The 68,716-nt window shown below is 33.5% G+C and overlaps 5 protein-coding genes across 18 annotated transcripts in view; 3 read left to right on the top strand and 2 right to left on the bottom strand.

Annotated features, from left to right (window-relative positions):
• Window positions 1-10,427: 10,427 nt before the first annotated feature.
• LOC129321078 (probable WRKY transcription factor 75) lies at window positions 10,428-12,275 on the bottom strand. Its single transcript, XM_054966807.1, has 2 exons — window positions 11,780-12,275; window positions 10,428-11,050 (listed from the first exon to the last, which is right to left on the bottom strand). Exons 1-2 carry the CDS (start codon window positions 12,154-12,156, stop codon window positions 10,873-10,875), a joined length of 555 nt encoding a protein of 184 aa, XP_054822782.1. The 5' UTR covers window positions 12,157-12,275; the 3' UTR covers window positions 10,428-10,872.
• A 7,855-nt stretch (window positions 12,276-20,130) lies between these two features.
• On the bottom strand, window positions 20,131-22,674 carry LOC129302936 (uncharacterized). Its single transcript, XM_054941896.1, is given in 7 exon segments — window positions 20,131-20,976; window positions 21,289-21,314; window positions 21,317-21,400; window positions 21,403-21,516; window positions 22,026-22,225; window positions 22,320-22,534; window positions 22,623-22,674. Coding segments are annotated over 6 exon segments (795 nt in total). The 5' UTR covers window positions 22,412-22,534; window positions 22,623-22,674; the 3' UTR covers window positions 20,131-20,697.
• A 7,028-nt stretch (window positions 22,675-29,702) lies between these two features.
• LOC129314456 (ABC transporter I family member 11, chloroplastic) lies at window positions 29,703-38,414 on the top strand. 14 transcript variants are annotated; one of them, XR_008594142.1, is made up of 11 exons: window positions 29,703-29,901; window positions 29,994-30,051; window positions 30,600-30,679; window positions 31,100-31,151; window positions 31,254-31,387; window positions 31,730-31,844; window positions 32,015-32,101; window positions 32,229-32,277; window positions 32,468-32,535; window positions 32,934-33,058; window positions 37,526-37,898. XR_008594142.1 is itself a non-coding variant. In XM_054957899.1 (11 exons), exons 1-10 carry the CDS (start codon window positions 29,825-29,827, stop codon window positions 33,010-33,012), a joined length of 816 nt encoding a protein of 271 aa, XP_054813874.1. In that variant the 5' UTR covers window positions 29,705-29,824; the 3' UTR covers window positions 33,013-33,058; window positions 37,910-38,414. The 14 variants fall into 14 exon arrangements, 7 of the variants coding, with proteins under 7 accessions (XP_054813874.1, XP_054813880.1, XP_054813894.1 ...); XR_008594145.1 differs by lacking the exon at window positions 37,526-37,898 and adding an exon at window positions 35,618-37,519; XR_008594143.1 differs by lacking the exon at window positions 37,526-37,898 and adding an exon at window positions 34,639-35,611.
• Window positions 38,415-40,725: 2,311 nt separating this feature from the next.
• On the top strand, window positions 40,726-47,102 carry LOC129314284 (probable metal-nicotianamine transporter YSL6). Its single transcript, XM_054957685.1, has 7 exons — window positions 40,726-41,199; window positions 42,247-42,419; window positions 43,110-43,207; window positions 43,442-43,579; window positions 44,945-45,134; window positions 45,297-45,429; window positions 45,942-47,102. The coding sequence occupies exons 1-7, from the start codon at window positions 40,845-40,847 to the stop codon at window positions 46,874-46,876; spliced, it is 2,022 nt and encodes a 673-aa protein (XP_054813660.1). The 5' UTR covers window positions 40,726-40,844; the 3' UTR covers window positions 46,877-47,102.
• A 19,358-nt stretch (window positions 47,103-66,460) lies between these two features.
• The window catches only part of LOC129288503 (transcription factor TCP20), a 2,818-nt gene continuing 562 nt past the window's right edge, over window positions 66,461-68,716 (top strand). The window contains exons 1-2 of the mRNA XM_054925122.1: window positions 66,461-67,707; window positions 67,804-68,716. The exon at window positions 67,804-68,716 is cut by the window's right edge and continues 562 nt beyond it. Of these exons, the coding sequence (XP_054781097.1) occupies window positions 66,644-67,534 (891 nt within the window). The 5' untranslated portion in view covers window positions 66,461-66,643 and the 3' untranslated portion in view covers window positions 67,535-67,707; window positions 67,804-68,716. The remainder of the gene's footprint in view (window positions 67,708-67,803) is intronic.

The raw sequence follows: 68,716 nt of genomic DNA, 5'->3' as shown, positions 1-68,716 counted from the left end.
TGGTAATTTTTTCCATAGTTAAAAATCAAATAAAACCAAACTTTTTCTTAGTAAAATTCAAACTCTGGGCCTCTATTAAATTATTCTAAATTTTAATTTAATTATAGATATTTTATTTTATTTTTATTTATTTTTTTTAAATAAATTTGAGTCTTAAAATTTTTAGGATGTTACAGGTTGTCTAGACTTGATGCTGTCTGGTATGAGTGCCTCTTAGTTACATTCCCTATTTTCAAGCTTTGTCTTGCCTTTGTATTCTTAAAAAAAATAATGGAAAGAAAAATGAAAAATGACAATAAATTCTCTTTCAAATATATAAATAACAATTCAGTCTTTTAAAATGTTATAATTTCTCTAAAGTCCCTATGAATTTTTCTATCATTAATAAATTTATATAAATTATCAAAATGCTATTATTGAAAATAAATAATTCACAAGTTTTGTTTAAACATTCACAACTTTTCTTTTTATATTCGCAACAATGCAATAGCAAATTACAACTTCATATGTTAAATTTTTTATGTACTATTACAGTGTTGCAAATATAAGAAAAAAATTATTAATATTTAAATAAAACTTGTGAATAATTTATTTTTAACAAGGGAAATTTGGTAATCATATAAATTTATTAATAACAGAAAAGTTTCTAAAGACTTCAAGAAAATTGTGGCATTTTGATGGACTAAATTATCATTTATATTGTCGCACCTGAAAAATGTGACACGGACAATGCACGAGCAAAAGTTCCAGCCTTCGAAAGGAAGACTGAAGAAATGAGAGTTGCCACCAAAATTTTGAAGAAGATCTTGGACAACCATTTAAAGGATAATAAGGATGGTCTGTAAAATCAGAGAATAGATTCAGGAGTTGGTTAAGTGTGGGAAAGGTATTAGACACCTTACAACACTCGTTCGTCAGAATGGTTACCTGAAGTTTGTTGTGCTATATTAATATGATTTTAAAATTATTTTAGTTATCCCTTTTATATTCATGTGTTTGATATAAAAAATGATAAGAATTAAGTGAGAAATATTTATTTATTTACGAGGGAGGACTTGACTCAAAATCTAACTTTGAGGCTTACGTACCATGTGATGGAGATCAAAATTCACGTAGTTCAGGCTAAGAATATTATCAATGGTTTTCTTTATTTGTAATTTCCATAAAAAAGAAGTTTAAATAAAAATAATTTATCAGTTGCAATTAAAATAATTTTCTAAGATGTGCTGTTATTTTAATTCACAAAGATAATTTAGTTTTACTTTCTTACTCCCATTTTATATTTTTTGAAAATTTTTTCATTATTTTACTCTCTTATTTTAGAGATTCACCTTGCCAACATAAAAAAAATTTTAAAAGAAATAAATTTTTTTTAAAAAAATGCCTACGAAGACTTATTGTCACTCGTGGACATTCAAATGACCTTAATGCTCTCTTTTCTTTTTTTTTATTCTATAAAATCTTAGATTATCTACACAGTATTTTTTTAAGATATCTTTTTTTATGTTAAAAATTATTCAATGGGCTCATGCGGACTATATATAAAAAAATAAGTATTTATTATATTATTAATTATAATATTTATTAATAACCACAACATCTGTAAAAACTTATTATCTTTCACAATGAGGCGATCAAGCTGAATATCTATGAGGATTTTTTTTTAAATCTCTCACGATACCCTTTAAATATTTTAATTGATTACATTTGTGAAATGATATGAACAATTTTATTCATTTAACCGCACGTTTAAAGTCTTCACATGAAAGTGATGTCATTTCAATCAAAATTATTATCAAGAATTAATAAATTATTACTAAATGGAAATTAAATATAAAATAATGTATGACTTTGAGAAATAAAGAAATAAAAATTAAATTTAGTTTGATTAATACTCTCTCATACTAGAAGACAAACTTTAATCTAACTTATCACTTAGCTCAACAATGAAATTTTTGTTCAAAATGTTAGAATCAAAAACATCATGCGAAAGTATTATAACTAAATCAACCTCATTTGTAAAAGCATATAAATACATGTTAGAGCATATTTAAAGTACGTAACATTATTTAGAGAAAGAAAACACAATGTTATAAGGCTACTTTCTCTTCAAATATTTTCACAAATATTCCCTATCCATACTTAAACGTTTAAAATCTCCAAATTTTCTTATTTCAAATATAAGGAGTTATCATCAAGGATCCTTTTCATGACAAAAATCTACTCACATATCTGTTGCAAGACTTTAGAACAAGGACGATATGAAGCAAAAGACAAGTGTGGCATACCAAATAGCAGAATAGAGAAGGGAGAAAAAAACAACTTAGACATCTTGTAGTGATGGAAAGGAATAACTAGCTCCCAGTTTTGAACCACAATGCTGCTCTTTCCTCAACAAAGACACAGCCTTTGTTCCTTTGGCACAGAGAAAGACCTCTACTCCTTTTCCTCTCGTCCTCATTTCTTTCCTCGTGCTCTGTTTTTCGCGTTCTTCTTCCTCTATCCGTATTCTTATTTTCTGTGTTCTTCCTCCTCGGTCTGCTGCTCTGGTTTTCTCTCTTCTTGCCTCAATCTCAGCTCTCGCTCTCTCTCTCTCTCTCTCTCTCTGTCTCAATCTCTTCCTCTCTCAACCTTTGTTTTACTCCCTTCGGTCTCTCTCTTCTCTACCCTTTTTGTGTTTTTTTTTCTCGTGCTCTGTTTTTCTCTCCTCATGCTCTGTTTTTCTGCGTTCTTCCTCCTCTTTCTGTGTTCTTGTTTTTTGTGTTCTTCCTCCTCGGTCCGCTGCTCTCTTCCGTCCCCTTCCATCTATCTTTCTCTGTCTTAGCTTTATATAGAGGATAGGGGGGATGCTTTTTTGAAGTTATGATTATTTACATGCTGTTTTCTCTTCACACGCTTCAGCTTCTATCTTGCCTTCTCTCTTTTTCTACCTTTTCCCCTTTTTCTGCTGCGTTTTTGTGTGTCTGACCTCCTTTATCTCTATCTTTTTGTGCGTGTGCTGTTCTGGTCTTCTTTCTCTGTGCTTCCATCTGCTACATGCATGCATGCATTCTTGGTTCTGTTTCTTTTTTCCTACTGGCCGAAAATGTGTGTGTGCGTGTTCTGGTTGCTTGCTACTCCTTCTGCTCTGTTTTGCCTCTTCTGCACTTGGCTAAAAGTGCATGTGTGTGCGTGTTCTCTTTTTCCTATCTTCTGCGTCCATGCTTCTGCTTTCTTTCTATGTGTATTTTGTACGTGCATGCTATTGTGGCTAGCTAAAGAGGATCTGTTTCTTTTTTTTTAAAATGTTTCAGCATTTCTCTGCCCTATTTTTGCATTTCGTGTATACTGTTTTTATTTGTTTTTCTTTGTGTTATAACGTGCAGCGTCGGAGGTTTTGTTTCTTCTCTCTATTTTTTTTTTTGTTTTGGCTATGGGTGACATGCACACCCAGCCTTTAATTCGTTTTCTTTTTTTAAAAAAATGTTTATCCTTTTGAAATTAGATTAAAAGGTAAAAAATTATATATATTTTTTAATAAAAAATAATAAAATTTAAGGAGAGAAATTTAAGAATAGTTGAGTCTCAAAAAGTTAATTATCAATATCTTTGAATGGTTGAGATAAATTGGGAGAGATTTTAAAATATTTATAATCCTAAAAAAGGATTAAATCTCATTTTTATATATTTTTGGTTATTTATTATTACTTTTATTAAATAAATAAAAAAATACTCAGATAAAATACAGTGTTCACATATATATTTTAGAGAAATTTTATTTTTATTTTTCCAAAAAAATTAAAAATTAGAAGACAAAACTCTTAAAAATAATTAAAAAAATACTATTTCTGAAAACTTCTTAATCAAGTTTTCTCTCTTCTTTGATTTTTTTTAATTTTTCTCCTCATCCAAACTAAGTATTACACTATATTTAATTGAAGTGCTGGGAAGAAGGAGGAGAAGGGATTCCATCCAAACTATGGGTTCCTCACTTTCTCTCCAACCAATCAGGTTTTAATATAAAATGAGGTGGTGAGTAAGTAAATAATACTTTTAAAAAATTTAATATTTCAGCTATATAAATTTAAATACATGAAATATCCTTCTATATATAATCTAAACTTTATTGTTTTGATAAAAAATTAGATGGAACGTGATAACTGATAACAATAAGGTTGAATTCTTGATTTTAGAAACAACAACAATAAAGACAGCATTATAACATTGATCTAAATGTAAACTATTGAATTTGTAGCAAGTTCACATTGAGCGTGTGTGAGTTATTCTTCAAACTTTATGTATTACACACAAGATAGATGTCCCTAGAAATTTAGAAAATTAATCCTTCCCCCCTTCGTCCTAGCTAAATAACGTCTGAGTAATCTGTATTGTTGGTTGATAATTAAAAATGGACACATCTCCCATCATATGGGTGTGATGCAATATGTTTCAAAAATTAATGTACTGACGCTGATAAATTAAATTTATATTAATTGACTTGCATTTTCAGGATCAAAATCGCCTGTGTTTAAAACATAAGGTCATACTGAGTGACCGTGGACATTCACTGGATATGCCATTTTGTCGGCGATGCGAACATTTCGTGAAATTTCATTCCCTTTCAATCGAACCAGCTCAGGCCTTAACTGGAAAAGCTTCACGCTTTATCATCTGCCTCGTTGGCATCAGCCAAATTGGTCCCAAAAAAAAAAACAAATGATTTTGGCCCAAAAAAAAGAATACAACAAATGATGGCAACAAGAAACAATCAGCCAATATAACCCCTCCCCCGAGGGGGGAAAAAAAAAAGGGCAGTGACGTCACATCGATTCCCACATCCATGATCGATACAGGTTTGACCTCATCGATTCATCCGTGTATTAGACATTAATGTCTCCACACAAAAATGAAAAGAACACTAGAGAAATTAAGAGAGAGACAGAGTGCGCGGGCGCGCGCGCGTGTGGATGCTTGATATTCGTTGACATAGAAACAGTATAATATGTTACTTGATACCACATCAAATCAACTGCTCCTCGACGGAAAAAGTGAAATCCGACAGCAAATTTTTCTTTATGATCTACTGAAGGGCTTTATTTTACTTTCTAAACAGTGCATCTTTATTCTTTAGATGTATGTAGAAGTGTCGCACGTCTCCACGGATATGCGTAAGTAGATTATATACCTATTAATAAATAATGGCTGGTTTATTAAATAGACTGCAGAATTTATAACACAAAAACAGGAGAACACATCACAACTCACAAGAGAAGGCACTAGCATGAAATCAGCAATGAAAGATATATGTACATATAGAAGTTTGTATAATTAAGAAACGGGCGAGTTTGATCTTTATGGATTCAACCCATAAATTTAGTTTTCTATTTTTTGCCTATTTTTAAGGCTTAACTTTTATTTAAAAAGCTCAGAACTGAACTCATAAGCCTTATTTTAAAAAAAAAAAATAATAAAATTTGGGATTAGTGACCTTACTATTTAATTTACAAATTTGAAATGTAAAAGTTGAGATCAAAGTGAAAATCAAATACGACATATTTAAATGGAATCTTGAGATTTATATTAAGACTCACTACAAAAGGTAAATCCAAGATGGAAAATTCAGTTTTTAGTGAGATATGTTCATCATCTCTTAGCCTATGGTTGGTAAGTCTAAAATCATGAGCACATACACATTGATTCTTGAAAATAAAATGAAAACTATCCAAAACAAAATTTCCATATTTCTAGATAAGGTGCTGATAGGTTGATGAATAACAGACAATGGACAAGAACATGAAATTTCAATTCCAAGATCAATTTTTTCATGTAAAACACAAATCTAGTAGATTTTTCAACTACAAGCTTTTTCTTTCCCAACCTAAAGTAAAAAATCCAAAATTTCCACTCACAAATATGACAACATGTCGTGCATTGATGGACTAGAGTGCTGCAATCCAGATCAGCACAATGGGTAGCATCTTCAACTCAATCAAAATGACCAATTTTTAATCTAGATGATCCATTTTAATCACCTGATCACAATCACCTTTGAAGGTTTTGGTGGCCACACCTGGAGGAGTTCGTCATGAGCAACTAGATGAGTCCATCATCGAGATCAACTGGTTGAGAATCGAGCACCATGAGATGAGAATTTGAGAATCTCAGATCGTGAGATGAGATTGAGCTTTGCTTATAAGGGAGGAGTGACCGAGAATCTAAGATCAGAGATGAGGGGCGAGGGCATCATGAGTCCCCTTATCCAGATTGAGAGATCGAGATCTAAAAGGGAGTAAGGTGGAGAGACTGAGATGAAGAGGACAAGCAGTAGAGAGGTAGAGTCTGCAAAGTTGAGTATGACAGTGTGTAGCTTCCTTAGGGTTTCTTTTCTTCCTGAAGCTAAAACTATGCATTTTGAAATGGGGAGGCAAAAAAAAGAGGAAACTGGGCTTGGAAGGCCGCTCGAACCTAAGCCGGTTTTTTCAAGACTTATTAAGGCCAGGCTTTAAAGCCTGATTTTCCAACAAAAAAAAATAGCCAATTTTTTAAACTTGAACTCTTATAAAAATGGGTTTAAATGAACAGCCCTTATTCTCGATTTTAGATGTTTGTTAGCTCCATACTCCCAAATAGCATCCAGGTCATGCTCAAGCAAAACTCTCGTGTTTCTTTTCATTTTCTCCCTTCTTACTTTTTAATTTTCAAACTAATTATTGCTTACATTACATGTACCGTGGCATGCAATATAGAAAGCATCTTTTGTGTTGTGATCCAGGAGCCATGGTAGACATTGCATGCACCATGGCACATGATACAGAGACACATCTGAGTTTTCTTCCTCTTTCAGGGCCCAGGTGGCTCAACTTTACTCTGAACTTAATCTACAGGCTGTAACGACAACGCAATCAGCCTATTAATACTCTCTAACCATGCACACACCCACACATACTTACACTTGCTTATCTACCTTTTATTAGTTTAAGTAAATAAGGGGTTGATTTTTTGGATGTTATAGAGATGATAATCAAGGAAAAATTATTTGACAAGCTAAGAATTATATTTTCTGTAAATATTATTATGTATACGCATGCATAACTAATACTCTCTCTGTTAAAAAATGTAAAGCATTTTTTGAGGAGTTGGATATTAAAAAATGTAAGGCATTTTTAATCTTTCAAGGTGTAATCATTGTCATTTTTTAAAAAAAAATGCCCTTATGAATAAATAATTTTATATTTATTATAGAGTGTTTAATAAGGATAAATATAAAAAAATAAAATTAATTTAAAAATAAATAATTATTTTATTGAAGTGTAAAATTTAATTAAAAATATTTTATATTTTAAATGAAGGAGTAATTAATTAATTATTGGTGTGATGTGAGTATCCGTTTGATGGAGAGGGCAACCAAATGGGTGCATCGTCAACCTCAATTATTGGGACATCAAATCCAACTTTTAGGAGTGCGCCCACCATACGTCCATTCCCTTGTTTTCCACGCGGTCCCCCTCTCCCTCTTTCTCATCTGTAACCAAACTCGCACTAATCATTTTCATTCACCTCATCATTTTTATTAAAACCAGTATATTTTACTTCGATTTTTAGGTTGTTCCTTGTAACTTGCAAGATTGTTGAGCTTGATCTCTCTGGATTATATATAAATGCTGATGAATGTTGAATAGGGTGGTCCATGGATACGTGGTACCGATAAAACGTACATGGACAAGCTTGCGGGTATCGTTTCATAATATATAAGAGAGAGGGAAGGATAGATACATCAAGGTGCACATCACATCTTATCACAAACACGTATGCAAGTCACCAAAGACTTATTAGCCTATTGACACCAATACATCTTTAAATAAATAGATGACGAGGTTACAATTTTAATCCAGAAACATAATAATAACATTTAAATAAATGGATTTAAATTCTCTAAAATTGTGATCAGTGAATTTATGTGAAGTTTTACTTGTCAGTAAAGAGAGGAAATAGAATATTTTAAAAAATAATAAAATTAAAAAATATTAAAAAGGGAAAACTTCATAATATGTAAATTTATAATTTCAACTTTAGGATATTTAAATTCTACGTAAATAGTGCAAACTAAGGTTTTAAAAAATAAACTAGTCATTGAATCAGATTAGCCATTAGTTCATGGTTTATTGGTTCAACTAAGGTCAAATTGTGGCTGAATTGATTGACATTAAATTAATATATTTTTAATTTACGTATTATAATTAAATAAGAAATACATGCAAATATTTATATTTTCAAAAAATATTAATAGAATGTTTGGTAAAATGATATATTGTTAATGAATACATGATTAATATTAATTATTTTTGGCTATTCTTTCTTTTAATTTATTTTTGAAATTATTTTTTAATTTTAATTAATTCAAACTAGTTTGTAAGGGAACTAGTTCAATTTTCAATCAGTTTTTTCGATCATTGACCAGTTCTATTATGGGTGATTTTGAGAAGTCAATCGAATCGGATCAAGAGCTAGTTCTCGATTTAATTGATTGAACTGGCCAGTTTGGTTCGATATTTAAAATGCTAATGCAAACAGCATGTTACCATTTTAGAATATTCACCATTCTACTAGGAATATATATATATATATATATAGGGTTCTTTAATTTCATCATATTGAATTTGTTATATTTTTATTCTCTTGAAAGAGAGTCTTATTAAGTAATGAAGTAACATCTAGTTAAAATATATAGGGCAAGAGTTTAGGTATTTTACCTTATATACTTATTACCCAATCAAATCAAAATAGATAGTTTTATGCGGTATAATTTTAATCATCTAACTTTATATAAAATTTTAATTTAATTTTATAAAAAAATTTAATCTTAATATGGTTAGTTTCAAATCATTCTTTTATATGTCAATTATTGTTATTTTTAAAAAATAAACTTAATATATTAAAACCTGAAAATGTTTTTTTTAATATTTAAAAATTTAATGTATAAATTTATTATTGATAAAATTAATGGTATTATATTTAAAATATTTAAAAAATATTTTATAAAATTAAAGGACTAAAATATATAACAGCAAGGATATAGATTTTTTTTTCTAAAAATGATTCTACCCCCTAAGACAGAAGATTGGTATCAAGCTTGACGCTGGACTTGAATTTGGGCTAGGAGGACAAGCCCGGAAAAATGGAGAATGTAGTTAGACCGGGTTCGGTGTGGAAAACAGCCTAACAGGTCCGAGCTCAAATACGGATTCTGAATTAGACGTGCACGCGTGCAGGCAAAGGTTCATTGCGAAAACCCAAAGTTAGCTCAAATTTTATTTTTTTGTTTTTTCTGTTTGATTCAAGTGCCCGCATATCCTCTCGTGTGATAATATTACCACATTTCAAAGTATAAAATATTTTTAAAAGAAATTTATCAACTTAAAATATAAGAAATTTTAATAAAATAAGGTGTTAGTAATAATACTTTTTCAATATTACATTTTTCATTATATTCTCCTTTTAATATTTTTTTATAAATAGAATATTATATGGAGGATATATTTAAAAGTTTATATCTTTTTTAAAAAATAAAGTTATAAAGAATATTTAATAATTTTCATTAGCATGTGTGATTTTGTTTAAAAGCGGTTGGGAGTGCTAATTAGTGCTAATTAGCTATTAAAGATGCTAATCATGTTACATGTGGTTGTTGGTTGCCACTCTTAGGTTGAACAGTCATTTCACGTATAGCTCGCGATCACTCATTTTTGTCGTTAATTAATAATCCTAGCAATGGTAATTAGTTTCATACACATCAACAACTGGCAATTAATTAATAACGATTACTGATATGCATGATTTGACGACAAGTAATTATCACTAACGTGAATGATACACTTGATTTCGCAACATGAACAGTGGAAACCAGCTCTAAATCATGACAATACGAAAGCATACATGTTACATTTGCATACACACGTGGGCGCGCGCGCACAATAATGTTGTTAGCCCGGCATCACACAATTAGCTATTAGATGAAGCGCTGAAATTCACCCCATGCTTGTTGGCGGTAATTATAGGTACATTTTAATTAACGACATAAATGTAATTATTGACGGGACAAAATTTTATGAATGAATAATTTGATTTGCAGCATGTCATATATAATTCGATTTTTTTCAACCAGAGTCCAAAATCCAAATTATAGCAGTGGCTATCTAGTTCCGTCACCAGGCAAAACACTTGCTCGGCCACAAACACACTATTATCTCTTAAAAAGAAGACTGATATTTTCTTAATTTCACTATTTGTTAATGGATGGCCAGGCAATATTAGAGATGCGATACTCCTACATCGTGTGATTAGAGCATCTAATAGGCAATGCCATAGTTTGGTCCTTCTCCACTAAACAAAATATACCGAGTCAATATCTGAGAGTTATTTATATTCAACATAGCAGCAAGCGCAAAGCGTAAAGAAATAAAGGGTATTAATTATTAATTAATCTGTATATGATTCAAACGGTAAGAAACTGGAGTGGGACTCAATTTACATGGCCTAATTAAGCTAAAGATTACGAAGGAATAAGAGACTGTCTCTAAAGGGTTTGTCCCCATACATATATAGCAGCAAGCAGATTCTGGTATACCTACTACTTGGCCTGAGTATGGATAGATCTCCGTAGTCGCGCGTCGAGCATCCATACATCCCTGAAGTTTGCTTATTTTGGATAGACATCTTTATTATTTCTAAAAGAGGAAACTCTTGGCTTTGGTTCCAAAAAATGGAAACTTCAGGGAAACATATGAATTTGCACTCGAGAGGATCCACATGCAAGCGTGGGTGATCAAGATTTTCATGCATGTACTGTGAGGTAATTAAAAAAGAAGGCTGGACGAGATAATTAAGTTGAAGGATCTAAAAGGGAGTGTATATTTGCATCTGACTCAAAATGTGTTCGAAGTTGTCGGTAGTCTTCTCGATGGGATGGTTGTGCTCTCCCTCGTACGTGGTCACCACTACGCCCTCGTCTTTCGTTAGCCGTTGCACTTGTTTCTTCACATTGCATCCTTGATGCGTACACCTGTAGTAGCTCCTGCATTTTTAATTTATTCATCAGACCAAACACCACCCAACCTTCATTAATTAATTTCATCACACTCATGAAATAAAAACATCCACTTCAAACAATTGATACATGCGTGTGCCCATGGAGTCAGATTAAATTAAAGACCACAATTGAGACAATATAGTAGTTCGGAATTCAGTTTCTAATGTACAGTTGATTTTCAGAAAAATATCCAAAGCAACAAAAGCAAATATTTATCTTTTGTGTGTGTGTATGTGCGTGCGTGCGTGTGTAAGCTTGCTTATTAGCTTCTTATCATTTTTGTCTTGCTGTTGTGGCCGTGCATAGAGGGCATCAAACTGATGGAAAAACCCTAGCTACAGCCAGGAGAACAGAATATAATGCAGATTTAATTTGTTGATCATCAGTTTCATCATTTGAAGCTATCATTTCCTCATAAGGTCGCATTAATTTTCACGTATTTCTGTTAGCTACATATATATAGATATATATACACACATATATCCCTTCCGTGTCCCCATTGAGAAAAAAATAGTAACAGCGAACGACTAGAATCTCTGGAATAGAGATTATAACGCACGATCAATTCATCAAGGAATATCAGAACTGTGGTGGGGCACATGTATATTCCTAGGTAAAGTTGATGCATATAAAGTCAAAGTATGTAGGCGTCATAAATTTGAACACGGGATCTCGCCTGGAAATGTGAAGAGAATGGATAGAGAAGGAACAAACCTGGGGAATTTGTTGTTTTTGACAGCTTTCTGGCCATATTTTCTCCACCGATAGCCATCATCGAGTATATCCACCTGACTCCTTGTTTGGAAAGCATACCTGGGCTTCCTCACTTTCTTCTCTCCCTTCTTCTTCCCGGAACCACCCCGATCGTCCCTGCTCCTCAACACGCTTTCATCTCCTCTCAGTGTCTGCAACTTTTCGTGATCATCACTCTCCGCGGGCCTCAATCCCAGGAACCCACTCGAGTTAATCTGAGCCTCCAAGTTAATATTATTGCTCAGACCAAGAAGCTGATGAGAGCTTCCCATGGCACTCCCGGACGCAGAATAACTCGAAGGATTAGGACAAGGAAATAAGACGGGGTAGTTCTCCATAGCTGAAAGAGAGAACAGGGAAGGAGGAAGAGGAAGAAACTAAATGGTGAAAAGCAGAAGAGACGTGTATAAATAATGGGTGGGGGCGGCGGTTTCTTGGAGTGGCTCGTGAAGATCGGGGGAAAAGGAAAGATAACAAGAGTCCAAAAGGGAATGTAGAGTTATATAAATGAATCAATAAATAAACATATAGGACCAGTGGCGATATTTGATTGATAGTTTCGTAAACGGCACGTAAGCTATGGAAAGAGAGTGTTGGGAAAAATGAGGTTCACTAATTAACGGCAGCTGGAAGGGTGGAAACGTGAGGCGGCTTCATGATTAGGATAGAGACATTAGTGTGTGCATTTCAGAATAAATAGGGAGATTGATTTGAAACGTGATTTTTGAATTTTGAATCATGCAGAAACAGAGGAATGACTAATATCCATCGATGTGATGCGTATCTAGATGTATAGTGCATTGATTTTTGGGTTAATTCAACACGGGAGCAATAGTAGCTGGTCAGTGGTCATCGTTTTTGTGAAGATCGTGGGGTTCCGGTCCTGGGATGAAGCTGTGCGCAAAATAATAAAATTAATTACTTCAGATTACGCATGTGTGTATACACTTCTTTCATTTAAAAATATAAAATATTTTTTAAAAAATTAAATATTAAAATATTTTTAATCATTTGAGGTATAATTATTGTCTTTTTTTTTAAAATACTCCTATTGATAATAACTTTATCTTTATTATAAGGTGTTTAATAAAAATAAATATAAAAGGATAGAATTAATTAAAAAATAAGTAAATATTTTATTAAGGATGAAATTCAATTAGAAATGATTTATATCTTTAATATATATCAAAGAAATTTTACACCTTATGGATAGATCGTAAATGATCATGAGCTTCATGTTTGATTGATGGACAAATAATGACGCTTTTTATCATGTGTTCAAAAATATTCAAAAATTAAAAATACTGGTTGAACCCATTTTGCCAAGTTCATTAGATTTAAAACCCACGAGGCAGAGTTTGATTATGGTCAACCGCTCAATCGTGGGGTTGTTTTTGTTGGTGATAAGTGCGTGGGAGGAGAGAAGACTTGTAAGCCCAGAGCAGTTTCGTAGCACGTCGTCACGCTTTACACGTGGACACTCCATGCATGTCCCTTGCCCAGCACTTTGTCTGCAAAAATTTACTACAACAGCTCTTGAATTCAATTCAACCTTCTTCTAGAATACGCGAACGCCGAAAATATGCTAACAGTCTTCAGAGCTTGAAGATTGTCTAATATTTTTGTGGTTTTAATATTAAACCCAAGTAAATCAAAAGCGCCATCAAAATTAACATCACGGTGCAAGTGACGAATAAAAACATTTTTTAACAGAAAATCATACTCATTCTTTGCCATTGCGATAGTATCAACGTTTTTTATTAACTCGACTTAATTAAGTTACATTAAAGCTTTCGACCAAAAAAAAAACAGAGAGATTTGCTGTATTAATACATAATCATGGATGTATAATTTAAATATAAATTGTGTTAATTTGAATGAGGGCGGGCTGGGTTGGGTAGGTGCGACTGCAAGGAAGTGTTGATTATATTGGCGCATGTCTGCGCATCCACTGCAGCTTCCCTGAAATAGCTGGTGGCGGCTGAACGATTGTGCTGCGGACAAAATAGTAAGTTCTTAAACTCCTGAAAAATTTAGGAATTTGACGGGATCTTTCAGTACAGAACGTTGAATACATGTGTGTGTGTGTGGAATAAAATTTATTAAAAAATCACAGCATAATTTATAGACCAGGTATTAGTAGCTTTTATTTTTTTTAAATATCATATAATACTAAAAAAAGTGTCTGATCTTTTCTAGTGCGAGTGTTTTCTAAAAACTTATTTTGCCCTTAAATATAGAAGAGGGGTCCTACTATTTTTAAGTAATTAAATAATTTCGTTCTTATTTTAAAAAATGAAAGGTGTTAATTGTGTGTTTTGCCCATTACAATACTAGTTATGACATTAGTAGTGACAAAATTAAAAAATTACTGTCCTTTTAAATAGAACATAGTAGTTTCTCTCTTTTAAAGACTCCTATTTTTTCCTTCTCTTTGAGTTCAATCGGTCTGTATCCCTTTGTCCCCCCCCCCCACTGGAGAGGCTTCATCAATTGTATGCCACATTAATTAATAATAAGTAGATATGAATATTCTTCCTGTCGAATCTCATGAACTTCCTGTATTTGAAAAATTAATATCACATAATGTAGCAATGATTAAATTTTTAATAAGAGGTATCATTCAAAAAGGCACGCACCCGCAAGCTGCCGACTAGATTAATACGAGCAAAGACATGAGAAATTGGTCTGTGTGTGTGTGTTACATACTGCATGAATCATGATGACCATCTCGCGATGATGCCCGTCTTCGATATATCTTAATTAATTCTTGCCGAGATAAATCATTCAAAAGGACACGATTGACAGCAGATAGGAAATTGTCTGCAAAACAAAATGATATATTTATTTCTCTGCGTTACCTACGAGACAACGAATACAAATACATGCAACACGTCCGTATGAACATACACATAGAATCGGGAATAAAGATCGAGCCTGAAGAGCTATCAATTTAATTTTATTTTTATAAGGATTTGGGTTTACAAAAAATGATATTTTTAAAAAAAAATTGAGTTTTCAAGCCTAGCCTTGATAGGCCTAAAAAAAGGGCTCAAGCAGCCCTTTTAAGTTCATTTTTATTTTTTTCTTAAAAAATAAAATATTTTTAATTTTAAAATTAAATTTAAACTTTAGAATATATGTTTATATTTTAAAATTAGAATTTTTCTTATTTAATTTTAATTTTTAAATATTATAATTTACATTTTTAAAAAATATATGAAATATTATAATTAAAAATTTTAATTTTAAAAATTTTTAAAAAATAAACAAATAATAATAAAGGTTTATAGACCTGACCCTGAACCCTTTACATAAGGGCTGGGTTTCCAAAAATGAGGCATTTTAAAGAAATCGAGCCCAACGGCCCAAGGCCTTAAGGGTTAGGCCTATAAGAGCCGAGCCCATATGGATTAAGCCCATCCATTTTCCAACTCTACATGTACACATGAAATTAAAAAAGAGTATTATCATGTCATTTGTACGTAATTTCAGACAAGCTCATGTATTGCAATTCCTCAATATGGAATCTAGCTCGCTTGAAAATATTTAAAAAAAAAAAAAACTGGTAAAGAATGAAAGAAACTGGTTATTGATGAATCGGCACTTCGAGATCTTGAATATAATAAACTGCTCTTGAATTATAAACTAGCTCTTCATAATTGTCGGTGACCTGCATATTCTGTCGTTCAGAGCAGAAAAGCCATGCATATATAATCAACTGGTCAAGTAAATTGCAAAAGACTAAAAAAGGAAGAAGAAGAAGAAATCTTCAATTTCTCTTTCACTTGAAAATTGAAATATTTAGTTTTCTACTCATATACCCAGCACTGATTAATTTATAGCACAGTACTATATATATAGTTCCGTGTATATATATGCATTGCTAATTAAGTTAGATCTAGTTTTCTTGGTTTTGTTGATGAGGAGGGAAGGGGATGCCAAACTCAGAAATCAAAGACAAAGTCAATGTAGGGAGTTTCAAGTTCAAACGCAAACAACTGATGATAGAGTTAAGGAGGCTAAAAGAATATCACACACACGCACATATTACGAGCACGAGAGAGTTTGGTCGCAGCTTCTTTTCTCCGTCCTAGTTATGACAATTGTGAAAGCAATTTATCAATTAAGCGTTGAGAGGGGCAGATTATTCAAACTCGTTTTGAAGCGTCAGACGACCATGTGCCACATACATACATACATATATATATATAGATTTTAATATTCAAACACATACTATTTTTGGTTGGAATATTTACACACAAACATTGTTTTTGCTTTGTAGCTAGGCGACGCATTATCCACGAGCCCTTTGATAATTTGATTCCTGACTTTCCGTCATCGTTTTCAAACATCACAATCAGTTTCGGCCAATTTGTCACCGATCTTGCTTCAGAGTACACAGAATTCCTACACTCTGTGCGCTGGTCCACCTTCTAAGTTCTCTTGTGCCACCATCATGGGCGCGGAATATCTGCACGCCCTCTTTCAACTTCAACACTACTTTTCTTTTTCATTGAATTAATTTAATTTCTTCATTCTTGGTCGACCACACAACACTTTGAAGGTATTTCACATTTTGATTTCTTTTTCTTTCCTTCCAAATCACAATTGACCGTGATTTAGATTTGAGGCCATGCTACTTTTCAATGTATCGTGAAGGAGAAACAAAAACAAAAAAACATGAGCCTGTTTGGTTATTGTTTTCTTTTTTGTTTTCAGAATTGTTTTTGAAAACAAAACAAAAATAAAAAACATGTTTGATTATATAAATGTAAAAATAATTAAAAAATTAAAAAATATATTAATTATAATAGTTGCAAGCGGTTGATGATTATAGTTTATAATAGAAATAGGTTAAGCAAATTATATTTTTCAATAATCAAATATAGTATATTTTGAAAATAAGAAAGATATAATAAAAATAATTTTAAGATATTTCAATTTTTTAAATGATAATAGTTTTAAAAATAGTTAAATAAAAAATAGCTATCCAAACAAGTTTTTCAATTTTTTTAAAAAGGAAGAAGCAGTTTTTAAAAGTAGAAATCAATCAAGCCCTGTACGTCCATTTTCCTATGCTGTTTCTGTGTATTTGTGTTTTGGAGAAACATTTAAATAGATCGAATATATTACGTGATTTGTAGTCTGTTTAATTAATATATTTTAAATAATTTAAATAAAATTTTATGTAATTTTTTTAATTGATTTTATTCTTATAACAAAATGTAAATTTAATTTTTTAAAATTTTCTCTTTCTACTGTTATTAATATAAAAATTAATTTCTATTTAATATCATTAAAATATAATATCATATTTTTATTAAATAGATTATAAAAAACGTGATACACTCCATTTATTTAAGAATTTTCCTGTGTTTTGATGAATTGGAATTTGCCAGTGGTAGATGAGCTTCTTGCAATTGGCTTGTAACATATATATTTGTGAAGTAACGAAAATAGTTGGGTGCATGAATCGACGCGTCTCTATCCAATTGCACACGCGTGGCGTCTTTGACTAATATTAATTCATACATCGCTGTCCATGTGCTATACCCGTGTGGATGTGTCTCGGAAACTCTCGAAACCAATCGGTTTTACTCCAACCAAACCAGCCCAAAAAAGTATACATGTATGTATGTATGTATGTATGCACACATATTTCTCGTATATAGGTTTAATGAGCAATATATACACCACGAAATCCTAACAGTCCCATATATCCACATGCAAAATCTCTGGAAACTGATGCGGGCATCATTTTACCATAGTTATTACTTGTATGAAGGGAGAGAGGTAAAGAGGGCAAATTAATTCCGCCTATTAATTACTCGTATCATATTTATAATTTATTCTCAACATAATTTATTAGAATTTAAAAAATATTAAAATTCATTAACTATATCTAAAAATTCAATAAAAATATAATTTTATTTTTATTAAATATGTATATTTTAATAATGTGCTACTCTCTTTCACCAACATTCAAATGATGGTAAATAAAAAAATTTATAATAAAAAGTTTAGCGATATAACTCATAATTAAAATAAAGAATATCCTCTCTCTCTATTTTATAAATAAAACCGAACGACTTCAACGTTTTATACTAGCAATAATAATTAATTATGTATGTAAGAATAACGCATATATATACGAATACGAAAATTTATCCAAAAAATAAAACTATGCTATTTGAAGTCAGCAACAAAAACATTAAAAATAAACTGAAATGGCAGGAATAATTACCGGTTTTGATTGGTTTTTTACCGGGCGGTACCCGTTTTCATAGTATCAGTGGAATGAAAAATAAAACTAACTAACTGAAAAATATCCCTCACAAGTCACAATAATGGAAAATTTACGCCATCACAGAGAAAGAGAGGTGTTCACCAAGAAGGTCGAAGGAGAAGAGGTGTGCACTCACAAGGATAGAAAAGTAGATCTTCGAGATATAAAACTCCGTAACCAAACTTGTCAGATTAATTGATGAAATATTTGGCACTGTGTCAATATTCAGAGATTAGGCGAAAATCCACAGATTCAATATATTAATCATACGCATGAACTATTTTGATGTAAGACGATCTGCCTATCTTGGTTAACACCAGGATCAGGGTCAATAATTCTGACTCGTGCTGGCGGCCGGGATCTCAAACATCGGAAACAGCGCCTCAATCCTTGGCGGTCAGTTATCAGAAAACTTATTAAAGCAGATCTTGACACTGAATGATCACCGATTCAGCGACTTAATCATGGCCATTTGATCAGCGATTACCATGCAATAATGCTTTTTTAAAATGATCGTTACTAATCTTTTTGAGTTGAATATGCTTGGATATCCCCAGATCAGAAATATAATTACACATGGAATGAGCAGGAAGAAGGTTTATCTTTTAATCCTCAAAATGCATTCTGTTTGCAAATTTTTTATTTTTCCCCCAAAAACACGTTTCGATTACTTATAATTGAAGCTACTGACTTAATAATATTCTGTTCGGATTGGAAAAGGAAAAAAAAAAAAGATGGTACGGACAATGTGACGTGGTTTTGTTGACTTTGAAAATCAGACAGGCACGTAATTCTCGATAACATTGACCGTGGATGTAGAAGTTTGATTTCAATGAAATGCAACTAAGCATAATTTGTATGGGAGCGCCGGGCGCTATTGGGTGCTGGGTTTATTAATCATGTTTAACGAATATTCCCATGCGTCGTAATATTATTTATTTTTCTTTGAAGGACGGAGAGAGGGATTTTAGGAGGAGGTCCGAAGTTTTGAATGTGCGCGCGTGGAGCGACCACGCATGGAGATGTTCAAGACTTAGTGCAATGCACATGGGAGCGGTGAGGCGCGTGGGATGTGATCGCAGGTCGTCATGGCTGTCGTCACCCTCCTTTCTCATCGCATACCATCCCCACTCCCCATCTCCCGTGCTATTCATTTATTTATTCCCCTCCCTGCTTCGCCCATGGGAGCACATCCTGTGCTCATCACCCACCCCCGAGTCAATTTGGATTGTCCAGGTTTCGGTTTAGATTTAACTTTTTTTATTTTTAAAAATAAAAATTTATTAAATTTTAAATAAATATATTTTATTATTAACATGTGTCATTTATATTTAATTAGATCAGTCTAAATTTAATATTAATTTTTTATAATTTTTATAAATTAACAGTGCAGATTTACTTTGAATTATTTTGAATCTGATAGTATAATAAATTAAAAATTTTAAATTTAAACAGTACAGATTAATTTGGACTCATTTGATTAAATATGAATGACACATGTTAATAATAAATACATTTATTTAAAATTATATAAATGTTTGTTTTAAAAATTAAAAAATAATTTAATCTAAACGGTTTAGATTAAATCTAAATAGTCATCACCCCTAATAAGCACCAAATATGCTCCACTTCACCCATACTCCCTCTGTTTTTATTTGTAACAAAATTTATTATTTTTAATTTATTTTTATATATAAGTAAAATCATTTTTTTAATAGGTATTTATTATATTTTTTAAATTATCTCTCATAATTTTATCATTCATAGTCATAAAAAATAATTAATAAAGGCTTGATCAACACAATTACTAAAGGGTATTGTAGTCTAAATATTTTATTTTTATACACAATTAATATAATTAATTAATTTTTTTTAAATTTTGTGATATAATTTTTTTCTCTTAAAAATAAAAATGGAGAGGCATTATGCAACATGAATTTGTTAAATTGGGTCAGGCCTTATACAAATATACCTATAAACAAATATATAAACACCAAACAGAAAGCGAGAGGGAGCGCGATATAATCATTAATCATTTGGATCTTGAAATCAGGCACGAGTGGCAAGCCCAACACGTGGTGCCCAACACCCAGATAATGTATTTGATTTTGATCCCACCTAATTTAATTTATTATTATCCTCTTGATATCTTCAACTGGTGGGAACCTAGCAGAATATCAGCATAATCACATCCCTGTGTCGTAAGCTCTATTTCCTTCGAGTTTGACTTCATATTACTACAGTCATGGGGTGACATATCTTCATATCACCGCCAAGAAGCCAGCTGCAAATTACTCCAAACATTTTTGCTCATCCAAGCTCTGCTTTCTATCTACACATTGTCTGGTGACTCAAGTTCGATTCGCATGTCACGAAAAAATTGAACTTGACAATTAATATATATAACAAATCAAAGAGAAATAACTCATGAGCATTATGTTTAAAATTTGAAGTTAAGATGTGCTGTCGTTTAATTGCTTTTTTTGTTACTCATTTGTTATGTCCTTTGGATAATCGTTGCCCATTTCTAATACAAGTAATTTAAAAAAAAAATGAAAAGCTGGTAAGAAAAAAAATTTAAAAAAATGAATCACATGTAGGAACGTAGCCGGGGCCTGGTCAAGGATTGTGCTCCGTCCACGTAAATGGTGGTTCCTGTCATGTAGCGAGAATCATGACTGATAAGATAGATGACTGTTGATGCGAGGTCTTTCTTAGCATCCAGCCACCTCTCCATTGGCGCCGCCATCTTCACTAACCTCTCCGTCCTTTCCCTCCCCACTGATTTCGGGTACTCATCCCCCACGTGCAGCCCACGTGCGATGGCGTTCACTCTCACCTCGTACCTTCCTATCTCCATAGCCGACGCCTGACGACAACAATTGCATCAGTATCGAACCAACGAACCAAAGAACCCCCCAAAGCAACACAAAAGTCAAACTTTACATGAAGCGGTTAGATAAAGGGGCACATCATCACAGAATATAACTCGCTGATCCGATCGTCCGATGTGACCTCAACCTCGTGGTTCCTTCGAATCAAACACACTAGGCTGAGTAGGCCCATTATCCATTGCTCAGCCCAGATTCCTAACCCCTTTTTAGGCCGAAGCCCAACTACCAAAGGCAACAGTCAGCAATGAGAGAGAGAGAGAGGAGAGAGAGAGAGCAATGTCACTCACCCTGACTAGCTGTTGGATTGCGGCCATGTGGAGGCAAATGCGGCAGCTCCTGGGTAAAGCCCTCTCTCTGCACCAATTAGGGAAGTCATGAATATAATGGAACCTCCTGTTTGAAGTCTCTCATCTTTTGCCCCACGGCTTTCAACAAATACCATGCAGCCATGTAATTGATCCTCACTATTTTATTCACCTCTTGTTCTTCCACTTCTAGGTGTTCCTGCGTCTTTCCTGTTAATGTCAAAACATCTCATAACTTATTAGAACATAAAAAAAAAATCTCGCGTATAAATATTAAAAGATAAATAATAAATATATAAATTTAAAAAATATCTAATTAAATGATTTAAATTTTTTTGATAGAATATATTATCTTTAAGCATCTTTGTATATAAGAAATCTAATATATTTGATATCATGAGTCATTCATTTAGGGACCAAAATCCAAAAAAACAAAAGAAAGAAAGAAAAAAAAAAGAATGAAAGATTGGAAAAAAAATAAAAGATTAAAACAGAGAGAAAGAAAAGGAGAAGAAGAAAAAATTAAATAAACTTGAGGTCTTTAAAATTAAAAAAAAAATACAAGCTGAAGAAAGAAGAAGAAGAAAATAATTTACTATCCTTATGCATGTTTATGTGTGCAAAATCTAACATGACTCTATCTCAGTCCCTATCTCATTTACGGACTATGTATTCTCTATTCCCTCGGCGATTACGAGTGCAGTAACATGAATGCATACCTTCGTAAGTATAGCAGTTCACAAAAGCGTTTAAATTTCCCAATATCTTGCATGCCTTATCAACAGCCTCCTGGAATACGGCTTCCCTTTCTTGTTCCATGTCGAGTCCAATCACCTCCACCGGCGCAGCACCGCTCAGGCGACTCATTATGTGGTTGCTGATACCCCTCAGGCGACTCTCGTCTCCCATCAAAACCAGCCTGAACAGAGACTGTCAGCCTTGAGTTTCCAGCACTTTCCCGCCGGCAATCAAACAGAAAAATGAAAACGAGAAAGAAGAGACGGGGGTTATACCTGCATCCATGCTTGGCTAATTGGAAGGCGATACTCTGCGAAATCTCGTCGCCGTTGGAAGTGAGCAACACTGTCTTCCCTGAGTTTCCCATTTTGAGTTCTTCGCTTCAACGAATGCGCATCCCTTCTCCCATAATTTTTATATACACCCGCCACGTGACGAAAGATTCGGGGAAGCCCGCATAAAAAAAAAAAGAAACAAACAAAAAAAAATACTAAAACGGATTACGAGTTTTGAGAAGCATGTATAATTAACAAAAATGAATGGAGAAGGAAAAAAAACGTGTGCATGTAATTGCTAACCGATTTAATCAGACAACGAGTATTGACCCCACTTCGACCAAGGCAGCGAGCGAAGTCACGATTTCAAATTCATCCACCCCTTTCCATAATTTATGTGCGTACGGAGCCATTAATCTATCAAATATAAACCCTCATTTTTTTAGGAAAATAAAGTCTTTTGGACGACGCTCTGCTTGCTGTCCTGGATTCACATCTTGACTTTAAATTCCCACTTGTTTTATTGATTTCCCTGTGAAGTTATCTAACTCAAGCGTATAGAGCATATCAAAGTGCGTCATTGTTAGAGATCGCGAAACTTCGTTAGAGCAGATGAACAAATACGCGGAAATTCTCTCAAAGTGGCGTTCGTTCAGAAAACGTTTTCTTTCCATCTAGTGTTTTCTTAGTCTATACTTGTAATTTCTTGGCTGGTGTGGACCTAACATTTCTGGATTTTGTTATTAGTTCTTTTTTCTATGCTTTATATGTAAGAGATTTTTTAAGTCTTATTGGTTGTTGTGATGTATGTGAATACTAAGATTAAGTTCGCACCGTTCACGACAGACTCGATCACGACCTGAAAGTGCTGGGAAAAAGCCAAAGTTTGACCGAGTCTTGGTATTAGAATATACGTGAAATGTGATACGAAAATGTCATTGGTAAGAGCTGACTTCGTGTAACAAAGCAGGGGTGCGGGGCCGGCTCGGCACGTGAACTTGGAAACAGCTGATACAGTTGTGAAATAAAAATACTCAGATGTAACCAAATTGGAAAGCTGAAACGGTAGAGTTTGAGGCACGAGAGATTCAGATGGCAACTATTCAAGCTTCGGTTGCATATTAGGAAAATTTCCCCCATTCATTTCTGAAATTTTTGGCACATGTAAAGATTTTAAATTATGTTAAAGGGTGCAGAGCTGTCATGTTTTTTTTTTTTTTTTGGGTGCTTTTGTAGTGGGGCTATAGCAGCAATTACAAGAAAACGACTTTGGTTATCGTCCTTTAAAAATGACTGATTTTTTTCTGTTTGATCATGATTTATGTGTCACTAATGTTAAATAAGGTTTTTTTTTTTTTTTACTGAAATGAAGAAAGAGAGAGAAAATTCTTTATATGCTATAGTATGAAAATTATTTTCCTAGAATAATACAAATAGCAAAGCGGTTTCTGTCAGCCCAATTTTAATTTGTCAGATAAGTTTTTTAATTAATATATATTAAACCTGGTTTCATGGAAACCAATTTTAGGGAATAATTTTTAGAAAAAAAAAACAATATCTAGGGAACTTGTAAACCTAAATCGGTATTTGTGAGGCTGATCTCACTTTAACTTTTTTTTTCAAAAAAAAAAAAATCTTGTAACTGCGTTGTGGATGTGACGCCACAGCAGCTCCAGCAATTTAGACTTGGCGCCACGTATGCCCTTTGAGAATATATGTAGTGTCGGTCATCAAATGTTCATCGAAGTTATTAATAATTTTAGCCTTTTATTTCAACATTATTTGATTCTTACTGTTCATTTAAATTATTTTTTAATATTTTTAATATTATATTTATTAAAATAAAAATATAAAAAATTTTAATATTAAATCTATATTATTTAGAGTACATTTAAATGATTGATTTATAATATTTATAAATTTTTTAATATTAAATTAGATCATTTAAATTATATTTAAACTGTACAAAATCTATCTGTATAGTTAAATTATAAAATTATAAATTTTTTAATATTAAATTAGACTGCTGGATTAAATTTATACAATCAGATTGGTAATAAATAAATATATTAAAATTTTAAATTTTTTAGGTTTTTTAAATTAATAAATATAATATTAAAAATATTTAAAAAATTAATTTAAAAAATAATAAGGATCAACTAAATTGAAATAAAAGGTCAAAATTATTCTTGACTTTGATGAGCATGCAGCAATCAGGTAGTGTGCCAATGTAGTGTCAAGTCTCATTATGTGTAGGATGGTATATTCTTCCTAGTTTCTTAGACAAATAGACCGCAAAGAAAACCAAATTCCTATATGCATGTGAATGATTTGAATGCGAGAGTATAGTGTGCATCAGTTTTTCTCATAGACACGCGCCACCATAAAAAAAAGTAGAGGTTAAATGTTTCAGTTTCGAGTTTCCATTTTTTTCTCGTGCTTTTTTTTTTTTTCCTTTGCTCCATTTTCTCCTCTGTTCATCTTCATTGTGCCATTTCCTTGAAGTCCAATAACTGTTACGCGTCTCAGAGATCTTTGACATCAAATTTAAAAGTATGTAAGCACATTTGTTTTAATATTTTAATTATCATGTGACTTTAATATTTTAATTTCTTTTGCTCTATTGTCATGTGATTCAATTTTTTAATTATGATAAAAAAGTGGTTAATTCTTTTTATGCATGATTAGGTGTTTTTTATTAGTAGGATTAGATATCTATGTAACTCTGGCCAAGTGATATTTTATTTTGATGCTATTGTTGTGTTATACAATTCTCATGAGCTTTAATATTTTTATTTTGATAGAGTTTTTTAATTAGTCAAGGCTGTACAATAATTTTTATACGCCTTTATGTAAATTTGCCTCATACAGGGGTAAATGAATGACAGAAAAGAATCAATATGCATATATGTAAATGCAATGGCAGTGCCAAGACCTTGGATTATGGAGTGCAGTGTTTTTAAAATTAATAATTTAAAAATAATTAAAAATTTTTGAGTCCAAAATCTTTGAAATTGAGTTAAGGGGTACAAAATATTAGAATACATGAACCTTTCTTGTAATTTTCTTCAAGCTCAAATGGTGTATTTGCCGCCCATGTGCAAATGTATGAATTTTTGATGGTTCAAATGGTGTAACATTTGAATTTAATGATATAAGAATAATGGGGTTAATGTTGATATTACTTTGGCTCAACTAAAATAAGATGTTGGGCAAATATTAGAGGTCCTTCCAATTAGTCTGTGTCCAATCTAATTTATAGATATGCAACAGTCATAAATTTACTAAGACATCGAGCATGAAAGTTGTAGAGCATTTCTAACATAAAAAAATTTGTGGCACATGAATTTGTGATATTCAAATTAATTGACAGGACCAAAGTTGTGCATGCACATTTCAAATTTAGAAATTGAAAACTTTCATGAATCACAACCACTAAATGACTTTATTAGATATGTGTTCCCATCAAGTATTAATCAAACAGACCTCACGAAATAAGGAAGAAGCCTTAACTTGCAATTAGAAAATTTACATCTTTTTGAACCTCGCCACGATGAGTGTATCATCTACTACACAAACTCCATCTAAAGATATTATGAATAACTTTGAAGACAAAGATGAGTATAATTTTTTTATTAATGGAGGTGGTGACCATGATAACGATGATGTATATCAAGAGTACAATGAAGAGCCTGCCTCAACTTTCTTCTCACAAATAAATATGGAGTTTGTTGTAGTTGTGGAAGGGGAGATACACCTTTCTCAGAAAACGTCTTATCTTTTCTCTTGTGTTTACGGTGATCATAATCCTTGCTATCGTGAACAACTTTGGAATTCTATAAAAGATCCTGCTAATACTATTTCTAACCCCTGGCTTATTATCGGTGACTTCAACTGTCACCTCTCTTGTGATGATAAGCATGGTAGTAGCGGGTATAATTGGCGGTCTATGAAGCTTTTTAAATAATGCATCAACTCCTTCAATGTCCTTGAACTTAATTTTGAGGGTGATAAATTCACTTGGAAGAAAGGTAACATTAAAGGAAGACTCAACTGGTGCTTTTGCAATACAGGACGGAGACTAAAATTTAATCAAGCTAATACTTTTCATCTCCTTAAATATGATCCTGATCTTCGTCTGATTAGAATCCAACTCAAGGATAACGCTAATTACAGGACTCATGATGCACCTTTTAGATGCCACGCTGCTTGGGTGGTCAAAGAATCTTTTCAATCCGTAGTTAAAGACACATGAGTTGAGAAGACTAGATAAAACTTGAAAAATCTCTTTAAGAAGTTTATAGTAAAACTTTTCTTCAAGAAGAATTGCTTTAGTTCCAAAAGTCTAGATGCAAATGGCTAAAATGAAGAGACAGGAATTCTAAATTCTTCCATACTACTGCTATTATCAGGAGGAAAAGGAATCAGATACTATCTCTCTAAGGTGAAGATGGCAACTGGATTCAAGATCCCTTCATTCTCAAATATCAAGCTGCTTCTTATTTTGAGAACCTGTTTAAGGAAGATGCTCAGGCCAGACCTAAATTAATGACTGCTAAGAGCTTCCCCCCTCTAAACTACTCTTAGTGCAACTAATCCACAGAGACAATACTAAAGAAGAAATAAAAAATGCTGCTTTTGATATTGGGGCTTTTAAAGCTCTTGATTTTAATGGCATTAATACTGGCTTCATTCAATGCTGTTGGAATGATCTCAAAGATAATATTATCCAATTGGTTAAGAATATCTTTATTGATCCCACTATTATTAGCGAGATTAATGAAACCTTTATAACCTTTATCCCTATGAATGAAAAGCCAAGTTGTATGAAAGATTTTCGTCTAATATCTCTATATAATGTCAGTTGTGAGATAATTACAAAACTTATTTCCAACCAGTTTTGGCAATGTATGAATTATTTAATTGGAGACAGTCAATGTAACTTTCTTTAAGGGAGGCAGAGTAGTGATAGCATCATCATCACGCAAGAAATTATTTACTCTATGAGAAAAAAAGTTAAAAGGAAGGGATTCTTGGCTCTTAAAATTGATCTTGAAAAAGCCTTTAATAGACTCTCTTAGGACTTTATTGAAGATACTCTTCGTGCTATTGGCCTCAATGAGAAATTTTGGAAACTCATTATGACAGCCATCACTACCACTCGTATGAGTTCCTTAGAATGTTGAACCAACTAATGAATTTACTTCGACATGTGGAATCATACTGGGGGTCCTCTTTCGCCTTACCTCTTTATTTTTTGCATTGAAAGATTAAGTCATAGCATCCTTAATAGCATTAATGACAAAGATTGGAAGCCTATTAGCCTAATTACTAATAGATGTCCTATCTCTCACCTATTTTTTGCTGATAACTTTTTTTTTTGCATAAGCATCCCTTAATCAAGTAAGGATCATCCAAAAATTTGTTGATAATTTTTGTAAAGCTTTGGGATAGAAAGTCAACAACTCTAAATCTAAACTTTTCTGCTCCAAGAATGTTAATATCAACAGAGTAATCCAGATCAGTAACAAATTAGGAATCCTTATGATCGAAAACCTTGGCAAATACTTAAGGATTCCTATTATACATGAAAGAGTGTTTAAACTACTTTCGTTCCTCTTCCTGATAGAATCAATTCATGCTTGTCTAATTGAAGAGCCATTACCTTAATACTACTGGGAAAGTTATTCTCATAAAATCGATCCTATCTTCTATTCCTAGCTATGCGATGCAGACTATGCTCTTACCTAATAATGTTTTGTCTGAAATGGAAACTCACACTCATAACTTCCTTTAAGATTTTACTAATGGCTTAAAGAAGCCTCGCCACTTGTCTTGGGATCATATTACCAAGGATACTAAACATGGAGGCCTTCGTTTTAAAAATTTGAAAAGTCAAAACATGACCTATATTATGAAACTTTGTTGGGAAATTATTACGAAGCCTAATTATCTCTGGATTTGAGTCTTATGCGATAAATACAAATGCCAAAACCCTATCATTCTTATGGTGTGTAAAGCCAACTCTTGCTCATTTTGGTTTGATAAATGGTGTCCCCTTCCTAAACCACTTGTGAAGCATGCTTTTCCTAAGATAGGTTTTATTTTACATGTTAAAGTCTCTAAGTTTTGCTCTGAGTTAGGAAGATGGAAGATTGATCAACGATGCAGATATTTGCATTAGGATGTTATTGACCATATTACCATCATTCAACCTCCAAAGCCCAATGCAGATGATGATACTTTATGTTAGAGGCCATCCAATGATGACAAGTTTACCATCAAATTTGTGTATGAGACTATTGAAAATCAATGCCACAACAACAACTTCAAGATATAGTCTAAGATTTGGAAATGGTCGATTTATGAGAAAGTCAAATCTTTCTTGTGGAAAGTGATTTAGGATTGCCTTCAATCCAAATTCACATGTTCTAATGAGGGCATTCCTTGCATCAAGACATGCCCTTTTGGATATAACTCTTTAGATTTCTGTTGTTCATATATTAAGAGATTGTAAAAAATCTAAAAAGGTTTAGACAAAAATAGTCAAACAATCTAAACTTAACACTTTCTTTTCTCATCCCTTACATGATTGAATAATGTGAAAGGCGGAGAATGATACGGGCAATGCATGTGTAAGGAAAATGTCTTGGCAGATACTCTATGCCCATGTATGTTAGAACATATGGAAAGATATATGCAAAAATGTATATTCTGAAGAAGAAACTGAAAATAAAGACATTACTTTCACCAGCATCCAGGATATTCTTAAAGATCAGCACCTTTAAACAAAAATTAATTTCTTATCTCAAAAAGGTGATAGAGCTACAACTAGATGGATTGTTCATGAAGAAAGATGGGTTATGTTGGATACTGATGGCTCCATCAACATTTATGGTGCAGTTAAATGTGGAGGTCTTATTCGAAGCAATCAAGATAATTGGATTAAAGGTTATTCCAAACACTTTGGTTATTACTCTAGTACAACAGCCGAGTTTATGGACCTTGAAAGGTTTAAACATTTGTTGGGTTGAAAAGTTTAATAAAGTTAATGTTTATAAGAAGTTTTCTTGCTAATCCACAACTAGTTCTTTACTACCTACCCACTATACCCACTATATGAAATTATCAATAAAATCATCTATCTCATCATGCGAGAATGAATAATCACATTTGATCACGTTTTTAAAGAGGTAAATAAATGTGCAAATTGATTATCTCATCAAGTTTATATATATCCACAATTTATACACTCATATTTTTGATACCCTGCCACTTGATTATTGTAATTTTTTATACATTAATGTGAATCATATTGTAAACTAGCATGGCTTATCCTGTGGCTTTTAATTATTTTTAAAAAAAAAAAACAAGGGCAAGAGAAGCAGATTGTACGCCCAAGGCGCTGGTTCCAAAACGGTCAGAGCGTTAGCCAGGAAGAAACAAATAAACAAGATTAATCATTTGAGATGATATAGAGGAGTCTACTGAAAGAAGTGCCGGAAATGGCGAGCTCACCCGCCGGACTGCGGATGCTGAAGCCACCGCTTACAGCTGCTCCTGTGTCGCGCTCGCATTCCAGGCAAGCTTTGTCATTCGACTTCTTGGCCTTCTGGCACTTCTCTTCGTTCTGGTTTATGGAATTATTATTGTTTGATCCGTCGTTGCTTACAGGTTAAACTTTCCAAAAACTCGATTTCTCAGAGTCACGTGTGATTACTCGTGCTTAGAGGTATGTTCTATTTTGTCAATGACCATTTTTTGATTATAACTTGAAATCAAAGTTCTTGTTTTTAAGCAATAGTCACTTGATAATACCACTACAGAAATACAAATTCTTCACTGGGTAAGGCACAGAATGACACTGATTTTTTTTTTTAAATATACCCGGGTCTTTTGGGGCTGAGTTCGTCTGGGTTTCTTCTTTTCAAGTTACTAACGTTGAAGGGATTGAATAGTCCATATTGTTGTTTATTGCATCTAATTTGGATTTGGTTTTCCTTTATAAATTATTGGCTTACTGAACGAATCTTATAAGAACCAGGTAGTTATTCAAAATCATGTCATATTTCATAATTTATGGACGAGAATTTACGCGTGCATGGATTTTAAGAAGTCAATCTGGCTTTCTATTTCTGGCACCGAGCATGCAAAAGTTTATTTGTCATGTTGAAAGTTTACTGCCTTTTGCACTACACCTAGTTGCAGATTTTCATGATTAGGGGCATTATTGTGACAAAGTGCAGAGAGTTAGTATGACAATGTGATGTTTTGCTTAAGGTTAGAGATGTCAGCTATCAGCCCCCAGGGACTCAGTTGAGCCTTTTGAAGTCAATTAATTTTTCACTTCGTGAGAAAAGGTATTTATTGCTGTGTAATTTTACTGCAAAACATTCAGTATGAGTTTTGGATTGTTGGTATTATCTTTATTGAGCTGAACCAGGTTCCCTTATTATAATTCCTTAGGCATTTTCCTTTCTCTTTTAACAGAGACAAATTGATGATTTCCCAGAACACAGTTTTACGGGTTTTAAATAAGGCTGAGGTTCACGATAAGGGAGGGTTGCGTGAGTTCTAGATAACCAATTGGAGCTAACATAATATAAGCTACTAGTTACCACATCTCCTCAAAAAAAAAAAAAAAACCTCGTGAGGAAGTAATCCTGCAATAGAATATGACAGCTGGCACCTATATGTTGGACATTTTACATTTTTTGGAACTGGAAATTTTTTGTATATTGGCTCAAGAGGTTCTGACTCGTTTCTGTCAATTGCCACAGTTTTGGCCTAATTTTTGGACAGAGTGGAAGTGGAAAAACAACTCTCTTGCAGGTTGGATTTCCCCTTGGTTTTAATGCATCTGGTTTCCCACATCACTTATCTTTTTGGTTATCTGTTAACTCTCCTCCAATGCCCCCCCTTTCCCTTATTTAGCTTCTGGCAGGGATAACCAAACCAACCTCTGGTTCCATTTGCATCCAAAAATATGATAGTGATGGTAAGCCAAGCCAATCTCCCCAACCATTGGTGCCAGAAAGGGTTGGTATTGTCTTCCAGTTTCCTGAGAGGTACAAATATAAAGTTGTTGAATATAGCATGAGATTTTGTTACTCTGTACTTTATGATGTGTTTATTCTTGAGTTGTGAATCTGGAAAAGCATTATTTGACTTTACAAGCATGACATACAACAGGGACATGCTTGTTCTTCTCTCTGTCCCTAGTCTATTGTGGAGGACTTCTTACCCTCTATATTTTTTCCCCTCATTCATATTTGTTAGAGATCATTTTAAAAACTATTGATGGACCTTTAGTTATTAGCTTAAGCTTTTGGCTATGTGCACGATGAAGTCACTTTCACCTGATAATGTTCTTGAGCTTAACCTTCGTTTACACATGAGTTCGACCATAGGTACTTTGTGGCTAATAATGTGCTTGACGAAGTCACTTTTGGGTGGCCAAGACAAAAGGGTGACTATCAATTAAAGGAGCATCTTGCTTTAAGACTTCAGAGGGCAATTAACTGGGTACTCAGGCCTCTGTAATCTAGCGTCTTCTTATACTCTTGACACAATTTTGTTTCATTTTCACAAGCATTGATATCATTATTCCTGCCCATTATTTATATATGACTTTCTATTCATTTTTAATGCATTTGCCGTTTTCATAAATTATGCTCTTGTATTCATAACTAAAGGTTGGATTAAGTGGGATCTCCTTGGATAAAGATCCTCACTCCCTTAGTGGTGGTTACAAACGTCGTCTAGCATTGGCAATACAGTTGGTAAGAATTATTTATACTGCCTCACATGAACAGCATCTACATTATGCAACATTTATGAAGTAATTACAGGTAAGGTCTACTGATTGCTTATTGATTTCATGCTTTCTTTCCCTCATGTAATTTTCAGGTTCATATCCCTGATGTTTTGGTACTAGATGAGCCTCTTGCTGGTCTTGGTATGAAAAAATATTTGTGCTTTTTTTTTTCATACTTTGTTGTTGGCTGTCTCTGAATTTGTATGGATTTTCTAATATTTCTATTATTTACCATTAAAAGTCCCTGCTTATTTTAAGAACACGAATTTTAGCTCTTTAATCACATTTATCCTTTATTTTAAGCTGTGTCTAATACTGCTTCACTGGTCAGATTGGAAAGCACGTGCAGATGTTGTGAAGCTTTTGAAGCATCTGAAAAAAGAATTGACCATACTAGTTGTGAGCCATGATTTAAGGTTTCTTTTCAGATATTAAATATTTATTTCTTATCATGGATTATGGATTTTGCTTACTTGTAATTATTCAATTTTTGTATGGTCTCGAATGAGTTTGTCATTTGTTTTAGTTTGTAGTTTATCAATGTCATTTAGACATCTAGAAATGCAAACTTAGTTGTTCTTGAATGCATGGTGATTCTTCTGCTATTACTCATAAGAATCAACTACTTCTAATGTTTCCACCTTTTATGACCTCGATGGTTGGGAAGCTTTTATTTTTATCTGCTTATCGTGAGACAGGTTGTAACTCATTTTTAACAGAAGTCTTCTTTCTCTCTAATCTCTTGATATATTATGCACAGCTAATTTTTCTTATGTGGCTTCTTGTGTGCATTTCAGAGAGTTAACAAGTCTAGCTGATCGATCGTGGAGGATGGAAATAGGTGGCAATCTTAGGGAGGAGCCACTACCATTGTAAATATGGGAACATTCATTGCCTTTCTGATCAGCATGGATGCTACAAGGTTTGACCCCTAAGCTTTGAGTGCGATTTATGCTTTCAACTGCACCTTGAATGCCTAAATTGGAATTCTTTTAACTAAAACATATAGTAGTTTTTCCTTTCAAAATGACTTGGAAGCTATCTATTGGAGTGATAGAGCTATATATCATGCTCACAAAAATCATAGTGATATGAGATGTAAAAGAAAAATCTCAACCTCTAGAGGGTAGAATAGTGGGTTCTGTTTTTCCAACTTTAGTGCTCGTGCAGTCTTTAGAAGTTCAACCTCTGCAAGATAGATTTGGCTTTTTGAAGTTTAATCACACATCAATATATCCATTATTTGTGTAGTTTATCATAAAGAACCTTGAATGGTCAAATGATCTCCAGTTTACCAGTGAGGCCAGAGTTCCCTTTAATGTCTCTAGCATGACATTACAACAATTTTCGGTAATGAGTAGGGTCAGATAAGTCCTGGAAGTTCATGGTGGTGATTAAAGATAATTCCTTGTGATCTGGCTGTTTGTTTTCATTTTAAATGTCTTCTATGACATGGTCAGAATGATGATATAAGAGTTATCACTATGGATGGTATCCACTTTGTCAAGTTAGGTTAGAACTAATAGGTGTAGGACATGCCCCTTAATTAGGATTGGTCTTGCTTGTTGTGGCACAGGAATAATTTGGTATAATATATACCAAACCAGCAAGTGACAAGAATCAAGTTTACTTATTAGGAAGCTTTCATAAAAGTCACATCTTCATGTCAATACTGCGGCATATCTTACAGACAATTCTTCAAATTGAATATATTACCACTCTTCCACTCAAAAGCACATGCATAACATAACCATACTATCAGATGCTAGATTCACAAGCTCTCTTATGGAGAATCAATGTATTACTAATTTACTATTTACTGCCATTTTCTTACAGCTTCAGCTGCTACAGCTCCAGCACCAAATCTACAATGCCAATAATTATAAAAGGGTCAAAACATATAAAGATTAATTCTGTCATGCCACCCTTCTAAAATTATGATGCTCTACAGAACATTGCTTTGTAAGGAATCTGGAAATCTGCCGAGGATTTAGTTTGCAATTTGGCGAAATATGTATGCATATAATATTATACCAACATTTTCTTGTCGTGTCGACTTGTGTTTTAAGAAAAAGTGGTGGGAAATGGAAAATTATTCCTGATCATATTATCCCAGATAACTCTGACAATACTTTATAGTTATCTTTATAATGTCCAAGATAGCTGTCAAGTATAATATGTATATTTCTTCTAAGTGAATTCTTTTGTCCCGTGCAGTATAAGGGAGATATTATGACTTGAAAGTTTCTTGAAGATTTTACTCATATTTTTAACATTTAAGCCCTATTGAAATATGTCAAGAAATATTGAAAGAATAAAAACAAAGTTGCATGGAGAAAGCTGGAAGAGTAAAAAAAGGTTGGATGAAGCTTGTGAAGAGCCACGCTGATTATGGCTTGTAAATAGTCTGGCACTGTATACTTACAGTTTGCATCCGTTTTGATCCATTGTTCCCTTTTCCCACCTGAACTCATGCTATTTATTTAAATGATGTTGGGGCAGGTTCCAGTTGGTCTTGCATTGTTGGGACCACTTTCTTGGCCTAGATTTTGAGCAAAATCTTCTGCTTTCATTTAAGTGTCCTGGGTCTTTTAATCCATGGCAATGATCACGGTGGGCCTTCTTGACCTTACCCTTGGCAGAGTTGATAATATCCTTTGCATTTATGGAGTTTCCAGGGTAGACTTTTTTGTGAAACATGCGTTGAACCTGCACACCCAATATGAATGAACTGAATATTCTAATACAATTTTTTTGTTTGATTAATATTAAAATGATGAGATTACTATTGAAATTGTAGTAGATTAATACCAAGTAAAATATTTTCTGCTACATTTTTGGATGTCTAGATTCTAGACCTTTAAACTCGAATTGATTTGTTAGCCTTTCTAGCAAACGTGCGTATTATAGAAAGTCTAACTTGGAACTCTTTGGACTAATGGTCTCTAGACTTGCTTACAACTTGTAAATATCGATATGATGACCTTATTGTGGTCCTCCTTTGTTTCTGTTTCTGGTGTGTTAAATGACCCTTTTTTTGAGCAAAAATGTTAAATGACCCTTAATGAAGATAAACAACCTGTGGATTTATGGTTATGCAGAATTTTGGCTAATAATATGAGAATCAGATGATTTGCACATTTAAATTTGTATTTGTCATGTTTGACTAGGATGAGACAGACATGCATCTCAATTTTCATGTGCTATAATCAAAGGCTTGGGCCAACTGTGGGATTTGTTGTTAAAAAAGTAGTCCTGTAAAGATCTAAGTCTAACAATAGGGACTAACCTTATTGAGTTTTTAATTGGTTGAAGTAGAGCTAGCTTCTCCCTCAGTACAACTCCTTGAAGAAATTTGGACCTTTGTAAACATCCTTCTCATAATATGCACAGCAGATCTATGTGTTTTCTTGACTTGTGTCTCTCCAGTTTCTCCTGTCTGTGTAAAGTCTTGATTTGCTTTCTTTGTCCTATGAACCAGCTCTACAAGTGATGCCCTTTCGTTTCTCACTTCTGTTGTCTCTGGAAGTTCAATTGATGACCCAAAGAAGTATCCTTGGAGTGGATGTATAGTTGTGTTTCCACAATCTTCTTCTATGGCTCCATCCATTGGCTTGCCACCAAGTGTGATAGTGCTAATATGGTTGTTTCTTCCTGATTCAGTGAACCTTTCTTCATTTTCAGCCTCAAGGAACTTCTCTAGCTCATAACAAATGCGCTGCAGCTCATTCTCAGTGACTGCTGCATTTTCTCAGCGATTTTTTCTAAAGGTAATACAAATGCCAGTGTCACTGGTTCTTCAGTGACTGTATCTGCAACAAAAGTTCCAATGGTGAGAAAGCCTTCAAAGACCTCAGAGATGACTGTAGATGTTTCATTTTGTGGCCTCTCTTCATCTCTCTTGTTTTCATATTCAGAATAAGAGGCTTGACTTTCCCGTTGGTATGGTTTTGAGAATCCAGATTGATTTCTAGAGTTGAAGCTTCGCTTTGCATGAGATTATTGGCTGTTAAATGCCGGCTGTTGTGCAAGGCAAGAACAAGGATTTCCTGAAATTAGTTTCCCAAAAGAAATTAGTGTATTGGCAAAAATTAGCGGCTATAAGTATACCTAAGATTTGGGAAACCGTTTTAGTTTCTTTTTTATTGCTTGTGCTCTGGAATGTGCCATTTAGACAATTCTTGAGCTCCCAAAAATCGATGAGTAAGATCAGGAACATGGAAAAATTGCCCAATGTATGATGTGGACAAGGTGGCCTAGTGGTAAATTAGGGTTTTAATCAATCCGCTGAAGTGGATTGTAGATGTTTCTAGAGGTAGAGTGGTCCCAAATCTGTTTAAAATCACAATCTAGGACAATTTGACGTCAACTTTTGCCACAGCATCAAAACCTTTGGGTCAGATTATTATGCACATATAATGGTGTAGCTTAGTGAAAATAACAAAGTAAATTTCTTCTTGCAATTTTGTTGATAGGCAGTTACAAGTTGGTCAGACATCATAGTAGCATCAATTTGGATTGATGATGAATTTAGCATTCACTAAATGCTTGCCTATATATCCAATTTCATTGTCAACTTTCACTTATTCCCCCCCGGCCCCCCAAAGAAAGAAAGGACTGGAGAAACAGCAGAGGAAGAGAATGGGGGGCTATTAGGGCTATTAAATACCTAGGGCGACATCCCTGGAGCTTCAACACGATTCAGCCAAAATTTTCGGTACACCCACTGAAATAGCTGCAAGAAGACAAGGCAGAGATGAAATTGAAAGATCATAGTTGCATTTCAAATTAGTAGCTGGAGACTTACCTTCATTTTGGTCGCTCGTGCTGATGTTCCGGTCGCTTATGTTTTCTTGGCAGATATATTATGCCAGTAGATTTAAGTGTTCTGATAAGTGGCCTCTAGACTGAGGAGAAATGGATTAATAAAATGAGTAAACATAAATGCCTTCTCAGTGTGACTAACACTGGGAGCAGGTAGTTTTCAGAATGGCCTTAGATACTCGTGAGATAAGGCAAAAACAAATAGATGGATACAATCGATCTTTTCAAAATCTGATCAGCGGGAGAAATTAGGGAATGGACTGCGTATCAGTTGGTTGGAATTTCTCTTCATTATTGTTTATCCAGAACTTGTATTTGATGTTGTAAGAGTGGCTCTAAAGCTCATTCCGAGTATTTCATTTGTCTAACTGTTATTTAACTCCTGAAAGATTGGTAGAGCATGTTAGGCATTATATTTGGAATTCCAATGGCACAATTGCTGCTTTGTGAGGGTAGGTTGCAAAAATTTTGGATTTGCTTTGTCACAGAAAGTGATGGATGCGTTTAAAGGTTTTCTGTTGATATATAATTATGATTGTATTATTTTGGCTTGGTATTAATGCAGCTGCAATGATAAAAAGAGGTATTAATATTTGCAGACTGATTCAAGTGAGTTCAAGTCGTGTCCCTCAACTGAAAGTTAACATCTATGTGGTTTGCCTAGTGATTTCACGGGATTACAATTTCAGGCGTCCTCGCATCCTTTTGACCTTGTAATTTTGCATGATATATTGGGCACAAGGGATTTTAAGCAAGCCCCTTCATTTGCATCTTTTTTGATCAATGGGCTATTCTCTGCTTGCATCGCCATTCGCCACCTTGTTCATCTGATTGTATCTTTTATGCCTATGCCTATGATTTGATTTGAGTGTCCAGGATTAAATGAGCCATTTTCTTTGGGCAGAGATGATTTTGACTTGATTTATATTGCTGTAACCATTACTTGTAGTTGCTGCTCCTGGAATATCAATATGCTACCAGCAAAACGATGGTGGAATTATTTTTGGCTTAGGGCAAAGCTGTGTAGTAAGGCGCGAAAGATTCAATATTTGCGAGTTCTAGGGTTTATGAAATCAATTTTACCGGGTGATGGTGTCCCTCCCTTGTGGCAGGCATGAATAATTGGTATTTTCAGGCAAAACAAGGAGACTTGGTGGATTTGGAGGAGTCAGAGGAGTAGGGAGTAGGAAGTCGGAAGTAAGGACAAGGAAGGCAGAAACAAGCATGTGGGAGTCATGGGTCTTTTCTGGGTTCAGTGGGCGATTAGAATTGTAGGCGCCCACGTGAATCCTGCGTGGCTTCCCGAGGAAGGATATGATTTGCTTCTCCTTGTCACACCCATTCTCCGCTCATTCTTTCCCAATTCCCATTATTTTTCTTTTTCTTATTATAAAACTAAATGCTGTTTTTTCATTTACTTTTACCAAAATAAAAACATGTCATTTAAAATTTCATTTAATATTTGTTTTATATTGAAAACTACAAATATATTTTTTTCCTAAAGCTAAAAAAATTGGATGGTTGTATTGGTCAAATACATAAAACTTGTTATATAAAATTATAAATCATGGAAATGAGGGAATTTAGTTGTAATATCATATTTTTTTGTTTTTAAAATTAAAAAAGATCCTGTTCTCTTGGATATTTTTTTCATTCTCACATGTATCCTCTCATTGAAGATAACCTTGTTTGAGATATCATTAGACACAAAATGTAGATACTTCTCTTAGTGAGGATTGAAACTTCGATTTGCCGTAATGTGAGGGGATAGCCAAGTTCGGTATACCTAGCCTCCCTGGCTGTACTCTGGCAATGTTTACAAATACACAAGTGTAAATTAAATCTATAAAAGGGGCTGTATTTTTGTTTTGGGTAAAAAAGTTAAATGATAATATTAACAATAAAAAAGTCTTACAAATGAAAGTAATTCATAGAATGGTGAGAAGAAAAGACAAGTTAGCAGGCCAAAGTGGCTGGATTTAAGCACAATACTGGGCTTTCTTTGTTTGTTTGTTTTTTTCAATGCCAATGCAGACAGAACAATTGGGGGTGTGATTTTCCCTTTTCATCACCAAAACAAATAAAAAATACTTGGGTGATAGAATAGCAAAACTGTTGTAAATGAATTATTATAATTGTGATATATTTACAATCACATTTTTGAATATCTCACCTTCAACTTAATGAGCACAATATATTTCAGTTTTGAGAATGAGGATGAGATTTCAAATTTGAGGAGAATATGTATTTTTGTCATTTTAATTTGACTTAAATATTAATTCGGTCACATTGTAAAATATTTATAATGTTAAGCTGTTATTTTTGTTTTCTTATTAAATGGGTTATTTTGTGCAAGAGTCCCTTCAGAATTTCAGTTGTCCCCGGTTGTAAAATCCCATACTTGAAATTTTTGGTTTGGGTCAACATCTGAATTGGTCGTGGGCCCCTGCACGGCCCATACCTTATTTCACAAAGACAAATTCCATGACAGCTCAGCTTACCTAGTCTGTCCTCATTTATTTAATCATGTAATTATCATATACTAAGAAATTTAATATCATTTAAATCTTGTAAAAAAATGTTATATCGATCATCCTCCCAAAGCCCACCACCGTCAACCATTTCATAGTATTCACTCTGACATTATTATGTTTGAGAGGATTTTTCAGCGGACACTCAACACCATAATAGTCTTTACAAATATTTCATTTGTATGATATTAATAATATGTCATGTGATAGAATAAGGAAATTATATAATGTTAATTAAAATACTTAAAATTATATTTGTAGCATTGTTTACATAAAAGTCTATTGGTGATGCCAGACGCCAGCTGCGAAAAAGAGCCAGCCTAGAAGACGAATCTTAACAGCTACTTGGTCCATAATTTAAAAAAGGATTTTGCCAAGATTCCGAGTCTCTTTTGGATTGCGAGGCAATTCCACGTTCTCATCTCACCATTATCTATCCCCCAATCTTATTTTTCAACAATGATTTTGGCTTTTTCTTGCTTCGGCGTTCTACATGCTAAGGAATCATAAATATTTTAAAGCAAATATATCTCATAAAATAGTTAAAAAAAACTTATTACTACTTTAAAACTTCTAAATCCATGATAATTGTCCTCCATATTTTTTTTAAATTTTTTTAAACAATATTACTCTTTCAAACGTAGAACATAATTTCTAAAAATTAGAAAAGTTGTCCTCTGAATAAATGATACTAACAAACAATAGTTATTCCTGGCACGAAATTGTTAAATTGACGTTGCTTATGCATTGATCTTTGACCAACAGTTTATTTTTTTAAAAAAAGAAACTTTATTCTTATCATGTGTAAAAGAAAGAAATTTTTTTTCATTATATATATTTTACCAGTGTGATCTGTTTTTGCTGCTTGAAATTGTTTTTGTCCAGATAACAAAATCGAAATAAGAAATGAATTATTTTTAAAATTATCTTTTTGTTATTTTCATTATTAATGTCAAAGAATAATACTTTAAATTGCCCCCCCGCACTCTCATAATTACACGAGCGGAATTCGAGCCATCTGCACTAAATGTCTAATGATATTGGTGTATTACTATATTTAACTTTTAACAGTGGTAAATGTAAGCAATAAAATTTTTTTTTCATTAAATATCAATTAAAAAATATTAATATTTAAATTTTAATCGTGAAGACTAGTTTTTCACAAAACCTTTTGTGGCAAAGACGGAATCGTGACCAACCACTCAACGTTTTTTGTGGTGTTGTAGGTCAGAATCAGTAAAGCACATCCCATCACGCAATCATTTCTATTTTAGATTCCCCATAGACCCGGATTCCATCCCACTTTGATTGAATCCAGAATCCCGAATTTAACAAAAAAGTTAAGTGGAATTCATGGGGACTGAGAGCTCCTCCGTGGATATCTCGGAGCATTTGCTTGGGGATGATCAGAAGGCTCCGTCCTCGGAATTCGAGCACGTTCCTGAATGGAAGGACCAGATCACGGTCAGAGGGCTGTTGGTGAGTGCGGTTCTGGGGAGTCTTTTCTGCATCATCACCCACAAGCTCAATCTCACTGTTGGGATCATTCCTTCTCTGAACGTTGCTGCTGGGTTGCTTGGGTTCTTTTTCGTTAAGACCTGGACTAGCTTCATGTCCAGGTTGGGTTTCTTCACCAAACCCTTCACCAGACAGGAGAACACCGTCATTCAGACTTGTGTTGTCGCTTGCTATGGCCTTGCTTTCAGCGGTAACTCACCCCCTCCTTCGTTTAGCTTAAAATCGTGAGCTTTTCTGCTTCTGGATTTTCCGGATGCACCATTATCCTCTTATATTTTAGCTGAATTTAACTCACCTATTCCCACATCTGCCCGCTGCTTAAGAGATCTTTCTTGTTTTTTTAGACACCAGGAGTATCATTAGCTTAGCTGACAGCAGAGACTAATCTTCTTTAACTGCCAGAGCAATAAGTAGACCCCTCTATGCTTCTCGGGAACGTGATATGACAAAAGAAACAAACAAGTCTTTGAGAGTGGGGAGTGGGGAGAGAAGTAGGATAAGGTTGAATGCTTGATATCAGTACAATGTTTTGATGACAAGTAAACTAAAAAATATGGTTGGAATAATGATCGTGGGAATCTCCTTCCTTGGGTCAAAATAGAGTGAAAAATATGACGCCAGCTACGTTTAGTCAAAAGACTGTGGGGAGAAGAATTTTACAAACTGTGGGGAGAAGAATTTTACAATCATGATAATTGCCCCTCTCCATTTCCATTCTTATTTTCGCTAACCAAATCAATTTCATATTACTGTCCCATTATACAGGACCGGGAATCTTCTGACCAGGTGACTAAGGTACCGTTATAGAATTTGGATCCAAGATAAACTTACTTACCCAACCCTAAAAAGCTCTGAAAACTCCCCAAAAACTTGTCTGATTCAACATTACTAAAAAGCTAGACGTTAATCAACAGTGGGACATCAAATGAACACAACCTCCACTTCCTTCCTCTCATAATTTGATCTATCTCCTACACCAACACGTTTACAGCTGCATGTTTGTCAATGTGGAGATCGGTTTTCTGGCTAGTAGTTAATTCCTGCCCTTTGCCTCTTGGTCATCTTTCGTTGAAACTTTTTTAATAAGGGCGGTCATAGTATAACCAATTTTAATATATTCAATATACATCATAACTGCTGGGAGTTTCTATCTGTCTTGATGTTCTATTCCAGTTCATTTGTAAGGTCCGATTCTTTTATCCATATATTTCTCTAATGTGCTATATGCCTTTGGCAGGGGGGTTTGGATCATCCTTGATTGCCATGGATGAGAGAACATACCAGCTTATTGGCCCAGATTACCCTGGAAATCGGGCTGAAGATGTTAAAAATCCAGGCTTGCTTTGGATGATAGGTTTCACTTTTGTTGTCAGTTTCCTTGGCCTTTTCAGTCTTGTTCCACTTCGGAAGGTAAATCTGTGTGGTCACTAGTTATGAGTATTACAAATCAAAAGGAAAAGAAAGCAAGATACGAAGTCAATTAACTTTGGGTGTTCTAGTTTTTTCTTATTTCAATGGAAAAGTTGATTCAAAGGTGAGAGAATGATGGATAAAAGTACGAGAATGACTGAAAAAATTAAGAATATATATCCTTGGGATTCAAAAGATAAATTTTATTTTTGGTTTAAAGTTTTTGCTTTTTTAATCTAGTTGTAATTGTTATTTATTGGAGTTTTGGAGTTTTTTCAACCATTGATATGAAGAATGCGCTTTTGTTCAGTATTTTAACATTGTATATGCAGTTTTTTTTGTCAAATATTGCTCTTCTGTGAGAAAGCTTATTAGATGATGATTAATGATTTTGTATGCCAAAGCCTAAAAGTAATGCTTCCTCCATTTGATATAATGCATGTAATTGATTGCTTTTAAGTTTTGAAAAGCTGTTATATTATTAGTTAATAGTTACTAATTTAATATGAGAAAGTGAGTGGAGAGTGGAGCTTGAGAGAGCAATAACTTTGGTTATAATTTTTTGCTCTATATATAGTTACGTAACTTGATAAGTATGGGAATCTATTGTAGATATAATTTCCTCTTAGCATTGCTACTGATATCCCTGATTGGCAATTTAGAGCCTGATCTCCGTGCATGAAATCTCAGGTTATGGTCATGGATTATAAGCTTACATACCCCAGTGGGACAGCAACGGCAATGTTAATTAACAGCTTCCACACTAAAACTGGAGCTGAACTAGCACGGTATGCATTAGAAATCATATTAATTTCTGACCAATGAGAAGCATCGCATACATTACAATTATGATTTTAATACTGCTTTGAGGACTATATGCTGGAAATGCACTTGTCACTGAACCTATCTAGTCATCATTGAGTTGCATTTTATGATGATTTAGTTTCATGCACAGTTTATGTCTGCAGCTATTTTATTTTCGTTTCGTAGTTCTAATTGATGTTATTGACCTTTGACTATAGGAACCAAGTCCAGCGATTGGGCAAGTACTTGAGCATAAGTTTCTGCTGGAGCTGCTTTAAGTGGTTCTTCAGTGGTATAGGAAATTCATGTGGATTTGACAACTTTCCAAGTTTTGGATTGTCACTATTTAAAAACACGTGAGCCCCCTACAACTTTGGCTTTCACTTGATTCCTATGTCTTAATTCACTCATCCTACTCCCTACCTAGTAGAAAATGCAACAGCTTTTCTCAGTGTTGCATTTGATATAAACTGTTCAATGAGTTGATGGCTAGTGTTAGAACTGCCTTTGATGCGGGAATGGTGAAGTTTGTTGCTTCTTATGGAAGAGAGTGAGAGAGAATACAAATTGAGTGAAAGGCATATGTGACATGATGCATACATTAGTATTTTGATGAGCCAGAAAACAACAAACATGCAACAGCTTAACACAATTTAGGGGAAATGCTGAGGTTTTAAGATTCATCGGATAAGTTGCTGAATCAGATTTACAAGGAGGACTCCCTGATTCAATATTAAACCCTATTCTCTTGTTACAATAGAACAATCACAGGAACTGAGACAAACATAATCACTCTCAGTACAGAACACTCACTGGCTTTCGAGAGGCCAGTCCTCTCCTCACAACACTCAAAATACAAAATGACATAATCAGCTTGGGGCCTCAAGCACCACTATAAACCCAAAAGACAGCCCTCACGGACTCCAAAAAACAAAACCCTCTCCTAAGCCAGGTCAAAAGCAACTCTAAAGCAGCCTTACTTTATTTTCTTGCTCCTTAATAGTTGGGGAGGTCAGGTCAATGTTCTGACCACTTGAGAGCATCTTTCCTTTTTCATGCTTCTTAAGTTTCCTTTTGTAGGTTTGGGCAGCAAAAGCAATCCTATCATATTTATATTCATATTTTGACTGTATAACACTGGTTATACGTTATACCATTTTCTTGGATGCACTTCATGCAAAAGCTTGCTATAAATCATATGCTCTTAGCTTGTTATAATTTAAAGGAATGCAATAACCAATAAACTCTTACTTAATAAACTCAACACAATCTTAAATTGCAACTGTTAATGGGCTTGTAGCTTAGTCGAGCTCCCTTGTAAGTAGGAGGTTGTGGGTTCAATCCCGCTTGTAACCTTAGGCCATTAGTGCCTGCCCCTCTAATTCCAAAAAAAAAAAAAAATTGCAACTCAGTGGAAAACATTTCCTGAAGTTATCTAAGGACAATGGGCAAGAGTAACTTGCTTTGACTTGAAATGCTTCTTACACTTGACAAATGAAAAAGCAATTTGGTGGAAGAACCTAAGGGGGGAGACTCACTAAGTTATATGTGATTCTGATAGAACTTACCTTTTGATCAACCTGTGTTTAATGTACAAAATTATTTACTGCCTGAAAATTATCGCAGGGTGTTCTGCCAGACTAGGGAAGCCACAAAATTTGATCTCAAATCCTGAGAAATGGCTATATTTATTTAAATCACGTGGCTTTGTTCTCTTGCAGGTTCTACTTTGACTTCAGTCCAACTTATGTTGGATGTGGTCTTATCTGTCCTCACATAGTTAATTGTTCAGTTCTTTTAGGAGCTATCATATCATGGGGTTTTCTATGGCCCTTCATATCCAAACATGCTGGGGATTGGTATCCAGCTAACCTTGAGGGCAATGATTTTAAAGGTCTTTATGGATACAAGGTATGCAAATGGTAAAGCAAAAGGGACGTAGTTTTCAACTTAAATGTCTTTATGGAAATTGTACTTATGAATCTGATTTATGTCCAATGACTAGTTGTTCAGTTGGTGTATTTCTTCCGAATCCATGGTAAAGCATTTTCTTCCTGATCATGTTTTGTGTAGGTGTTCATATCCATTTCTCTTATTCTAGGGGATGGTATTTACAATTTGATCAAAATCATATCGATAACTGTAAGGGAGATGTGTAGGGCAAGTTCCAAGCAGAACAACCTTCCTGTTATGTCAGTGGCTTTGGGTGAGTTCCATGAATCCCCCTTAAGCATTACTTTCTTTAACCAGGGAGGTCCTTTCTTCATTATGGCCCCATCCTAATTTGTATCAGTCTTGTCATTTCATCTGCAAGTCATGTAAATATTGTCACGCGAATGTTTAATGTATTTTTCCATTCTATGAATTTCAATAATAATAACCCAAGTCTTCTCCTTCATATGGCAGCTCGGCTGTGTGGATAAGTTGCATTGTATTTTCACTATCCGCTTCAGGAGTTGTAGTTTGCAAATTATTGGGCATTGAGTGGCCTAAATTGTTGACCTATGTCAATTATTTTAGTCATCATTGATTACAAATATAAGTGCAAATTAATTTGACTTGTAGAGTGATCTGTTATGGGATCCTCATCTGATATGAAGTCATCAACAGACAACGGCAGTGAACTATATTTCCCATTTGCTTGGCTTGCTGGACCTTACCGGCATTCTTCTAAATGTGACATTTGTAGGAGTTAATTTTCTTCTTGTGCATTATCAGATGGTGAATGTTCTGAACTGCAAGCAGAACAAAGAAGAAGGGACGAGATATTTTTAAAGGATAGGATACCCTTCTGGTTTGCAGCATCTGGATATGTGTGCCTTGCTGCAATATCTGTTGCAACAATACCGGTGATCTTTCCTCCTCTTAAATGGTACTTGGTTCTGAGCTCTTACATCCTGGCCCCTGCCCTAGCCTTTTGCAACTCTTATGGCACCGGGCTCACAGACTGGAGCTTGGCATCCACATATGGGAAGATTGGTCTTTTTGTCATGGCTTCATTGGTGGGGCCAAAGGGTGGGGTAATAGCAGGGGTAGCATCTTGTGCTGTGATGATGTCCATTGTCTCCACAGCAGCTGATCTCATGCAAGATTTCAAGACAGGTTACCTTACACTCTCTTCTGCAAAGTCTATGTTTGTGAGCCAGATAGTTGGAACAGCCTTGGGTTGCATCATTGCCCCTCTCACATTCTGGTTGTTCTGGAGCGCTTTTGATATTGGATCACCTGATGGCCCCTACAAAGCACCTTATGCTGTTATATATAGGGAAATGGCCATACTAGGTGTTCAGGGATTCTCTGAGCTTCCAAAGCACTGTTTGGCCTTGTGTTGTGTCTTCTTCGTGGCAGCTCTAGTTATTAATCTTGCAAGGGATCTGATTCCTAAGAAGATCTCACAACATATACCTATCCCAATGGCCATGGCAGTTCCCTTCTATATTGGTGCCTACTTTGCTGTTGACATGTTTGTCGGGACGGTGATATTATTTATATGGGAGCAGTTGAACAGGAAGGATGCAGAGGACTATGCTGGAGCAGTTGCTTCAGGTCTAATATGTGGTGATGGGATTTGGACAATTCCATCAGCTATACTCTCCATTTTGAGGATAAATCCACCCATCTGCATGTACTTTGGACCCTCTACAAGCAGCTGATTCAAGCAAGACAGCATGGCCCTGTGTTAGTTGCTTGCCCTGATAACTCCCTTGTTTATTTATTTATTTATTGGGACTGGGTTTTGTACATATATCTGTTGTAGGTTAAGAGCATGGCAATCTTCTACAATTCCATATGCATTCCGTTCTTGGTTTGAGATTTGACTGTTCTGGCCCAGCCATTAGCATCAATGTGAATATTTAGTGCCATTATTATCTTTTCCCATTTTGATCTTAATAATCATTATTGTTGTGTGTGTGAAATAGAGTCAAGTTCTTTACAATAATAAATAGGATTTACTCATATTTTGTGATCTATCAGTTAAGTAGAGTTTGCTACATTATCTAAGCAAGTTTTCATGTTTTTTGTGCTTATCCCTTTTTTTCACACAATAACTTGAGTTGCAAAAACTATTGTCCAATTTTTTGTTGCTATTGATTTTTACTTGCTCATCTCTCTCAATCTTGATCAAAGAGTTTTGTCAATGTCTCTATCTTGTTCTTTAATTATTGCCGGAACTGTGCAGTTTTCCTCCATGGCTCAAACACGTACTAATGCATGGAATTGTTTCTGACCCTACTTGTCTACTTGGGATACCTTTATCCTAAAGTATAAAAAGCCACGTTATTCACATTAACATTAACAAAACCCCTCCACGGGGTGTTCTCTTTTTCTTTTCTTTCTATTTTTCTTTGTAAACTGGAGTGTTCATCTTAACGTGAACAATTATTACTTTCCGTATGTTATATGGATATTTTGATATGTTTAGGCCCTGATTGTCGAATGAGTGAATTTTTTTTTAATATAAAGCTATGGTAAAATTGAGTAGAAGAGAAGAAAAGACTAAATCAAATGAGCGGCCAACGAAAGCGGTGAATTTTTTATCAATGGTGAAAGTAGCTAGCCTTGGTCGGAGAGGAGTCTTGCAAGTCTTTTGAGCATGATTACCGAAAATACTTCTTTGAAAAGATTTCATCATGACCCTGTATTTTAACGTCCCTAAGCACGATCACGAGTGACACAATTGGCCTTCAGTGTCCATCACTCCCAGTAATCAGCGTCTGAATCATGATAGTCAAAATGGCTTTTCATTTGGAGGTAGAACTAACCCCAAATTGATTCTTTCTTCAATCATAATACTTGATTTCCAGCTTATATACTAAAACCACTCGTCCAGAGCAGCTAGAATGAACTACTGTTCTGAAGGTTTCTTACTGCTATGATTTTCATATTCTTTCTTTTCTTCCATGACTCTACAATATTGTTTGTTCATACCAGAAATGTGTAATTTCTATTTATAATCTTCGTTCTGGAGAAATAGTGGGCATTTTTCGCGTGGGTGAAAGAGGCTTTTGAGTTTTCTCCCGAAATGAAACCAGAGATGCAAGAAAAAGAGAACAACAGAGCAAGTGGATTGAAGTTGAGAGCCAAAGCTCTCATTCGGCAAAACAGAGACATTTTTGTCCTTTTGATTTATTAGCGAATCTGGATATTCAATTTTGTTGCAATGTTAGATTCTCCTTACCACTGGAAATTCCAATGCACCCCTTCAAAGTAACAGCTCAGACAATTTCCCAATCAGCCACATGGCTCAGATCATGACGTCTCGGATTGAAAGCCCACTTACCTCCAACGCAATCTTTTTCAACCAAAACTTGACAGATTGATCAACCTGAACCAATTATTTTTAGTGGGTTATCTCAAATTATGGCGATCAATTTGTAAAATGATACGATGTATACCTGCTTTCTTGAAGGTGTTATTTTGAGTCATATCTTCGTTGAAGTTCAACCCTCTTGTTTTGAACCTTTCACAAATGATTTGACAGCTAAAATCTCGTGAAAAAAACTTAAACCGCCATATGAACAAAAGAAAGTTGACAATTTGGAGGCGCAAATTTGGCCCCAAAAAAAAATTTGGAGGCGAAAAGATTACTGAGAAGGGATCAAAGATGGAGATGGATTGGGACATAAGGGTAACAGAGATACATCCTATCAAAAGGAGCCATTCACTTGAAAGATTCCGGCTTTAATGTGATGGAATGGCTTGTTCCCAAAGTAACATACAGTTCATTCAAATTCTGCATAATGCTAACCATTCTTGCCATTAAAAAAAGGAAAAAAAGAAAAAAACCCACAGAGAAAAGGGTCGAAATCTTTTAGATATAATTGGTAATTAAATAATACCATAGGCTTGGGTCTAAATTTACCCTCACAACGTGGTGCCCCATATGATTAATTAGTTTCCACTTCTGAGACTGAACAGCCATTACCCTCCTTTGAAGCTCAAGTAACAAAACAGAGAAAAGGCTCAGTTTGTTAACCCTATTAACATGAAAACAGAAGCGTACGATCAATATTGCAAATGGAAAACGATAGCTTTTAACAGGATATTCACCAAAAATATATAAATGATGTGTGTTTTTTCAGAATAGAGGCATTCAGGTGTGAATTCTGCAGTCTGTTCACAAACTAACTATTTACATGATTCATAAGTCGACACTGTGCCTGACAATTCTGACCAAACATCAAATATTAACTTGTTTGTCCATTTCATTGAAGTATATGTTCCCTGTATCAGATGTTCATCAATTCCCTTATGACATTTGATAAATGACAATGGTCGTTAATATACCGAAATGAATGATAATTATCAGATCAAAACTATTCACAACGGTAACCCAAAACCCAGAAATTCTTCTCCATCCTCATTTGGTTGCTTTTTTTTTTTTAATAACCTTTGTCAACAAAGTATGGTAAAGCATATATGGATTACTTTCAAATGTTAATGCTTCTTTCCATGATTTTGATAGCTTTTTAAATCGAAGTGTTCTTTTTCTTTTTCATGTTAGAGTATGTTGGAAAGAAAAAGTCAGAATTCTTGCAACATTAGTTTAAGGCCCCCAAAAAAGAAAAATACCAACACATCCGAATTCAAGCTCAGAAATTTTTACCTTCCAGCGCCTGAGGCAACGAAAAAATTCAGCAGAATTGCAGTTAATTAGCAAACTTTTGCCATTAAAAAAAAAAAAAACAGTTTAAACTCTTGAAAAAGACAGGAGATAGGAGGCATAACTAAAGTGATTAAGACGAACTTAGCATGAAGCTTGTCTCTTATGGAAGCGAGTCTTTTACAAATCAAAGGTAAAGGAAAAACGGAAAACAAAAGAAAAGAAAGAAAACCCAACGAGAAAAAAGAAGATCGATCTTTTGCCACTGAAGCTTTGTATTCATGTGAAATGAGGCATGATATTTCAACAGCTAGCTTTGATGGAGGGACCTACCTTGTCTGCATGGTGGGAGGCACATGTGACTCTCAATGCAATCACCTACATTCACACAGTGTCACCTCCCATTATTATCATCCTCCCAAAGCATGAATTGAATTGGTCTTGAACTTGATCTCTTCACTGTATTGAATCACCCCAAGTTTTTTTTAAAAACAGAAAAAACAGAGAGAAAAAGGTGAGAGTTTATCGAGGATTAGCCTTGTGGAGGGGCAGAACAAAGGTGTAAAAGTGATAAAAAAATTATATATCTTAACCAAAAACTTTAAAATTTAAATTTACAGATTTTTTTATTATTAATTATTAAACTTAACTTTATTTGATATAGTATTTAAATTAAATAGACTCACACTTTAACAATCTAACATCACTTCTTTATACTCTAGTCTTTTAACACTGCCCAAGAAAGAAGCTTCTCTGTGTTTCTACCTATGATTATGAGGCTGATACACAATAATGAGAAAAGAGGTGTGCAATGGAAGAAAATGGATGTGTCGACCGTGATGAGATTCCTACATCATGAGTGATCATTTTGACTGGGTTGGTGTTAACTCTCTTCCTCACAAGTCTCACTTGACGAATGCACTAGATTTTTCTCTTTTTCTTTCTTCTTTTTTTCTTTTTTTTGTCCCCTTACAGAACAGTGAAAGGGGCAAAACCAATCATGTCGACCAGTAAACTTTTGAAATTTGGTGATTAAAGCAACTTTGGACCAATTAGCCAACTAACCCGTGTCCTTAATTATCAATGCTTTCATATTGCAAGTGATAATCAAGTTCTTGATAATAGCCTGCCAAAAACTTATACGTTAAGATTGGATCAACACAATCAAGTTCAGCTTCGTCTTATCTTATCCCATCTCATCTCTGATTTCTTTTATTCGTTATTTTACTAGTGTATGAGATGAGCTTTTGTTTTTTTTTTTAAATTTTAAGAACGAACTATTTTATATTATTAATTAACCCAACTTTGAGTCGTACCAAGCCTCAAATGTGAGGGAATGACTTCCTGATCATTTCAGGGATCTAGATCATCTAAATTTTAATTTGTATGGTCTAAATTTAAAGTATTATTTTATATTATATTTATTAAAATAAAAATTATAAAATAAATTTAATAAATTTTTTATTTTAATCTAATCTATATTTAATTTAGAGGGCCCAATTCAATATTAAAATTTTTATAATTGAATATCTAGACTATTTAGACTGTGCAGAGTATATTTGATAATCAATATATATTAATTATAAAAATTTTAATATCAAATTGAATCATCTAAATTAAATCCAGATCAGATTAAAAATAAAAAATTTATTAAAATTACTTTATAATTTTTACAAATTTTTTTAATAAATAGAATATAAAAATATATCATGATATTTTAAATCTGAATTATATAAATTAAAATTTAAATAGTTTAGATCTCATATCAAATATACTAAAATATTTATATAAGAACTACATTTTTTGAAGTGTAAAATTAGTGACTCCAATTTTTGTGAGACATAAATGAAACCAAATGATGAGTCAGAACATTCAAGGAAGTTTCGTAAATGTTGTCGTTCCCTGTAACCAATCAAAAGTAATATGAGTGGGAAATGACTGGTGGGCACTTTGGACACTTGGCATAAATCTATGCATGATGTACGCCTCAAATACAGTTTGTCCACGTCCCATATGCCATGTCAAGTCGTCAACAAATCCCACTCCGGAGAAACAGTTTCTTAACAATTTAAGATAAACACCATAATTATATCACTGTTGTATGTGTGAATGTTCACCCTCATTGCTCTCCGCGTGTTCTTTTTATTTATAATTTGAGAATTTAAGGTATAAATTTTAAAAATACTATAAACATGACAGATAATTTTTAAAATCTTATGCGTCTTAATATATATATATATATATATATTATTCTATAATTATATTGGTAAAGACAGGCATCTAATTATTTTATTTTAAAAAGTGTTGGTGATGCATACCTTATCTCTAGTAAGCATCCACTTAAAAAGATAGTAATTAGATATTAATATTAGTATTAATAAGATCTTGTATTTTAGGATGATATATAATTTTATTAACGTGGTGACAAAAAGATGGAGTGACTGATTTAAAATAAAATGAGTGACACTTAAGCAAGGGTCAAGAGCAATGTTATGAATAATATATTATAAAGTTAAAGTATATTTTTAATCCTCTAATTTTATATAAAATTTTAATCTTATAAATATCTTTTTAGTTTTTTAACTCTAACATCTTTAATTTTAAATAATTATTTTTTATATTAATTATTATTATTTAAAAAAAATGAACTTAATATGTCAACGTTTAAGAATGTTTTGTTAATATTTGAAAGTCTAGTGTAAAGTTTGTTGAGATAAAACTAACAGTGTTATAGTTAAATGATTAAAAAGATATTTATAAAATTAAGGAATTAGAATGAAATATTGTATAAAATTAAAGGACTAAATGTTTACTTTATCCTATATTATAGTGGTTGTCCATTATCTCATGCATCTTGAAGTTGTTCTATAATATCTCATATTATTATTATTATTATTATTATGTGGATTTTTCAATTGGAAAATCATGCCTATAAGTAGAAAATAACTCAATTGTATTTCACACATTAATGATTAAGAAAGCTTCCTCCCTTCCCTCACTCTCTCTCTTTTTACTTCTTTTTTTTTATTTTTTAATTTCATTATATATTATTAGTATGATAACTCTAAACCTTAAGGGTGTGACTTGATTCTTAATTATTCATACACCCATGTTCATGAGATTGAAGATTATTGTTCATGCCAAGGAACATCTTTAATAGGAAGGAGGCAAGCAGAATTAAATAATTTGGTAAATCTTCATGATTTCTTTTATTAATTATTTATTTGCCAAGTCGCTTTTGCTTGTCATTCATATGGTTATTTTCTTATTCTCATCTTTTAATTACTTTATCATTTTTTGAATTAATTATTAAAAAGGTGTGCCACATCCAGAAGTATGAGACACCACCTAATAAAGTAGATTTTGAAATTATCCACACAAAAATCTAAAGCGGATATTCGAGATATCCACATATTGTAGATCTAGTAAATATAAACATTCAAATTTATAAAGTGAATCCTAAAAATATCCACGTATATATAGAGTATAGGGTAGACCTACTTTATATAAAGTGTGTCCTAAAGCTATTCACATAGAGTATGAAGTAGATCATGAAGATCGAAGCCGTGTCAAGAAATTTTTGGAAGGAGGTCAAGAGGCAAGTATCAATTTTTGATTGATAAAATTTAGAAGAAAGATGGAAGGCACAAAGTCTATCTTTGGCTGGTCAGCGTATGTTGGTGCAAGATATGACTTAACAAGTGCCAATTTTTAATATGTAACATGATGACATTTCTATAGGAATGTGTAAAGAGATTGAGAAATTGTAGAGAAGTTTTATCTAGGGCTTAATGAATGAGAGAAGAAAGATGTCTTTAATGAGTTAGAGGGGTTCATCTGGTTGATTTCATATACCTTTAGTACTTAATCAAACTAGTATCAAATAGACAAATACTATCCTTAAAATTGAATGCAAGAACTTATGTAAGCCTAAGGAATTTGGTGGATTTAGTTTAAAGGATATGAAGAGCAGGAATGATGCTTTATTAAGTAAGGTAGGTTGGGATGTGCTAGTGAAGCCACCAAAATTGAGATCAAGAGTTGTTATTGGCAATATAAGAGGAATAAGGATGTGAAACATGTAATGTCTTTCTTAACATTATTATGATAGAACATGAGATACAAAACACTATTATAATAATCAAGATTAATTACATTCCTTATATAAAATTATCATAACTCAAGGGTTAAAGAAAAATTTAAAAGATTGGGATCCTAAGAAATCCTTTTTAAAAGAAAGTTTGAGCTCAAAGCATAGTTTAAAACAAATTAAATATGATAGCGAAAGCATAGAGATCAAATACAATCCATAAAACGTCAAATGGAGCATGTTGAAAAATTTTAGAAAACACCCCGTCAATTGCAACGCATGTGTCATTTGTTGGAAATTGTGACATAGAGCTAATCATTATATCCTTGAACAATTCAATGAACTTAATGAATTTCAAAATATTATTATTTAATAAATTTTTCTTTTGTTGACGTATTAATTGCATGTTCACTATGATGACTATATCCTTGGACAAAATTGTAGTGATTGTCTTAAATGTCCTTGATTTGTCATCTATGAGGGATCATAGATGAAATAAAATTAGTATGACTTTGATTAATTATATAGGTATAAATCAAAGTCATAAGTACTTGAAAGGGTTTTAGGTGCTAGACTAACCCGTTGTGAGAGAGTTACATGGTACAAGTCATAAGCTTATCTCATATATAACCATGTCATTAAGCCCTTTGACCTAAGATCATCATGGATTTCTACATAATAACAACTAAACTTTGACCTAGTTAAAAGTTACTTTTAACTGGATGGTCATAAAGGTTATGATTAAGTTTAATAATATTCTTGCGAAGGAATATAAGTAGTCAAGATAGAATTTGTCCCTTACATTAATTGAGATATATTATTGCACTCCTCGATAAGTAAGATTCAGAAAATGTATGGTCATACTATAATTAAAAGTGATTTTCCATTACTATAGTCAGTCCACTTAGAGATTGGGAAAGTAATAGTTAAATAAAGTAGAATGATAATTTCATGTCTCACACTTTACCGAAATATCACATGACAAAAGATATGTGCTATGGTTATATGATAGGTTACATCAAATCATCAATCCCTACATGAATTGGGTAGTGCAAAGCTTGCTAAAGGCCATTTGTGACCTGTGGGCTAGTAACGTTATTGACCTACTACCAACTTCATATAAGCCTACAGGATCACATACAAGAATAGCCCAACTCGAACTATAATATTCAAGTTTGTAGAATCTATAATGTGTCTAGATTCAATGAATATAATGTTTTATCTAAGATGAACCAATTATATATATATATATATATGCATTTGAATATTTATTTGATAAATATTTGTATATATATGTATATGATGTATAAAATTCAAAATATTATATATATATATATATATTTATCAAATAAATATTCAAATGCATATATATATATTCAATATATATATATAATATTTGTGTGTGTGTGTGTGTGGTATAATATGTATATCTAATATATATTATATTATGTTAGTTTTAAATTTAGTTTTATATGATAAATTAAATTTAATAACTAACACGATATAAGAAGATATCATGTCATTTTTATAATTTAAATTTATGAGATAAATTTATTTTTTTTCATTGGGTCAAGATATGATTTTTGAAATAATTATGATTATTTTTTAAAAGGGAGAAAAAAACCCTGATTTATGTATAATATAGAAATGGGATGAGTTTCCTAAGTGAGTGTGAGTCTCAACAGCAAAACTCTAAGAGCCACAAAAATACCCTATAAAATAAAAGGACCATTCAATTAATGAATAGACATTGGATACAAAGAGTGCTAGGATGCTGTTCGTGTGGATACCAGTAGAAGGAGTATATCTATGTTGTCAACTCCTAAGGTCTAAATACTTGAAGAAAACACGTGAGAAGTTCGAAAGTAAAAGGTAGTTTTTCTATCCACTTTGACTTAAATGAGTTTGATTGGTCTACAATCTTGATTGAGGTTTTAAATTTTAATTTTTTGCTACGGCTTCCAATCCAATATCATCCACTGCGGTGAATGACATAGAGATGAGGGCCTCTCACTGCACAATACACTGCAGTGCACATGTCCTGAACCACAGTGCATCCTTTATTGTCATAACAACTCCTCCGACTGACCTTTGAAGTACACCATTTTGTCGTGTCACATCCAATTCAAGCGATTTAAGTGTTCACACATAACTCTTAAAGCCACTTAGTTATTGGCATAGGTTTCACAACCAAACACTCAACCATTTAAGATTTAGATACCCGAACACAAATTAGTCCAATTTTAATTTAAAACCATAACATGGATGTCCAAACATACCAACCTAATGCCAATAATCTTGGAACCACTTGAACTAACTTAAACGAACCACAAACAACTTGATTAACCAGTTATATAACAACAATATTATTCCAAATCAAAGTTGGCCATCAAAACCCCATTTCTCATAATAGTTCAAGGGGTCACAATTAATTATATATGATAATCTTCAGCCATTCCACACATACAAACAACACAATAACCATACTTACAACCATATCTTGGCCTCTTACAACATTTTCACTACAATTATGTCAATCAAGATTGAGATACCTATAATTCATACATTAATACAAGTGACTCTAGAACATAAACATGATCTTAAGTTGGCATCAATATCAATACAAATTCATTACAATTATAAAAAGAGAAAGAGAGGACTATATAAACTCAAGCCTCTCCAATCTCAATGGCACCTTTCTTCCCTTTATCCTTATCGAAATATTCGCATATAAAATGTAACCACGAGGTGAGTTGAAAACTCAGCAATTAAATAATATAAACAAACTACTTATGTGTGAGAATAGTTAGTAGGTATGGGAAGTAGTAATAAAACATGTAATTTAGATATCAAGTATATACACACACACATAGCTATACAATGATCAATCTATGGACTAACAATTTAACAAAGCCAAATTCATATGACTGGATTAGCTCAAGCTCACTAATCATCGGAGGCATCCCGGACCAAAAGCGCCTTCACCCACTATGGACCATAGATTTCCCTTTTCATGAATACCTGGGATGTTTTATGCTTAATTTATCTCAAATAGTATTAGACTTCCAAACAATAATAGGAATATGCATTGGGGGCTCTATAGTGCTAGTATACCATATGAATTTTGAAATAATGTTCCCTGACAATACTAAGGTAAACTCTCACCCTTTCACGATAATCAAACCCAAACATTATGCTTAACATTTCCACATATAGCCATAAACATGCAATCTGTTTATAACAATCATTTTCATAATAACTTATACATTTTTGTAGGCATATGTACATATACATAGGATTTAATATAAAATATTTCAAAACCACATATATGCAAAACATATCAGCACATTTCACTTTACATAAGGTTTTTAAATTTCAATCATTTTTTACTAATAATATATTAGTTCAAAATAATGATGAAGTAATGTTTCACAATTCTGCACAACTATCTAAATATGTAAATAATAAATTTAGATAATTTGATTACTTCAACTCTTTTATCATAAAAAAGGTTACTGTAGTCAAATACCAACTTCACCAATATCCACTTGCATAACGGGGCATGATTAATATTTAATCTATAAGATTAAACATTTTAATCTAATTAAACCTCCTTTTTGCCTAATTTTGGGTATCCATTATACCCAACCTACTTTAGCATCCAAACACTTAAATAAATATAAATTTCCTCTCACATTGCTCTCAAACTCTTAAATTTCACTTAGAGTTCATCCAAACTCTAACAAAAAAAAATCCAAATCACTATAAATCCTTTAAATTAGATTTAAAAACTTGATTTAACTCTCTAAGAACTTAACTAAGCCAATGAATTTGGTTAAAACGCAATAAAAACTGAAATCAAGCCCCACCATACCAAAGTCCATAAAAACTTTGCATAAAAGAGAAAGGAAGAGGAAAGAACACTTACCTCAATATATTGCTAGCTTAGATTACTTCCTAATAACTCAAAAAATGATGCCGTAGCAGCCCTAAATCTCTCCCTCAACATCTCTCTCTCTCTATCTTTTAATTCTTTCCTTCCTTCTATCATGCACACATAGGGCAATTTAATTTAATTAGATTTTCATGCATCCGCTATGGCCCATAGTGCATTCACCATGTGAATGGCACAAAGAGACTCAGACATGTTTTGGGTCTCTCTTCGCACCATGGTATGGTTGAACTTCGATTTAGCCCTCTTTTAAGATTGTTCAACGATTCAAAAATCATATTAGTCTTTCACAAACATCATTAATTCATAAATCTCTTATTTTTAACCAATTTACCTTTCTTAAGCATTTAAAATTTCAAAGTTGAAAATCTCAAATGTTACAAAGCAGTAAATTATGGTAAATCCCATGAATTATATTCTTTGGAAAAAGCTTGAAAAATTATGCCAAATTTATTATAGAACATTGGTTAGAGAGTAAATAATGAGAAGATAGTTAATTTTTAGGGGCATGAGTGGTTGTGAGGAGTTTGTTTACAAGATATTTATACTGTGGAACTAGATTTTGATGAATGAAATAGAAAGGTGAGTCACTACATTGATAGTAATGCGTGAGGATTAAAGAACTTATGAGATTATTGCCATATGAGTTTGTGAGCAAAATTTTGGCTCGGTTACCACCTGTTGAGGAGGATGGTGAAGATATAGTGGCATAGGGAAACAAAGGGAATGAGGAATTTAATATGGCTAATATGTTCAATCGTTTATATGGTTTCAATAGTTCAAGTTATGACAAGAAATGGCTAAGGATATGGAAATGGAAAGGACCAAGGAGAATCCAACTTTTTTGTGGCTTGCTACTTCTGAGAGGTTATCAACTTCTATTAAGTATAGTAGGATATTGGGAGGTTCTTCCTTTTATTGTTGCTATAAGAGGTTTGAGAAGAACACTTTACATGCCATAAGAGATTGTCTACCTAGCAGGGTGATATGGCAATAACTACTGATAGGTATAAATATGCTTAGTTTTTTACTCTTGATCTTGACGATTAGTTTAAAACAAATCTTACTACTTATGTGGAAGATAATTTTAGATTTTATGAAATGAATTATTTAATGTTGTTTTATGGTTTATTTGGTATTGGAGGAACAAAACCTTATTTGAGGAAGGTTTTGAAAAGTGGGATGCTTCTGTATTTGCTATTTACCAGTATGTTGATAATGTGAAGTGGGCGTATAGGGAAGGACAGGATGGTATTTTAAAGAGATTGGAGAATATAAAATGGAAGCATCCTAATGTGGGTGGGTTAAGTTGAATTCAGATAGGACTATTGCAAAAGGCCGACCTAGAGAGGCCAAGTATGGTGGTTGATTTTGAAATATCAATGGAGATTAGTTAGGAGGTTTTATTAATAAGGTTAGATGTTGTATGGTTGTGGATGTTGAATTATGGGGAATATGATCAAGTTTTCACGTCTTGAAGAGGCTAGGCCTTGAGAAGGTGATTGTTGAATCTGATTACATGGCCATGATGACTAAGTTGCAAGATATGATGATTGATTCCGGTGTAAATAATAGGCTTAATTATATTGTATGGCAACTGATTGATGATAGTTGTAAAGTCACCATTACTAATCCATAATTAACTCCTAAAATTAAGGTAATTATAGGGCTATCCCAATGGATTACCAAATTTGTAAAATTTATATAAATGAAATTTCAAGTTTTTAAAACTCAAAACACTCTAATATACCTTTATAATTTAAAAATTAGAGTAATAGATGTTCACAAAGCATGAGATAGCTATTTGTAATAAAGCATTTGCAATAAAATTTAAAAATAACATTTTAGTACTAACATAGTGATGCACTGCAACTTACTGTAGATACACCTTAGCATATCTATCTATGTGCCATACGTCGAGACGCATAACATGAATTTGACAATAATTCTATTATCAAATGATAGCTTTCAAGGTGAAATTTTGATGTGCCCTATTTCTCCATTCGATATCTAATTAAGATGATCTAGGTGTCTAAAAAAAACTTTCTTGAGCTCTAACTAGTGTCATTGGTTTCACTCACATGCTATATCTTATTGAAAAGTTGGATACCCATTTGTAAACTCACTCTTTTTAAACTCGAAAATAGATTAAGGTGTCCCATTTCATTTTTAAGTGTCAAAGCTCACACAACCTCCTAAGATCATACTCAATAAACTATGAAGGACTTGTGTAATACATTGCGATAATTCAATCACACAAATATCACATTTTCACTATTCAATCCCTTGACTATAAAAAAAAAGGAGGCTAAATCACTATAATAATCATAATTCTCCTTTACAATAATCCATAACACAAATATCATACTTGCACTAGTATTTTTCCCTTATCCATACATTAAGATTTATCTTGTAAATGCCCTAAAGCCAGAAATATTCCATTTAATTTAAAATATCAAATAATGTAAGTAATCAAAACAATGCACGTCTAATTGGCAATTTATCAATCAAAATGCACATAATGAAAATCTATAAGGCCTACCGTTAGGATTTCATGAAATTTTACACTTCAAGTCATTTCTCCTAATCCTAATTTGAAGGGCTAATCCCTATAATATTGAAGAGAGATGTGAAAGTACAACTACTCAATAACAAATAATAATCTAATCTATACAAATGCGTATCAATCAATTAAAAAAATGCAAATGGTAGTTACACAACTTTTACAAGTTTGTTTACTTTTCAAAATGTTATCACAACCACAATACTAATAACTATGTGGTTAGGCAACAATTTACATAAAAATTTACATCAATTATATGTATCAAAACACATATGAAAGTCATAATACTAACAACCATATGCCCTTAGCAAATTATGCGAGACAATAATAATAACAACCTTGTAGCCGGGATATGATATGGGTGATAATGCCATTTGATAACTTCCATTCGTTCATATCATTTTCCCTGGACTTTGATAATTTTTAGGAGAATTTTATGCATATTATAATAATTTAAGATCATTTGAGACACTTTTGTAATTTCTAAATTTTTAGGGCAAAAGTGAATTTTTTAAAAGTGTAGGGGCAAACTGTAATTTTTGAAAATTAATTCAGCAAAATAGAAAAAATCATCATTTTATAATTTTTAGTTTTTTACTAATCCTATGAGTTTAGTTTGAGTTAATCCAACTTTGATTATGATTTATTCACTAAAACATCATTTAAAGTATACATTTTCTATACTTCAATTGTACTTTTCATAAACTTTGAAAATGTATTAGGTTTAGTTTTTGTAATCAAAAACTCCTAATAAACTTCTCATAGCTAAATTTATCTCCTAATATTTCATTTAATTACTTTAATTTACTTCACCGTATTTTCATAATTTACACTTACGTTGGATAAATTCATAAAACACATAAAATTATTTGTGCACAACTTGCTATTTAATAGGTTCATGGTGTGTTTTGAGCCATAGAAAGCTCTTGGATGATGAGGACAGCGCTTTGCACCAAATTATAGCTCTTGGATGAGTTAATTGAATGATCAAAAGGTCACAAATAGTTGATAAAATTTAAAGAAAGCTAAAGGATAGTTATGATAATTCCATCTTCCAATTTCAATTCCCTTTTTTCTTATTTTGTCATGCATTTTTCCATCTTTCCATCATGTTATTTTTAAATTTCTCCATCTGTTTTCATATTATTAGATTCCTTTTATTTCCATTTATTATCATTTAAATCATTCATTCTCAAAATTCATGGCCATACATGAAACACCATGTAAAAAGACCCTTAAATGCACACAAGGTTCACATCACTTTAGAACACTTGGTGGGAATGATTCCTAGTCATTAGATTGATCTAAGTGAGGCTCAAGCACTTCAAAATAATCATAATTTCATGCTCCACAATCACAACTCACTCATTCACATTTTTCACTCATCTTCCACCTCCATTTATCTTCATCTTTTCTCTCAAGAACATCCATGAACCTTAAAACCTCTTCCCCCATTTCTCCACCTTAAAATCCTTCATTTTACCATCCAAACCCACCATTCAACTCTTCTAATATTCCATACCATAACCCACTAAAAAAATCCACCATCTACTCTATTTCCATGTTAGTTAAATCTTAAGGTCTTTATTCATAGTAATTTTCAAAGTTGGCCAACAAGGAAAGGCTACGGGGATGTTAGTGAGGAGTGGCCAGGCTTTTCTTCTTCTCCTAGGACGCATGGATGGACTCTATTTGAGCTCTTAATTTTTAGGAGTTTCTCTTATCTCTCACTTTTTGTTTAATTCCTTGAATTTTGATGCCTTATGATATGGCAGTAACAATGATTGTTAAAATTAAACTTTGTGATACTTGGTTAAGTATTGTATGAGATTATTATATTGTTTACTTTCCATTGATGTGCTACAATTCTGAATTTAGGGGTATCCAAATTTAATTTTATTCAATTCCCTTGTTGCATTAATTTCTATTCACTTCATGTGAGCTTGTAAATCACAGTTATGCATTTAGCACACTTAGTTTTGGCTAATCATTTTTTTAATCAATTTGAGGTCTCATTTGGTTAAGGCAAGGGCTAGAATTAATAATTAGCTTCATAATCAATTTATCATTTTTAAGTATAATTAGTTCTAAGAATTAATTTAAAGTCTTAATTAATCTAAAAAACTGAGAGTGCTAATTCTTAGTGATTACTATGATGTCTTTTAAACCAACTGGACTCACAAGGGAATTATTTAGATAGAGCAAGGATAAGAGAGAGAGAGTTTATATGCCTATAAAGACCATCAATTTTCATTTTAATCACACATTTCAAACATTTTCTAAATCTGTCCAAAATCTTGAAAATACCAAAAAAATTAGTTTAATTTAATCTTTACTTGTTTAATTCCTAATCAACCAAATTGTTACCGTTCTTGATAGATTTAAACAAGTCAACTCTATGAGAGATACAACCTAAGTTACTCTTTATACACGTTAGAGTATTTCTTAGTTTAATTTAGTACATAAGTAACTAGTACACATCCTTATACCCTCTTAATACTTTTGACATGAAATCGTTGGCTATTTAGTAAATTTTTGTCCTTACAATTAGACTAGCCAAGCCTTTTGCTTGTGAGGAATTGCTCAATAAAGACTATTAAACTCACTTGTAAGTTAGTCATGATTTCTCCCAATACTAACAACCATGGGGTATTATATTTCTAAACTAGCCTCCTTATGCACCGAAGAAGATAAATTGGGTTCAAGTCTCTTGAAGAACAAATAGGACAGTCCTTGGACAACAATAAAATAATGGCTACTTTCTAATTTTAAAGGTTGACATCTTGGCTAGCTTTCGATTCAAACAATAAGCAACCAATACCACATAAATTTTATCACCGCCCTTCTCCCTAAGCAAACTCCTGTCACAAATGATCATGCCATGCACATAATATCAACAATTCATAATTTTTGTTTCTACCATGATCATGTAACTTGTTAAATTATCACAATTTGCACACACACATGCACAGAGACACACAGAGAGAGATACATATCATGTAACTTGTCAAATTACCACAATTTACATCAAACATGAGTTTACCAACATCAACTGGATTTTAAAAATTCATTTTAACATATAATCAACTAAATAAGCAAATATACAGTTTAAATTTTTCCTTATTACCTCAAACATTTGAGAGATCAAATATTTACCCTCAATAACCAACACTTCTAGAGCTTTTTTCAAGCTTGAATGATGCCACAAGGTAATTAATCTATAATTAATCACACCAATCATTATCAATATCCTCGTTAGAATAATTCTTACTATTTACTCAACACTTCTATCACTATAACAATTTTCAATCCCTCACATTCAAACTTAACCATAAGTTATTTAGCCACCTTTAACTCACATTAACTTTATTGGACCATTAAACTATCATTAATGGCTATCAAACACCTCCAAAAACCCTCATTAATATCCATTTTTTGGGTATTTATTACACTTCAACTCTAAAATTCATAAAACTATTAATATTAAGTTTAAATAACTTAAAAAATTCTCATTAATCAATGAGTTCTAGCCCATAGCCATTATAGACTGAAAATCACCATAATAATACAAACCTTAACTATCAAAATGGTGTAGAGAGAAAGAGAAGATGTAGGTGAAGACTTACCAAGATGTAGTCAAGTTCAAATCACCTTAAATCCTCCAAAAATGGCGTGACCTAGCAAAGAAAATCCTTAATTCTTCAATTTCTTTCTTTATGTATGATTCTTGCTTTTATTTATATAGAAATGTGACCATGCGTTGTATGGAGAGGCCTATTCCTCTCAAATTGGGGTGCAAATGCCATAGTAAAGGTTGTGCATGCTGCAGCATGTGACATAGTCTCATAACCCTCTATTTTCTCACTTTTTAATATCTAGGTGACTTGATTTTACTTCAAACCTAAAATTAGGGTTGAAACCATAAATCAAAAACATTGGTTAGACTTTTCTGGCTACACATCATATTGATTTATTAAAATATCCTAATTTGACTTAGTTAATCAGGGTTAAATTTTTAGAATGTTATAATGGATGGGATACACAATTTTTACATGCATATAGAGAGGGTGATTTTTTTGATGATTGATTAGTTAATTGGAGTCTAACCTAAGAGCATGGCTTACAGTTACTTAGGAGTCCTCATAGAGGTTCATTTGAGTTTTTGCATCGAGACATAATGGGTATGAATTTTGTGTATTTTTTTTGGGTTGTTTCCCCATATTCAATAAAAAAAAAATAAAGTTGAACACCCATGTCATTTTGATGAACTCTCAACTCAAATTGGGAGAGAATTTTCTCCTCTTCCTTCCCATCATCTTCTCTTATTTTCCCTTCCTAACTACTAAATCAAGATTTAGATGGTGTAGATTTGATATATAATAAAATTATTATAAAAATATTAAATTATAGAAAATATAAGTAATAAAATTCAAACTACAAAAAATTAATAGAAACAATTAAAAAATATAGTAAAGGTAAAATAAAATTAAATATTTTGGAGAAGATCAAATTTAAATCTAAATTATCCAAAATCTTAATATAATAATTAAAAATTAAGAAGAGGATGGGAGTCCTCCCCCATTGAGATGAGGTTAGCTTCTTTCCACTATGTTTTCCTTTCATTACTTGTCCACTATGAATTTAAACCATTTAAATTAAATATATATTTTTAAAAATTATTAAATCTAAATTATCAAATTTAATTTAACAGTTTAAATTTACAATGGATCCTTTTTTTTAGAAAAGGAAATCCAACTCCTATTGAGACCACCCTAAAAATGTATGGGTTTTAAAAATTTTGGCTTTTTTTTTTTTCAGTGAGCCTAGGTATGATGATGACCACACAGAAGAGGAAGGTCAATTTCAATTAAGCTCAATACATTTACCAGGATCAAAATAATTTCTACCCAACAAAAAGAGTCGTCAAATTTTCACATTTTATAAAATGTTATTTAGTGATTTAATATTTCACAATATAAAAAATTTTAAGAAAAATAATGATCCATTATCAAAACTTATTTTAAAATTATCCTTTTCACTCTCTAAAAATCATCTGAGAAATTGGGTTGGTCCAAAATCTGAATGGACTTTATCTAAATTACTCCTAACTTATCCCAATTTAAAGAATACATGATTCCCTGAATTCCATCTTAAAAATTTTAGAAAAAAATATAATTTTAAATCTCTATATTTTATTTAAATTTTTTTATAATTTAATAAAACTATAAGATTTTAAAATATTAAAAAAAGTATAGAAATTTAGAGTGAAATTTAAATAAAATGTTGAAATTTAAAGTTATGTTTTTTTAAAATTTTATTCGAGCTTGCTCACGCAACTCGGCCTGAATCACCACTGGTTATATGCGGGTGTATCTACTGTTTAACACTTTAACTGTGTACGTACTATTTAACGCGGGCACGTGAAATGGAATTTCAACGTAAAAAATGGCACATAAACTGTCATGTCATGACATAGGAGGTCGATTACTGAAGACGCAGGGACCCACCATGGATTTAGCAAAACATTCAACACAACACAATGCTGCTTCTGCCGTATCCTCCCTACACCATTGCCTGAACGTACCCCATCACTAGTGCTTGCTGACCTCATCCCTAAATCTCCTCTCTTTGCTTTTTCTGTATCCGATACACGCTAGGATGCACATAGGGAATCACAGTGGACGACATGTAACCCCTCCCCCCATCTCATCCCGCCACATGTTGCTACGTTGAGTTCCTTGCAAGAGATCCCATGGTTGGCAATTTGGCATCATCCGTTGCCGTTGTTGCAATTGTGGGCTCATAGCATGCAGGAGATGAGAGGGAAGCCGATGGACTGGAATGTACATGTAGGATGATGTTAAATGGGTTTGTTATGACTGAACAATACACAACGTTAATAGTCCTCAGGGAGGTGAAACTGCGAGTTAAAGTTGACGGCATGTCAGCGAGGTCAAATCTCGCTACAGTTAGAAAGAGGAAAGGAGAGAGAATGGAGTGGAGAGGGCGGAGTAAAAACTAAAAACTTGACATGGGGGATGGGGCACCGTGGGATTTTAACATTTTTTAATGGTTTGTCACTTCATAGTTCATCCTTGCCAAAAACAGTGAATAACTCATGAAACTCTAGGACTTTTCAAGCCATCCCTCTTCGATCAAAGCGGTCCCATCTTAAAAATAATAAAAATAATAATAATTCTGTGCCCTGTTCATGGATCCCAAGGGCTCAAAGCAATCGCAGGAGGTACCCAAGTTCTTGAGTCTCCCACAGCCCCAAGCGAACATCATGGGAGAGAACAAGCCGGCTGAAATCAAGGATTTCCAGATTGCGATTGCGGATAAAGAAGACAATAACAAGAAGCAGCTAGCGCCCAAGAGGAGCTCCAACAAAGACAGGCACACCAAAGTAGAAGGCAGAGGAAGGAGGATAAGGATGCCGGCGCTGTGTGCCGCTAGAATCTTCCAATTGACCAGAGAGTTGGGTCACAAATCTGACGGCGAAACCATTCAGTGGCTTCTCCAGCAGGCGGAGCCGTCGATCATCGCAGCCACCGGAAGCGGCACGATTCCCGCATCAGCTTTAGCTGCCGCAGGCGGCTCTGTTTCGCAACAGGGCACTTCTCTGTCTGCAGGATTGCATCAGAAAATTGATGAATATGGGGGGTCCAATATTGGGTCGGGCAGTAGGACCGGGTGGGCTATGGTGGGCGGAAATCTGGGGAGACCCCATATGGCTACTGGTCTATGGCCCCCAGTTAGTGGGTTCGGGTTTCAGTCATCATCGGGTCCATCCACACCAAGTCTTGGAAGCGAGAGTTCAAATTACCTGCAAAAGATTGGGTTCCCTGGGTTTGACTTGCCTGCGGCAGCAACGAACATGGGTGCCATGAGTTTCACCTCAATTTTGGGCGGGGCTAACCAGCAAATGCCCGGGTTGGAGCTTGGTTTGTCTCAGGATGGTCATATCGGTGTTCTGAACTCACAAGCCTTGTCCCAGATTTATCAGCAGATGGGTCAGGCTAGAGTACACCAGCAGCAGCAGAATCAGCATCAGCATCAGCAGACTCCTGCCAAGGATGATTCTCAAGGCTCTGGACAGTGATGCAAGTAGTATTGCCCGTAGGCAGAGAATTCTGCAAATGGCTTTTCTTATTGTATGATTGGGAGACGTGTGCAAATAGATACCTGAAGGAATTCAATAGGACCTGGATTTGGCTTCCCCCCTCCCCCATCTTTCCTATTCATTTGCTGCACCACTGAAGTCTCCAGAAACAGGTGCCTCGAATTTTCTTTTAGTTTAAATTTCTTTCTTTTAATCTGTCCTCGCGCATGGGCTGTTGTTGATGTGTTGCTTATGATTTTCACTTGCAGGTGGAGTTGCACTGCCACATAGCTTGGGTTTGGGCTTAATCTCTTGTTTAATTCGGAGGTGTGTTGAATATTACTTTGTAAGGAATCGATTACTTTTTTCCCCCGCTATAGGTCAGGATGGAGTGATCATCTGTTTGTTTGTGAAAGTAATGGTTTAGTTTCATAATCATATTTTGCTAAATCTTATTGCATCTTGGACTTCATCTTTGTCATCTGAAAGATTCTGACCCAATGGCTTCCTGGTACACTAAATAAACCTGAAACTATATTTCCACACACAAGCTGCCCGTTGTTACCATTTCGAATTTCAGGTTCAGATGTTGTCCTATTTCTTTGCAGACAATTGAGCAGTTTCCATCAAATTGATTGTGGGGAACTTTTTTTTTTGGGTCCTTTTGGATGTCATTTGTTTTTTGAACCCCTTCTTCAGTTGTGCTTTCTTTTAAGAATTTGATATCGTGGACCTAAGCATCCACATCTGCAGCTCTGCATTATTGTCAAAGATAGCAAATTTCCCTTTTCTTTCACGGGTTTTTCGCTTCTGAAATTTAGTAACTGAAATGGATTAGTAAGCTGGAAAAATCGTATACTGTTCTTGATCCAAAGAAGTCATGTGGCGTTCACTTATTGTAAAAGTCATCCTTTTCTGTGTCAATCGAAGTCCGAAACCAGTGTGTACTGCTACAGTAGAGCTTGAGTATCCATAACTGATGTTAGCAAATACTTCTTACTTTTGAGAATGGGCGAAGGCCTTCCTCATCTAGGTTAAGAAGCGGAACTAACAATCTGTTTGTGATGTCCTATTTCTCCACTATTACTTCCATGCACGTCAGCAAATTGAACCAATCGCTGTTCGCTAATTAGCCATTCTAATAACTAGCTGAAATCTGGAATAACCTCTTGTTTCTGAAGC

The sequence above is a fragment of the Prosopis cineraria genome, unplaced genomic scaffold, assembly GCF_029017545.1.
Source record: "Prosopis cineraria cultivar Desert tree isolate PC_DT_omini unplaced genomic scaffold, ASM2901754v1 PC1, whole genome shotgun sequence".
Taxonomy (NCBI): domain Eukaryota; kingdom Viridiplantae; phylum Streptophyta; class Magnoliopsida; order Fabales; family Fabaceae; genus Prosopis; species Prosopis cineraria.
The sequence above is the reverse complement of the archived record's forward strand: the minus strand, read 5'-3'. Positions and strand labels throughout refer to the sequence as shown.

What these genes read in the sequence shown, in the direction of transcription:
- LOC129314284 (XM_054957685.1), top strand. Translation starts at nt 40,845, where the DNA reads ATGGGGACTGAGAGCTCCTCCGTGGATATCTCGGAGCATTTGCTTGGG. An exon ending in TTGTCACTATTTAAAAACAC is followed by an intron (nt 43,580 to 44,944) that starts GTGAGCCCCCTA and finishes GTTCTCTTGCAG; the next exon opens with GTTCTACTTTGACTTCAGTC. An exon ending in TGTTATGTCAGTGGCTTTGG is followed by an intron (nt 45,430 to 45,941) that starts GTGAGTTCCATG and finishes GTGCATTATCAG; the next exon opens with ATGGTGAATGTTCTGAACTG.
- LOC129314456 (XM_054957899.1), top strand. Translation starts at nt 29,825, where the DNA reads ATGGCGAGCTCACCCGCCGGACTGCGGATGCTGAAGCCACCGCTTACA. An exon ending in GAAAAACAACTCTCTTGCAG is followed by an intron (nt 31,152 to 31,253) that starts GTTGGATTTCCC and finishes TCCCTTATTTAG; the next exon opens with CTTCTGGCAGGGATAACCAA. An exon ending in TAGCATTGGCAATACAGTTG is followed by an intron (nt 32,102 to 32,228) that starts GTAAGAATTATT and finishes TGTAATTTTCAG; the next exon opens with GTTCATATCCCTGATGTTTT.
- LOC129321078 (XM_054966807.1), bottom strand. Translation starts at nt 12,156, where the DNA reads ATGGAGAACTACCCCGTCTTATTTCCTTGTCCTAATCCTTCGAGTTAT. An exon ending in AAAAACAACAAATTCCCCAG is followed by an intron (nt 11,051 to 11,779) that starts GTTTGTTCCTTC and finishes TTAAAAATGCAG; the next exon opens with GAGCTACTACAGGTGTACGC.